Source organism: Carassius gibelio, chromosome A10 (genome assembly GCF_023724105.1).
Source record: "Carassius gibelio isolate Cgi1373 ecotype wild population from Czech Republic chromosome A10, carGib1.2-hapl.c, whole genome shotgun sequence".
NCBI classification, from domain to species: domain Eukaryota; kingdom Metazoa; phylum Chordata; class Actinopteri; order Cypriniformes; family Cyprinidae; genus Carassius; species Carassius gibelio.
The window spans coordinates 15,195,803-15,267,891 of record NC_068380.1 but is presented as its reverse complement, the minus strand read 5'-3'; the positions used below and the strand labels follow the sequence as shown (position 1 = coordinate 15,267,891).

At 38.2% G+C, this 72,089-nt stretch overlaps 2 protein-coding genes across 2 annotated transcripts in view; one reads left to right on the top strand and one right to left on the bottom strand.

Moving 5' to 3' along the window:
• Positions 1-13,957: 13,957 nt before the first annotated feature.
• Positions 13,958-41,933, top strand: LOC128021322 (leucine-rich repeat transmembrane neuronal protein 4). Its single transcript, XM_052608433.1, has 3 exons — positions 13,958-14,547; positions 22,476-24,121; positions 41,262-41,933. Exons 1-3 carry the CDS (start codon positions 14,544-14,546, stop codon positions 41,325-41,327), a joined length of 1,716 nt encoding a protein of 571 aa, XP_052464393.1. The 5' UTR covers positions 13,958-14,543; the 3' UTR covers positions 41,328-41,933.
• Positions 41,934-55,239: 13,306 nt separating this feature from the next.
• The window catches only part of LOC128021321 (probable flavin-containing monoamine oxidase A), a 34,646-nt gene continuing 17,796 nt past the window's right edge, over positions 55,240-72,089 (bottom strand). The window contains exons 8-12 of the mRNA XM_052608432.1: positions 72,060-72,089; positions 70,647-70,805; positions 65,672-65,758; positions 61,601-61,701; positions 55,240-55,757 (exon numbers count right to left, since the gene is read on the bottom strand). The exon at positions 72,060-72,089 is cut by the window's right edge and continues 71 nt beyond it. Of these exons, the coding sequence (XP_052464392.1) occupies positions 55,466-55,757; positions 61,601-61,701; positions 65,672-65,758; positions 70,647-70,805; positions 72,060-72,089 (669 nt within the window). The 3' untranslated portion in view covers positions 55,240-55,465. The remainder of the gene's footprint in view (positions 55,758-61,600; positions 61,702-65,671; positions 65,759-70,646; positions 70,806-72,059) is intronic.

The window sequence follows — 72,089 nt, the reverse complement described above, 5'->3', positions numbered from 1 at the left end:
GTAACAGCAGTTATGCCGCTTATTAGACAATATTTTTGGACTTGCTGCCTGTGAATGTTAGCAGCACTGTATACAGAAAAATCAAATGGCCTGTCAGGGTCCACTGCAGTGTTTCACAAATTGACTCTAAAACGAAGAGGTCAGGACCTCTGAAAAAGGCGTCTCTGATGGCAAACAGAATCTGTTCCATGGTTATTAAAGAGCGCTGCTATGGGTAACGTTAAGCCCAGAACAGGGCTCACAGGAGAATAGTCTCACATTCTGGTTTGCTGAACGCTGTCTGATAACCCCCAACATGTTATCTACAAACAGTGTTTATCCAAGTGTCAGCAAGGCAAGGAATAAAGACGCAGGCATCATTTTCCCTCTCATCCATTATCTGGCTGCCAGGCATTGTCAGATGGTGAGAAATCAATTAGTATGGAGCATCTTGACAGCAGACTCCACCGGCCTTCATGATTGCCCTACTAATAGAAGGAGTCAAAGTGTAAGGAATTAAGACGGCCACCCACGACCCTTCCGTGCCTGAGAATATCTCTGTTTGTGGTCCACCAGAGCTCCTGGAGCCTGGATCACAGACTGGGTTTGGAATCGTAATCCAGCAACGCAACCCACTTAACTACATCTATTTAAATGCTACTGCTTGTTGCTGTTTTTCAACAAACGTTAAATAAATGTTCTCTAGTTTTATTAGTTGTATTTAGTGTAAATGTATTGGTTTAATATAATTTTATAAAAAAAATATGGTTGCACTTTATTTTACAGTACGTGTACTAACATGTACTTATAGTGTACTTACCGTGTATTTATCTAAGAAAGTTCTGGTAATACAAGGTAACTACATGGGGTAGGGTTAGGTTTAGGGGTAGGTTTAGGGTTAGTACCTAGTTATTACATAGTTATTGTAATAACTATAATAAGTACAAAGTATGTACATGGGGAACAGGACAGGGGTCAATTTGATACATGAGTAAATTATATAATTTAATATACATTTAATAATCTGCAGCACTTCTTATACTATACTTACTTAAACTTTTGTAATATACAAAAATGGTAAAAAGTTCATGATCAGTAACATTTTCTTTGTTTTTAAGAAATAAATACTTTCAGCAAGGACACATTAAATTGATCAAAACTGACAGGAAATACATCGATAACGTTACAGACGATTTCAGTTTCAAATAAATGATGTTCTTCTCAACTTTCTGTTCATCAGAAAATTCTGAAAGAAAAAGTATATATTTTAATATTAAATGAGATTTTCAATATCTAAATTTTTTATATCATTTAATGAACCCCACGCAGTATTTATGGACTTCAGCTGAAAAGGCTTTACGGAGCTATTTCTACCCAAACCTTAACTTAAAATTGCTTTAATTCAATGGTCGGCACTCGGCAGTGTATTGGGGTTCATTTAGACATGTGAAAAATATTTTGCATAAAATCACACAGCTCCTGAATACTTGTATCAATATTTTATTTTTTGGTTTATTTTGTTTAACTGTATTTAACCATTGCAAACTAGATCTGTAGGCTTTTTGGTCTCACATCTCCAAAATATTTTATCTAAAATTAATGAAATATTAGAAAACCCAGTTAAACTTTATTTTCAGGTCTTCTTGTTACAGTGTAATTGTAAATATATGTACTGAGTAATATTAATGAACTACATGTACCTACTATATGGTTAGGGTTAGGATTTGGGTTTGGCTAAGGGTTACTTGCATGTAATTATTCTGTAACGGCTCGTAAGAGAAGAGGAAGCAAATGCAGGCAATCAGAAATGGTTTATAGAAAACTAGTCCAGAATGTAGGCAATGGTGATAGAAGGTCTACGGTGGCGTGAGAAGTGCTGGATGGTGAAGTCGGTGGTGAAGGTGAAGACGGTCAATGGATGAAACCAGGAACAGACCGGAACACTCACACGAAGACGACAACACGAACATAATCCAGAACACGAACACGGGAGACGGTAATCCAACTGTATGGCTGAAACATGAATGAGGATCTGACAACAGACAGAGAGATGGGTGAGTATTTATAGCTGAGTGGAGATGAGGATCAGCTGGAGCGAGACAATCAACATACAGGTGACAACAATTAACCAAACGAGCACATGGAGACTACGAGAGTACAAATACAAACACAAAACATGACACGGAGGAAACAATGGATTTCCTACCATGACAGTACCCCCTCCCCTAGGACGTCACCTGACGTTCCCAGCCTGCCTTACCTGTAGATTGTAATCATCTATAAGGCGATGATCCAGTATGTCCCGAGCAGGAACCCACCTTCTCTCCTCCGGACCGTAACCTTCCCAATCCACCAAGTACTGAAATCTGCGTCCCCTCCGTCTAGAGTCCAGAATACGATTAACCAAATACGTTGTTTCCCCATTAACGATACGAGGCGGGGGGGGGAACCGGGGCAGGCGGGTTAAGACGGGAAAAAATCACCGGTTTAATTTTGGATACATGGAACACGGGATGAACCCTCCTGTACGCCGGAGGAAGGCTAAGACGCACTGTTACCGGATTAATGATTTTGGTAACAGAAAACCGGCCAATAAATTTGGGAGCAAGCTTATTCGAAACGGAACACATAGGAATATTCTGGGTTGAAAGCCACACTCTTTGACCGATGACGTAACGGGGAGGCTTCGACCGGTGGCGATCGGCCTTAGCCTTGGTGCGTGACCTAGCCCGGTGCGGTGACACCTCTGGACTAGTGCGTGTGCGGAGGGGACCGAAACCTCGGATTCCGTACTGACAAAATTAGGTGGTTGGTACCCTAAACTACACTTAAATGGAGACATGCCCGTAGATGACACTGGCAAAGAATTGTGTGCGTACTCCACAATTGAGAGTTGCTGACACCAGGACGAAGGATTATTGGAAGCCAAACATCGCAAAACCCTTTCGACATCCTGATTGGCTCATTCAGTTTGACCATTGCTCTGGGGATGGAACCCGGAAGAAAGACTAACAGTCGCTCCTAACAATTTACAGAATTCTCGCCAAAATTTGGACACAAATTGGGGACCCCTGTCAGAAACCACGTCTGTCGGAAGGCCATGTATACGGAAGACGTGGTCAATGACAGCTACCGCTGTTTCCTTGGCTGATGGTAATTTGGGCAAGGGAATGAAATGAGTCGCCTTCGAGAACCGGTCCACTACGGTTAAAATCACCGTATTGCCCTTAGAGGGCGGGAGGGCGGTAATGAAATCTAGCGAAATGTGGGACCAGGGTCTCGAAGGGACAGACAGCGGTAAGAGTAACCCATCTGGAGGTCGATTGGAAGTCTTACCAATAGCGCAAACTGAACAAGCCAAGACGAAGTCGTGGACATCACGAGCCATACCAGGCCACCAAAATCGTTGCTTGACTGGAAACCTAGTTCTACTAACCCTTGGGTGACAAGCAACACTGGAACAATGACCCCACTGGAGAACGTCTGACCGTAACCCCTCCGGCACAAACAATCGGTTCGGTGGGCAACGAGCCGGGGGCGTTACCCCTTCTAAGGCAGTCAAAACCTTCGATTCGACCTCCCATCTGAGCGCGGAGATAATGATGGTCCCCGGTAAAATGGGCTCGGGAGTAGCAGTACGATCGGAACGCTCAAAAAGACGAGATAAAGCATCGGGTTTGATGTTTTTGGAACCCGGCCGGTAAGAAAGTGTAAAATCGAAACGACCGAAAAACAATGCCCACCGAGCCTGCCTGGAGTTAAGTCTTTTGGCGGTTCTAATGTATTCGAGATTCTTATGGTCCATCCATACAATGAAAGGTACACCCGACCCTTCAAGCCAGTGACGCCATTCTTCCAGTGCAAGTTTGACTGCCAACAACTCTCGATTGCCAATGTCATAATTAACTTCCGCAGGAGATAAACAGTGAGAATAATACGCGCAAGGATGCACCTTTCCGTCTGAGGATGCGCGCTGGGACAACACTGCTCCTACTCCCACCTCTGACGCGTCGACCTCCACTATGAATTGACGTGAGCGATCAGGGGTGACGAGAATGGGAGCTGAAACAAAGCAGCTTTTCAGTTTGGCAAACGCAGCCTCGGCTGCGTTTGACCACCTGAACGTCAAACTAGGGGAGGTCAAAGCGGTCAGAGGCGCGGCTAGTTGGCTGAAATTGCGAATGAAACGCCGGTAAAAATTGGCGAACCCCAGAAATCTCTGCAGGGCCTTGCGAGACTCTGGGGATGGCCAATCTACCACAGCCTTAACCTTCTCAGGATCCATGCGAACACCCTCAGTCGAAATGATGTGTCCTAGAAAAGAAACAGACTGTGCATGAAAAACGCATTTCTCCGCCTTGACAAACAATCCATTCTCTAGTAACCGCAGAAGCACTCGTCGTACGTGTTGCACGTGTTCCTGAAGAGACGAAGAAAAAATCAATATGTCATCCAGGTAAACATATATGAACAGATCTGACCATGTCTCGCAACACGTCATTAACTAGTGCTTGGAAGACTGCTGGCGAGTTCGTTAGCCCGAAGGGCATCACGCAGTACTCAAAATGGCCTCTAGGGGTGTTAAAGGCAGTCTTCCACTCATCCCCCTCCCTGATGCGGACCAAATGATAAGCATTACGTAAGTCCAATTTGGTGAAAACGGACACTCCCTGCAACCTCTCAAAAGCTGAAGACATAAGCGGCAAAGGATAGGTATTCTTTACCGTTATGTTGTTCAGCCCTCGGTAGTCAATGCAAGGTCGCAAGGATCCGTCCTTCTTTCCCACAAAAAAGAACCCCGCCCCCGCTGGAGAAGAAGGGCGGATGAACCCCGTTGCTAGAGAACTGGATATATATTTTTCCATGGCCGCCGTCTCTGGAATAGACAAAGAATATAACTTGCCCTTAGGCGGAGAAGTACCTGGCAATAACTCTATCGCACAGTCATAGGGACGACGAGGAGGAAGAGAATCAGCCCGAGACTTACTGAACACCTCCTTCAGGTCGTGGTACTCTGCAGGCACGTTAGCCAACTCCACTGCTTCCCCCTGAAACACAGACTCAGAAACATTAACACCAGCAGACAAAAGACAAGACAAATGACACTCCTCGCTCCAGCTAACCACCGATCCGAGGCGCCAATCGATCCTGGGGTTGTGTTTATGGAGCCAGGTGTGACCGAGAACAATGGGAGATTGAGGTGAGTCCGTGATGAAAAATGAAATCTCCTCCGTATGGTTACCAGATGTGATGAGAGAAACAGGTAAAGTGGTCTGTGTGATGACTGGCAGTCTGTGTCCGTTGAGTGCAAAGGGTGCAATGGGGTGTTTGAGGGAGGTGAGAGGAATGTTGAGCTTACTAACGAACCTGAAGTCCATGAAACTACCCTCGGCCCCAGAATCCAACAAAGCGTGATGATCGAGTGCGTGGATGGACCACCGTAGACTCACCGGAAGGAATGTCGATGTAGATGAGGTCTTCCTGGCAGAGATCCCACCCGATAGTAGCCTCCGTTTTACTATCGGGCTTGGTCTTCTTACCGGACAGCACTGGATGTGATGTTATTGGCTGCCACAGTATAAACACAGTCCCAGGGATCTCCGCCTGATCCTCTCCTCCCGGGAGAGCCGAGCTCGCCCCACCTGCATGGGTTCAAGATCTCCAGGTGGGCTGACCGCAACCTCTGAGCGCTGACGCTGAGCCTCCGGTCTGGTCGCGAGAACTGCTCTCCCCCTCCGTCTGGCGGCTTGGTCGAGTCGGTTGTCTACTCTGATGGCGAGGTCAATCAGGCCAAGTGGGGAGCTCAACGGCGCGGATCTCCTGTTGGATGCGGTCAGCCAACCCATGCAGGAAGTGATCCCACTGCGCCTCTTCGTTCCACTTACACTCCGCCGCCAGGGTGCGGAACTTGATAGAATAGTCGGATACGGACCTGTCTTCCTGACATAGGTCCGTGAGAAGTCTAGCCGCCTCCCTCCCGGCGACGGAGCGGTCGAAGACCCGTCTCATCTCCTCCGAAAGGGTGTGGAACGAGGCACAGCAGCTGTCTTGGTTCTCCCACACCGCCGTCCCCTAGAGGGCAGCCCTCCCCGTCAGAAGTGACAAGACGAATGCCACCCTCATCTCTTCGGTGGTAAACGTGCGGGGCTGCAGGGCGAAGTGCAGAGAACAATGTGACAGAAATGATCGACAAAACTTTGGCTCACCCGCATATTTCTCAGGGATGGGGAGGCGTGGTTCGGACTGGGAAATCCCCCCGGAGACGATCGGCGGTGTGGGTGGCGTGGGAGGCGCAGCGGGTGGCGGTTGTTGTTGTTGTTGAGCCTGGAGAGCGAGCTCGGACACCTTCGTCACCATTGCTTGGAAAGCTCGACCCATCTCATCTATCGCCTTGTCTTGGCAATCCATACGGCCAACAGCTCTCTGCAGAAACTCCTCCAGATGAGATGGGGAGCGATCGCCTGCTGCTTCCATGATGGTCAGATCCTACTGTAACGGCTCGTAAGAGAGGAGGAAGCAAATGCAGGCAATCAGAAATGGTTTATAGAAAACTAGTCCAGAATGTAGGCAATGGTGATAGAAGGTCTACGGTGGCGTGAGAAGTGCTGGATGGTGAAGTCGGTGGTGAAGGTGAAGACGGTCAATGGATGAAACCAGGAACAGACCGGAACACTCACACGAAGACGACAACACGAACATAATCCAGAACACGAACACGGGAGACGGTAATCCAACTGTATGGCTGAAACATGAATGAGGATCTGACAACAGACAGAGAGATGGGTGAGTATTTATAGCTGAGTGGAGATGAGGATCAGCTGGAGCGAGACAATCAACATACAGGTGACAACAATTAACCAAACGAGCACATGGAGCCTACGAGAGTACAAATACAAACACAAAACATGACACGGAGGAAACAATGGATTTCCTACCGTGACATATTCATCATGAATTCTTATTACAATAGTTAGTACATGTAACAAGGACACCATATATATATATATATATATATATATATATATATATATATATATATATATATATATATATATATAAATGAATCCAGTGATTAAAGTAGTGGACTTTTGATCTCTCTCTCTCTCTCTCTCTCTCTTCTATCTTTCTTTCTTTTTTATGCATTTCATGTAAAAACAAGAGAGACAGCAGCTCAGTGAAGAAACCACTAATGCAATCTTTATAAACCAATTATTCTGATACATCTTCTGGTTTGAAAAGCAGGTTTGTTCCAATCTATTCTTGTGCTCTTACTGACCTGACCTCCATATGATTCGAAGCAAAGTAAAGAGTTAAAAGCCGCAAAGCAATCCGTTTTAAATACTTTAATTTAATTTGAATGTCAGGCTGGAACATTGGTCTGTCTGCCCAACCTTGTGGGTTAATGTAAATTACATGGATCTGGTTTGGGAACATTAAATGAGTGCATGTTGATGAGCTTTCTACCTGTGAATCCATCCAATTTTATGCTCCATAAGTCAGTTATTTTATCACAGGCTCTGTTAACAAGGTACAACTACAATTATCTACGAACGAAAAGGACAACATCATGTTCTTCTTTCACAAATGTAATTTTTTTCCCCAATTCAGCTCCATCTTGGCCGTCTGAAAAAAATAAAATACAATTCTTGGAATTTTCGCACATTGGCAGTCGTGATATGAGTGGATTAAGGATGCTATTATTTGATCTCTTGCCGCATTGAAGACATGCTGATAATTTTAAGCAATGGAATACATTTTAGCGGGGGATTATCCAGTTTAAGCAGTGCAAGTAGAACAAACAGGCAGTAGCCGATGGCAATGTAAGGATGGACGATAGTAAAACAAGGTCAGTGCTAACAACATATCTTAATTCATCAGTGTAAGATACTCTGTAGAAAGATGTTCATTAACTAAACCACTGACAAATGTAGGACACATGCCCTGACATAAGCAAAACTTAAAATTAACAGAAATGCTTATAATGAGAGTTTCTTTAATATCTGAATTATTTAATGCATGTCTGGTTAATGGTTAAAGAAACATCTCACCCCAAAATGAAAAATCTCTATTGGACTAGTTGTTGATTTATAAAAAGCATATTGTCTTTTTAGACAGAGTGAATGATGGATGTGACAATAAGTGGTAAAAAACTGAGCTCAGACAAGGAACCAATTGTCAGCCATTTGTCTTGAAACAATACCAAGAGATTTTGCTATGCTGTTGTAAGCCAATTACATGGCTTTCAAGATCTCTCCCAGAGTGTCATAAATATTTCATGATTATGAGACGCCATAACAGGCATCCTGGATTGAAGTTCACACATTACATCACACAGCTGCACGTCATGAAAATTTCTAGCCGTCATGTTTTTTTTTTTTTTTTTACTGAAATGCATTCCTTTGGGAATATCTTCAATAAGCATGTGACATTTTAAATATAATAAAGAAATCTCTCATAACTGATATTTTTGTCTGCTCCATTTGAGTGATGTAGAACTTGAACATGGGTCGGCCTGAGTTGATGGCCTTTAATAGTCCTCTATCTGGAGGGAATCTGCTGTTTTATCAAGCTAAACAGCTCAAGCGAAAGTAAAATTTTCATATATAAAAGGTACAAAAGTTGGTCCCTTAAAAGTACAGTACTGTACATATTAGTAATTGAAGTGTACATATTCGTACCTTTCCATAAATGTACCACTCTGTACCGCCTTTTTGACTACTTTTGTACCATTTTTTCTCTGAGAGTGAATCATACCATGCATTTTCTTTTATTTTTACCTGCTCTCTGACCCTTAGAATTACTCAGGCCCAAACACATTGAATTAAATGTTAAATTTTGAAGAAGAAGAAGAAGAAAGACCGAACTAGTATTTTCTTGTAAAATGTACTATAATCATCTTTATTTACAGCTTTGATAAATACATTCATTGATTTATTTGACTGAATCACAAACATATGACCAAAGTAGCAGATTTACATAACAAATAACTATTTCTGGTTATTTGGAGTAAATATATGGATGCCATAGCATTATACACTGCACTATACACTTTCTAAACACGTAGATTCAAGCACAGACACCTAGACTTGCAAACATGTACATGCTACAAGCTCACGCACAAATTATCACGGGTGGTGAAGGGTAACTAAATTGGCAGCGGAAGGAGGAGGATATTTACAGCTCTCAACAGCTTGCTGAAAAAGCAGGGAAGACATTAATTGCATTGCTCTGTCGCTGTCTTGTATGTATTGATCAACCAAACACCCACTGCACCACACCGCGAGCACAATAACTTGGATGCTAATCAAATAATAGGAGAAGAGATATAAGGAAAGAGAGCAAAGAGACAGCAGTAGTACATGGCCTAATAGTCACCTGTCAAAGACTTAATCATTACTGCTGTCTTCCAGCAGGCTCTTCCCTGGAGTGAGCTGTACTTATGGGTCTGTTCGATTAAAGGTAAAAGCATTAATATGGAAAAGAGGAGAGGCTGGCATGTGACCTTCCAAAGGACACGAGTCAGAGCCATTTACGTCAAAAGAAAACCTGACTTCTAACAAACATATAAACCCATGTGACAGTTGTTTTCTGTTGGTGTAAAGCATGGCTATTATCGCTTTACCCAACGGTTCTGTAATTCACTGCACGACACCCTTAGCAACATAATCAATAAAGCATCAAAACTGTTCCATATATTATGTACTGTATTTCAGCAAAATCAGCTGTTTAATATTAATGTACTGAAACAAGTTGCACATTACAAATTATAGGAATTTAATAAAAAATGTATCTGAACAAAAAAAGAGGGATGTTACCTGATCAATTATTTCAGTGTGATGAATTTAAAACCATAAACACTATTGGCTGTTTATGCTTGATGCCAGCGACGTAAAGTCATATAGAGCTTGTCCTTGAGTTTGAGCTTATTAAAAGGCAACAGCAAATCTAGACATGAAGCTGGAGGAGGAACTGAAAAAACCTCATTACGCTGAGATTTTGTGTGCACAAAGACTGAGAAACACACACGGTCTGCACTCTCCGCTATTACATTAATACCCCAGGGACCGGCCACAGGGATCTACTGTATACATGTCTCCTATTTCTAATGTCACTGCAGGTGCACAAAGTAACAGAACTAGGGCTCAACCCTTTATCTGGCAAAAACACTGAATTATAGATATGGATCTAAGCATGCGGCATGTGTAATAAAGACATTAACTCTAAGGAGCTGCTCTTCACATGTCTCTGAACAGTACCAGCAAGCGTCACTGAAGATTCAATCAAAATGGACTTGGTTTACCTCCTTAATGCATGTTCCATATCTTACTGTACATAATTGATCAAAATATTATGATTAAAGTATTATCAACATGTTATACGTTTTATCAAGTATTATTTAAGTATTAAAAGTAAAGTGACTTTGTAATCTTTGTTATTGAAATATCGGTCCTCCCATCTGAGCATCTTCAGTGTACATTTTCAACCCTACAGTGTATATTCACAACCCTACATTTTCTATGGATATTCTTTTGCATGTATAATATGGTATATTATTGAAATAAATTAGTTTGTGAACGGAGTAGAATTTACTTTACAAACTATTTAAAGTAGTCAAACTTTAGCTACACTAGCCACTGTGTTGTACTCTAAGCTACTAACACTAAAGCTAGTTATGGAGGCAGTGTGGTTTTAGATGCATATTATATTAGCCTATATATTATGCACACTAGAGATGACACAGTATGTAAATTTATTATAGCATCTAAAATTATCACAGTTATCAGAATTATCACAGTATTGGTAAAATGTGCTGGGAATGTTAAAAAGTACTGACACATAAATCATTTCGCCAAGTTTTATATTTGAAATCAACAATCAATAAAGAAAATTCCTTTTTGTTTGCATAAACACCAAAACAATAAAATGACCAAAGATGTCTGGATTTTAAATGACAACATGAATGACAACAGTTTATTTAATAACATGCAAGAAATGTTCAAATAAAGCTTTGAAGACATTTCATTAAATGGTAAACCTCACACTTCAGCCTCTAAATAAAGAAAATGGTTAAGTCAGAGTGATTAACGAATTATTATATGTATTTTATCTGCTCCATAACTAATTCTAGATACCTTAGCTGAACTGTTTAAATGTGTAGAATCCACATAAGCTTGTTTTTCATCAACCGGTCAAAATTTACTGCAGGGCATGCAAAATAGGTGGAGGTTGGACTATTCTGACACAGCTAGTTGTTGGAGTGTGAAGCTTAGTTATAGAGGGCACACTTTTTGTGTCATTGTGTGTTTTGGACTGCGCTTCCCATAACCCTTTTCACTCATTATTAGTTAATTACTTCCAGGTGTCATTGACTCACCCTATATAAACCTTGTTCATTCTGTTTTTAGTTGCAATCTGTTCCTGTGTTGGTATCTTTGTTTCCTGCTTATGTGCATTATGTTCTTGGACTGTAAATAGATCTTTTGTGTGAGCATTCCGTGACAGAATACTGATGCCAACATCAGATCTAGCAGTTGAGCATTGTTCAGTTTGGGCCCATTCCAGTGCCCCTGAAGATGCCAGAGTCTGCTGTGACTTCTCCAGAGAACATCGAAGCTTCCCTATCCCTGATCCATAAACGTAGGGTGAGAAGGAGGAAAGCAGCTAAGTCCCCTCATGTGCTCCCAAATATGATTGTCCTGGAGGACCCGAATCTGGTGCTCGCAAAACTGGTGATCCTGGAGGATCCGTCTCTGGTCTCAAAGTCTGTTCCAGTATTTGAGGCTTCAGAGCTTACTCCGGTCAAAGAGTTCTAAGACTCTACTCCAGATTTTAGTCCATTTGAGTAGTTCTCAGAATCTGCTCCAGTCTGTGAATACTCAGTCTATTCTAGGGTCCAATCCAGTCCAGGAGCAATCAGAATCTGTTCCAGTCTGTGAGTCTTCAGAGTTTACTTCAGAGCCCACTCCAGATGAAGAGTTATCAGAATCCACTCCAGAGCACATTCCAGTCTGGGAGTCTTCAGAATCCACTCAATCCAGTCCAAGAGTTTTTAGAGTCCACTCAAGAATCTGCACGAGTTTGTGTGCCTTCAGAGTTCACTCATGAACTTACTCCAGTCCAAGAACCCTTAGAATCCACTCCAAAGCCCGCTTCAGTCTGTGAGCTGAGTTCACTCATTAACTATTTCCAGTTCAGGAACCATTTAAGAGCCTGCTACAGTCTGTAAGCCTTCTGAATCCACTCCAGTCTGTGAGCCCTCAGAATTCGTTTTTAGAACCCACTCTAGTCTACAAGTTCACTACAGAGCTTACTCTAGTTCATAAATTTACTCTGGGTTCTGCTGTGCAGCCCCTTGAGGTGGTGGCATCTGCTTCAGATCCCCTCTGGGCAGTGCTATCATTCCAGAACTCTCAGGTTGCTTTATGGCCAAGGAGACTGTGGTTGAACCTGTCCCGTTACAGCCATCAAGGCTGTTACTAGCATCTCTGTGCTTATCTTTGCAGTACTTCCTGAGTTGCTAGGAGGTTTATCAGCCCTGTCAGCTCGGTTGAAGTGGTCATAAGTTCCACCTTCATGGTCTCTCAAACTCCTGGTTCTGCCCTGGTTTTTTGCTGGTGTTGTTTAGCCAGAGCCTTGCTGGCCTCCTGCTCTGCCGGTTCCACCCTGGCCTCCTGCCCTGGCCCACTGCTCTGTCGGCTCCGCTCCGGTCTCCTGATCTGTCAGCATTGCCCTGGTCTACGGCTCTACTGTCCCTGCCGTGCCCTGGCACTCTGCTCTGCCGCTATCTCTAATCCCTCTTTCGTTATATGGACCTGGCCCACCATCCCTCTCCCTGGTCCACCTCTGTTCTACCTCCTTCCTGAACCTTCTTGAGTTTTTAATCAATTGGTTTCCATCCGAGCAGAATCAATATTTTAACGTTTCTGTTCCTGCGTTCCTCTGATATTATTACCATTCCGAACTGGTTTGGGTGGAAATGCTTGTTAATAACGTTATTTAAAAAAAAAAAAAAAAAAAAAAAAAAACATATTCTTTGCCTTTTAATTTGCCTAATAATATGATAAAGTACAGAGTTTTCTTTACTCAAAAAGAAAAGGAAAAAAAGAGATATCTGGTTTATTTGTTTCTTTAACTGTATTTTTTTTTTTGATAATGAACAGGCTTCAATATAGCAAAACTATGTTCTGTCAGCGCGATGGTCATAATCTGTAAATCATATAGGTGTGAAGTACTGGAAGGTATCAGAAAGTACATTTTAAGTACCCATACATTAGGTTTATTAAAATTGTTAAGGGTTAAATTCTAATTCAAACAGTATTTCAATCTACAATATACATTTGTATTATGTGTTCATGTGATTATTTAATTGTATGCAGTGATGTGCAAGTGGTTTTTTTTTGTGTTCTTTTTGTTCTTTGTTCTTAAATTTGAACAGTAGCATTCAGCTAAAGTGGGACATCCTATAAATAAATAAAATAATAATACATTAACAATAATACATCTCACAATGTGAGAAATTGTTTTGTTTTACAGAATATGCCACAAACTGTTGGCATAAGCAGAGAAAGAAAAAAGAAGAATGGAAATTTGAGAATATTAGGTTCTCTGTGCATAAAAAGTGCCTGTAAACATGTCTGCTCTCACCCACACTTACACACATATAAACACACACATATGAAAGCATGTGTTACGTAGATACACTTGAGCACACAGATGGATACAAACACTTACAAGCAGGCACATCTTAGATATGAATATTATACTTCTGTTGAAGTGATTAAATTATTTGTATCCTAATCAGTTCTTTAAATTTGTACTTTGTGCTTTAATAGTCCATGCATTTAATGGTACAACACACACACACACACACACACACACACACACACACACCTGGATCTCTCTTGCTATTTCGTAGTGATTAGAAGTGTGTCATTTACATTCATCCACGTTCTTGGTTGTGTAGGGGGTATTCTGGCATTCTGCATTCCGCAGCAGGTTTGCCTCCAGGTCACCTTTATTGTGACTGTAGAAGACCTGAGGGCGGGAGCGCGCAATCATCACGGTCTGTGATATTTCTCAGGGACGGAGCAGCCCTGAGACTCTCTACTGCAGCGGCGTGCACGGCTTTCCTCTCACGCAAAGCCCTCAATACTTAGTGTTGTTTTATCTTTATCTTTTCCATTTCTTACCTCTGGTCGAAACGCTCCGCATGATTTAAACATCATTGTTCCAATTATGCAACCCATACCAACTTTTGCCCTCATCTTAAATCAGTTGCTTGCTGCGTAACGCGAATTGATTCATATTCCGTTTGAACGACGGATGACCATCATGTTAATTGCTGTTGGATTTATACTGGTTCGCCGTGCTGTTGGATTAATCAAGAGACGCAGCACGTTCTAAAGTGTTTTTTGTGGAGACGGATCGATAATGGTTTTAGTTGGGCTGTAATACTGCTCGGACTAAAGGTAAAAGTCTTCGTTGGAGTGGATCCTGAGAGACTGAATGTCTGGGCAGTAACCGCAGGGAATAAACGCGAGTGGAATCAAAAGCGCGCGACTGATATGGGTGAGTAGTTGGAATCCTGGGATAAAGTTCATCTTTGACTATTGATAAATATTCATATAAAAGATCTTTATATTTCAAATCGATGTCTTTTGCTGTTTAAAACATTAATCGGTCCATTTGTGTAAAATGAAACCGGGTTATAAAAAAAATCACACTTTCTTAAAGGGTTAGTTCACCGACAAATGAAAATTATGTCATTAATAAATCACCCTCATGTCGTTCCAAACCCGTAAGACCTCCGTTCATCTTCGGAACACAGTTTAAGATATTTTAGATTTAGTCTGAGAGCTCTCAGTCCCTCCATTGAAACTGTGTGTATGGTATACATTGTCCATGTCCAGAAAGGTAATAAAAACATCTTCAAAGTAGTCCATGTGACAACAGAGGTTCAGTTTGAATTTTTTGAAGCATCGAAAATACATTTTGGTACAAAAATAGCAAAAACTACCATTTTATTCAGCATTGTCTTCTCTTCCGTGTCTGTTGTGAGCGAGTTCAAAACACAACACTTCAATGATATCTGGTTTGCGAACGAATCACTTGATGTAGCTTGGCTCGGTGTTCATCTTCAGTCAGTGTACTGTTTGAGTTACTCCGGGATATTGGTTTGTTTTAACTCAGAGGGAGTGTCAGCCACATTAAAAAAGTTAACAGCTTAAGTCATTTGTGGATTAATTCTTATTTAAGACGAGAACCGTTTCAAATTATTCAGTTCGATTTGGTGAACTGGTTCAAGGAGGTCCGGTTACATCGAGTGATTCGTTTGCGAGCCGGATATCGGTGAACTGTTGTGTTTTGAACTCGCTCCCAACAGACACGGAAGAGAAGACAATGCTGAATAAAGTCTTAGTTTTTGCTATTTTTGAACCTAAATGTATTTTTGATGCTTCAAAAAATTCTAACTGACCCTCTGATGTCACATGGACTACTTTGAAGATGTTTTTCTTACCTTTCTGGACATGGACAGTAGGGCTTTCACTTTTTATTCGATATTCGAATATGCATTTGAACATGACTGTGAAATATCCGTAATCAAACTATAATTAAAATACCAAAGACTTAAACTACCAAAGACTTAAACTACTTCAGTCGGTGGGTATGCATTGAATTTATTTAATACACAAGTTTCACAATTTGAGTTGAATTACTGAAATAAATGACATTTTTCCATGACATTCTAATTTATTGAGATGCACCTGTAATTAAACGGTACTACAGTTAATCTCAGATTGAAAAATGTTAGTAGCCTATGTTTTAATAAAAATGTTACAACTAACTCACTTGGTTAACAGTTAACAGATTCATTCATTCATTCATTCATTCCCCTCAGTAAGCCATAAAAGATATGTAAAGAAGCCAAAAAATCAACATGGTAAGCTCCCCACCTATCCTAAAGAGAATATGAAATGTCCTAAATGTGATTGATAGTTCAGTGGCGCATCCAGTCAGTGAGGAAGATTTTAGTCTGTTCCATTATCTCTTTTTATGGACCATTTTCTTCAAAATATAAAAGTAGAAAACATCTAATGGATATTTTTATATCTTGTTCTTAAAAAGAGTGATATTTCATTAATATACCTGTATAGATGTATATTACCTGGCAAACCACTGTTTTAACAGTGCAGGATACATTCATTTAGCCTACAGGGGAGACTTGTCACAAGTTCAGTAAGTATTTCTCAGGATAACTTTTCTGAAGGCAAGTTCGGAATAGTTGTATACTGTAAGTCTGAGCTACAAAAAATGACATTTTCCTCTAAAAAAACAACAACTAACAAACAAAAAATAAAAACACGTTCCGACCTTTGTTACAACAAGCCCCAATAGTAGGCTATACATTTTAACATAAAAACACATCTTGCCCTGACTTGACTTCAAATAATGGTTTTTAATGCTTTTACAGAGACCCTTACATACTTCATGTTTTAAACATGTCTTTTGTAATCTCTCTTTATTTTCCTCTCTGAAATTTTGCTTGCATGTCTAATTCTGTATCTAATTCAGTATTGGATTGTAGAATCTCAAACATACTAATCAAGCTAACATGATTTCACATTTTATTTCTGCTGAGTGAAGAATAGAGATGAGCCATGGCAAGGTCGGGATGATGGATTGCACTTAGAAATTGCCGATTGTCATGAAAATACACATCTACTGTATGAATCAGAATGAGATCCTTTGTTGAGGCCATTATGTTGATCACTAGCTCTGCATACACACTTCAAAAGCCTACAGGGAAGGCTTATATTAAAACTATCACTTTACCATACCAAAAATCACTCTTTATTAATATGTCAGCCTTTGCATTAAGAGTTCATCCAAGGATTTAAATCCAACTGAAGACTAAATATCTATTTTCTTACATGAAAAAACAGCCTCTTAAGGGATGTTAAGTGACTCACATTCATACTTTGCTTTCATTGCACAGACCTTGTTCCTTTCAAAGATGGTATTTCTATTTTGGTTTGATTGGAAGAAGTAGAAGGTTTTCATTTATACTTTAATATTGTCATTTCACTTGGTTATGTCAGCTTATTTAATTTTAAAATGCAGTACCTGATGAAAATTAAACTGAAAAAGATTGTTAAAATTGCTGCAAGCCTCGCAAATCTTAAAGATACATTTCACCCAATAATGAAAATTACTCACCCTTTTTGTCCTTACAGTCAAAGTCAATGGGGTCTTGTTGTTTCGATTTCCATTGAATTTATATTGAAAATATCTTCTGTTGTGCTCAAAAAAAAAAAAAAAAAAAAAGTCATACTGGTTTGGAACAATGACAGAACTTTTGTTTTTTGGTGAACTATCCCTCTTAAAACCATGGACACAACAAAGTGTACAGCTGTACAGAATGAACGAGGAAAAATGACTGGTTTCTGCATGCTTGTCTTTACAGTTATGAGCTTCTCTTTAATCTTACTCGAGTATGTTTAATTTATTTGTGAGTAGTCGCCACTCATGTTTTATCATTCTTTTCCCCGAGCACCATCATGAAGGCTGTTTCTTAATGCGGACATAACACACACAGTTTCTGTCAATCTCATGTTAATCTTGAGTACCTATAGAGTAGTTTTGCATTCTGCATATCTCCATACAGTTTTATCATATTTATAAATATGATAAAACTTTAGCTTTACGCTTCTCTGTGAAAACTGAGAATCGTGCCGTGGGCGGAGCTTAAGAGTCACAAGCATGCACAGCTTTTGCGTAGTGATCGTCTGCAAGCTGTGACATCGACATTAATAAAACAGGAGCAAAACTTTATTGACTAATTAAAATCTAATTAAAATCCTTCTCGAACAAGTCCTGTGCAGCACTGCCATCCATAACTCCAATGAAGCATGTTGAGGGGTGTGTTCTTGCTGTGGTTGATGCTCACGCTCTTACAGTAGAAGTGCTCATATAAGGAATCCCGCCCTTAATGATGTCACACAGGGCCATACGTTTTTTTTTTTTATTATTAAATTTTTGAGACTTTGGTCAGGTTTAGCATGAGAATCCAACTCTTGTAGTGTAAATAAGTCAGAATGCATGAAATAGCATTAGGCATCCCCTTCACATGTACAGTTAATCTATCTTACTGCAGCACACTTTATTCATTGCAGTGGATTAAGCTGATTTTACAACCACAATAGCGCCATAAATAGTGCTTTTAGCATAAATCACACTGTTCTGCATTCCACATCCTGACTAAGGCACAGTTACAGCACTCTTCAATCTCACAATTAATGTGTGTTGAATAATGTGCCTTAAGTATGCAGGAGGTCCATCGTTTCAATATTGCAGCTTTGGTTTGAAAAGTTTCCCAGGCCTGGAATCAGGCAAGAGTTACTACCTCTTGTTAAATACTGGCCATACTCTATTATGCTGAGTGATCTATTATTTAACCAGCATAAAATTTTATTATCCTAAAAAAAATATATGATATTGAAACTAATTGGAAGGAAATTATCACTATTATTACTACCAAGTAAAAATTTAGTCTCTGTCAAGATGTTGTTTTGGAATCTGGAGAAGTTAAGAAATACTTTGGGTGCAGAACATATGCATATGCAACTTTTAATCTATTATATATATACTTTTATATTTTTGTCCTATTTGAACAGTGGTTTTCAATCCTGGTCACCTGAATATATATATATATATATATATATATATATATATATATATATATATATATATATATATATATATATATATATATGTATAATTTTTTTTTTTTTTTTTTACTATAAATGAGACTAAATCATGCTCAAGAGGGGAATCTTGTAGAGAGGGGAATCTTGTAGGGCTTAAACTAATGCAGCGGCTATGAGCCATGTTCAATCATACTGGTAATACAAGGGGAACCTTTGTAGAGAAAATGACCATTATTTTACATTCCAAGAATTAACAAATTTGCATTTCCTTTGGCCATTTTGGTCTCAGGAAAGTCATTGTTGAATCTGCACTCAATTTTCTGCTCAAAAATTTATTTAGGAGATACAGAAGGACGTTTTAATATGGCAAGTGCAGTTCTCTCATTAAACATTTACCCAGTCTGTCATTGCTGATGTGTCATTTAAATTTAGTGTTGGATTTGTAATTGAGTTTGATGCAAGCAGCGGGAAGTCGTTGGATTATTTTTATAAAAAGAAACTTTGAAACCATTTGATTCCATTCTACTAGAAAAGTGCATGTTTTATCCAGGTTTTGCCATTACCTTTGAACTTTGGGTAATAGCCTTAGGTTCACCATAGTATTTATATGAAATATCATGCTTGTCCCTATGCCAAGGAATACCACAGTTGACTTTGCTGTGTGTGCCAGCATCTTCCTAGCCTTTTGAATAGGGGCCTGCCACAGTTTTACAATGGTTTAAATGAGTGGCTTTTAAATGAACTAACTTTGGATGAGCTATGGTGCTGGACCTTCAAAGTATTTTAGTTCACTGAGTGAAAATTGGTGTCTGGACAATTTGTATCTTCAGTATCACTAACAGGTCTGCCATTGATCTCTGATTCTTTAGACACCGAATGACATTTGCAATCAAACTCGGTCTTTGCCGTTGCATTTGTAAGTGGCTTGTTAGATATTTTCTTCATTTGAGTTGCATCAAAGTCATTCAGAGCTTGAGTTTTGGTTTATGGGGAGTATTGTATACAGTATATTTAAATTTGATTGCCATTGATTGGCACTGCCTTGGTAGATGAGGATCCGCATTAGAGAGTTATTGCTGTCAGTTTGTTAGTTTGATTTGAATATGAAAATCCTTGAAATCAATTTGCAGCAAAATGTAAAATGGAGACCAAGTTCTGGTGGACCATTGACACTATTAATTGAGATTGTAGATAGAGTGCCAGTGGTCCATTTGAGAGATAGTTGGTGGTAATGCACTTATAAGTCTCACCATAAAGCAAGAAGAAGAAGACGCCTCACACGCCCAAGTACTGTATAGGTCTCTGCCAGGAAAGTAATGGGAGTTACCAGATCAGGGTGTTTTTAGAACATGATCCTGATTGGCTGACATTGGTTATAGTGATGTTAGGTTTAGGGGTGGGGATGGGTAAGGGGGATCATTTTGATTGCATGATTTAGAAACACCCACAAGGTGATAAGCCCACTTTTGCATAAGTGTATCATCACGAGCCTTAGGGTTTAATTTGGTTTTGTTTTGCTTTGTTTTATTGTATGTTTTAGCCATGATTCCCATCCACTTACATTATAAGAGTGATAGACTGCAACGATTTGACTTAAAAATGTCAGTTTGTGTTCTACTGAAGAAACAAAGTAACCTATATCTTGGATGCCCTGGGGGTAAGCAGATAAACATCAAATTTTAATTTTTGGGTGAACTATCCCTTTAAGCTCAGGCTGATACATTTTATACTAAGGGTCGGCAATGTCACCTTAATGTCAAACTTAAACTGTTTTCTATTTGAATATACTGTATGTTAAAATGAAATTATTTCTGTGATGGCAGAGCTGAATTTTCAGCAACCATTACTCCAATCTTCAATGTCACACAATCCTTCAAAAATTGAGCATAAAACATTTTGTCTCAAGGATCATGTACTAATTAATTTTAATACTGTTTTATGATGTATATATATATATATATATATATATATATATATATATATATATATATATATATATATAGCATTAATATTATACTTGTTATATCTTCTGAGCATATTTCTTTTTGGGAAATCAATGAGGCTCTTGTAATTCCATTTTTCTTTTTATCAGTATTTTCTGTGTTTTTAAAGCCTTTTCATTGTAGAGTTTGCCAGTTTTTCCTAGAACTTCAGGCTAGGTATTTCAAGACTACATTTGTATTGTTGTGGCTACAGTATACAGACAGCTCAGCATGGGTTTCTAGTGATCATTGTGAGGGTTAATCTTCTCTGAATTTGTTGTAAATTTCCTGATTCATGTAGCTCTAAAGACTTACATGGACACTTAAGGAAGCATGACACTTCACAAATGTGTGTCATTGTAGAAATAATACATGTAATGGACTACCAGCGAAACGTAATAATAGTCAAAAAGTCATCTGAATTATTTTTGTCACGACTCTGGACAAAGAGTGTACTTAAATGAGATGGCACTGTTGTAGGTTATAATGACAGTGATCTCTCGTTTTTTTTCCCCAGTCCTCTTCTGAAATTTTCTTAACAGCATCAGTGGGATAATAGTTTGGTAAAACTGATGACTCTGTAATTTGCTGTGTATGCTTGGATGGACTCTGTCCTCCTTTTTTACAGTAGACAATGAGTTCATGATACACGCAGTGCAGATCTTTAACTAAATGCTTATGTATTAAAACTTAGATTTTTTTTCTCTCGTTGTTCTGCATATTGCTGTATTCTTTTCCCTGGCAAAGAAAACTCCTGTTACGCTTAAAATGTATGAAATGCAAAAGATTGTAATGAAATTGTCCATTTTGCATAATCTTTTCTGGCATGGATAACAATATGAAACACATTTCAGATAGCAGAGGTAATAGCTTCCGAGTAATTATGTTTGAAGTAATGATTCAGCTCTAAATTGACTAATCAGTTTCCATAGAACAGTATAAAAATGGTATTAAAGATAAAGCTGGACATTAGTCACATCTTAAAGTTGATTAGTGCTTAGGTGATGATTACTAAGCTTTAAAATGGGTTTTTAGTAAATTAATCCAAATGACTCTCTTAAAACTCTTTATGTAATTCTAGTGTAATTCAAAACAGAGTGCCAAAGGCTAAATAGCAGATTTATTAGTGATTTGCTTTGAGCTGTGTAGAACTTCTAAATCCTGGGTTTTAGGTTACTGAATAACATGTGCAGACGTCATGACAGCTGGATGTGTACAACATCTGCCAGTGGTCATTTTGAGATCTCATTAGAATATGAGATCATTTGAGATCATAATAAAATATGAATATAAGATCTCTCATGTTCTGAGACAGAAGCAAACCAATTACAAAGTATTAAAGTTGTGTGTACTAATTTCAACAGAGTGGAAAGGTTTTATTTCATTAGTTGATCGATTACCTCTCAGTTTGGAGAGGCAAACAAACTGAAAATTCCAATTATGCAGTCAGCCAATTCCAAAATAACTAGCAAATAAAAAGACTCAAAGGTCCATTAAAGAAATAAAAAAAAATTCAGTTACTACATTCACCATTAACATTTCTATGAATGACAGTGTTTCAGCCCTTGGTGATATATTTCACTTGAAATTGTGGTTTCAACTGAATGCTAATTCAGTTGAAGTCATCAAGTCATCAAGACGAATCAGATGAATCATACAGAATAAAGTCAAACAAGTATGCCAAATTAGATAATGACCTCCTGAAGTATGGTGTGGATGATAGTAGCATTTATATGAACCTTGACAACTGAATATTGGTCTCCTTGTTAAACATGATAAGCTGATGTTGTGCTATTTCCCTCTGCAGGTTCTGTTATTTGTGACAAGAGATTAGCGGGCCTCCTCCTCCTTCAAGCCTCCTCCCTCCTGCTGTTCAGTTCTGGAGAAAGGTTGTGCCCCTATAGCTGTCGTTGCGAGGGAAAGATTGTCCATTGTGAGTCAGCTAGCTTCAAGGATGTGCCTGAAAATATTTCAGTTAGTTGTCAAGGTCTGTCCCTACGCTACAATGACCTGCACACAATGCTCCCTTACCAATTTGCCCATCTTAACCAGTTACTGTGGCTGTACCTGGACCACAATCAAATCATGTTTGTGGATAGTCGTGCTTTTCAAGGAGTGCGACGACTGAAGGAGTTGATCTTGAGCTCCAATAGGATTTCACAGCTCCATAATGTCACTTTCCACGGAGTACCTAACCTACGCAATCTAGATCTCTCCTACAACAGGTTGCAGGAACTGCAGCCAGGTCAGTTTTTTGGTCTTCGAAAACTGCAGAATCTGCACTTGCGCTCCAACGGGCTGATGACAATCCCTGTCCGAGCATTTCTAGAGTGCAGAAGCTTGGAGTTTCTAGACTTGGGTTATAATCGGCTTCGGGTTCTGACTCGTACTGCATTCCTGGGTTTGTCTCGACTTATGGAACTCCACCTGGAGCATAATCAGTTTTCAAGGATCAATTTCTTTCTTTTTCCTCGCCTTGCTAACCTCCGTGCCCTGTATCTACAATGGAACCATATCCGAGCTATCAACCAAGGCCTTCCATGGAGCTGGTATACCTTGCAAAAGCTTGATATTTCTGGCAATGAGATTCAAGTTCTAGATCCTGTAGTATTTCAATGCCTTCCCAATCTTCAGGTTCTCAACTTAGAGTCTAACAAACTGGCCAATGTGTCTCAGGAAGTTGTGGCTGCCTGGATCTCCCTAACAGCCATTAGCCTTGCAGGCAACATGTGGGATTGTGGACCAGGCATCTGTCCTCTTGTTGTCTGGCTCAAGAATTTTGGAGGCACCAAGGACACTAGTATAATCTGCAGCAGTCCTAAGCACCTTCAAGGGGAGAAGGTCATGGAGGCTTCAAAGAACAACATTGACTGTGATGATTATGAAATTACTGCTCAATCACCTTTGTATCTGCAGACCTTTGATCCAAATTTTGATCTTACTCCTGAACCAACTGAACTAACAATGGCTCCTACAACACCGCCTCCACCCCTCCCTTCACCTGCCTCTGAGGCGTCATTTCCACCTCCTCATCCTCGACCGCCTCAACATCCAACCTTCTCCAGCCGTGAAAACCCAGATCCCATGGACTCCAGTCAATGGACACCCTCATCGTCTGACAGCTTAGTAGTGACACCAGCTCCTGAGCAAGACATTGTGTCATTTCACAAAGTGGTGATGGGTGGGGTGGCACTGTTCTTCTCAGTGTCCCTTGTCTTGTCAGTAATATATGTCTCCTGGAAACGTTACCCCGGTGCCACCCGACTGCTGCAGGAGAGTTCAGTTGGCCGAAAGCGGAGGAAAAAGAGTCAGGAGCCAGAACAGAACCTGAGCTCCCAGCTCCAGGAATATTACATGAGCTACAATCCTGCAGCCACGCCAGAAGCCTTGGAGGTGCTGGGTAATGGGACAGGTACCTGCACCTGCACCATATCTGGCTCCCGGGAATGTGAGGTATGACATGTGAAAGCAGCCTAAAATCAAATCAGATCAAAACAAATGAACGACTCAGGAAATAGAGGTAAATTCTCCATTGTGCATGCTGCAAATATTTATCAGAGCAAAGGTAAGCACCATTGACTCCTTAGGTCCTTATAATGACTCATGAAAGGGATTGTCTCATTTACTTTCATTGACTCCACTTTTTAAACTGATAGACTTATTGTCTCAGTATGCATCTGTATGGGCATTTTTGGCTGATACAAATCATGATTTAAATTTGCAAGCTGATAACTAGTATATTTGCTGATATGTCAACTAACAGTTGACATCTTGTGTGATTGATTGCAAAACTTACCTTAAAAGTCTAGTCATCTACATGCTCATATGGATACCAAACATCATATTAAATATATCTGCATTTTTTACTTATCAGACTGATGATGTTAACATTGTCAGTCTGTCACTACTTGAGTTTATTGAGTGATACCAGTATGACCACAGAGCATTGTGCATCCCTAATGTTAACTCTAAACCAGGAGTCAATGGTTTCTTTACCTAAAAGCGCTGCCCTGCTGCACACATCTTGGTTTTGGCCTTGCTATTTAATTTGTGAAAGGCTTGTTCATTTTGCTTGACTGAAAGATTATGATTAGTATGCTTTGTGTTTGAGACAATGATATTCACTTGATGTAAATGAGTTTCGAAAACCTCTGTTTTGATTATTATTATTAATATTTTCAGACAGTCAAATCCCTGCCCGTTGCATTGGGAATGGGTTTGCATCATTTAGCTTCTGAGAGTACAGCAAAAAAGAAAAAAAGAAAAAAAGACATCTGTCGATAATTAAAATTGCAGTGCTGGCAATGATATATTGATGGTCACAATCCATTAGAGCATGCAAAATGGCTTCTTTACTTTCTAATGTCGTGTTTAAAAGCATCTTTCTCTCTATCTGTCTAAATCCATAATTGGTTTTTATTCAGGTCTTATGAGAGATTTTAAAGGCTGCATTTTAATTTTGGATATATTTCATGTGCAAAGCAATGACTGTTTTAATCATGTTGGGATGACCTCAGTGATGACAGGCAGCGATATAGTAAAGTTTTTCATCCACGTTCATAGCAGTCTTGAGCGAAAAGTGAAGATGCTGTGTTTAACAGTCATGCAAAATCGCATGAAGCGAATCTACTTCAGTTCAGCCAGGAATAGTCAGTAAAAATCTGTAAAATCATTATTTCTGTCTTGCCTCCTTTGATGTTGTAAACTATGTCTCACCACGAAGGATAAATCTTATCAACTAATGTGCACAGAGCATGTCTGAACAGAAAGGTTTATTTGCACTTTAAAGAGAAACTGTATTTGGCAAGAAAACCAAAATACTCAACTGGAAGTAATCTGCTTATTCAAATTAGCTAATGGAAGTAACTAAACATCAGTGAATAAGAAAAGCTATTAAACTCTATAAATGTTTAGTTTGAGCAATGAAATCACTGAGATGAATTAATGAAAAAATTAACACACATAATAGTACAAACAATAAGATGTGCTAATACAACACCACACGATACAAGTTTCCTTTTTACTGATGCTTCAGGTTTTCTGTTCAAGTTCTAGTGTGTTATTCTAGAGATTCTAAGTAAAACACCACCTCCATAACAAAGTGGGTGGTTACATGGCAGATTCATTTGCACCTTGTCAATGCACTTGGTGTTACCCCGAGAATATATTGTTTTGGATTGTGAGAAAGCAAGAGAACACTTTATTGATCCCACAAAGGAAATGCAGGTATTGCAGCTGCTAGCCTTCTTTAAAAAAAGAAATTCAGCTGAGAGAAAGTTGCGCACCTTCATGGCAGCAGGGAAGATGGAACTATATGGAGCCCCATGATATGGATGCTTTGTCTGAACAGCATTGCCTTCAGCCACCACCTGCAGGGGAATGACGTTTGGTCTTGAACTGAGGTACATTTCTTGATTAAGCTAGAGTCATGTGGCACCACCTGCCTACATCCTATACAGGGAGTTTTTTTTTTTTTTTGCTACCCACTCCAGGTTATTGAATGGGTGGACCACATGCAGGCCTATACCACCCCAGTGTTGTTGCCATTTACAGTGACAAGTCTGAATCAAGTTATTTTCCTCCCAAAGTCTCCTTAGCCTTAGTCTAAGTCTTAGAAGAAGATTTTGAATAGACGCAATGGATTCCCATAGAGCTATTCACACTGAATGTGAACTTTCACCCACTGAAAAACTTAAAAACATAAAATATATTTCAGCCAATGTGGAACCATCCTGATCATGTGCACACATGCACTTGTACCATGCCTTCAGCTGGCTGGAGAAAAACTTTTTATTTTTTACAAACAACATATTTTAGGTGTTCTAACAATTAGATGTTTGAAGATAATGACAGTATTTAAGTTAAAGCATATTCTTCAAGATGCTAACCTGTTGAACATTACATACAATATAACAGCAGTATATATCCACTCCTCATAGTCCATTGCATCCTGGCCCACATTGCTTTGATCCCAAATGTATCCATTTATTATTAAGAGTCTTTCTACAAAATAAAAGAAAACTACTACTTATGACCTTACATGAATTATTTTGCCAAAATTCATGAAATGCATATAATCGCGGCTGAGTAACAGGTGCATTAGAGCTAACATTAGCATCATGATACAAGATAAAATTTGATATGATTTAATACACACTTTTACTATAAACTCACTTTAGAACAACATTGAGTGTTTGTTATGTCTTCCAGTTGCGATCTAATGCACAAATCACATACACATCATTACTATCATAATCATTTGTTTATTAGCTTTATGTTTCACAAATAGAGACATTTCCCTGAGTTTGTTATGCATTTAGAAGAATGTGAAAGATCATCATCGGAAGAGACAAGGGTGGGTTATGAACACATAATATGAGTGACATGATCAACAAATGAGTCATAACAGCGATCGCAGAAGAGAAATCACAGGCAGATATCGCTGGAAGCATTCAGTGGAAAATTAATAGAAATTATGATTCTGTCAGAAGAAATATGAAGTAAGCATGTAAAGATATCATTATTTCTCAAAATGTGCACAGTTTTGGATTAAAATCCCTAATGGATGCCGTTTAGTGTAGCTTGCATGTGACTGCCTCAGTTGTGCCGACTCGTAATTCCCTATGCAGGAAAAACCCAGTCTTTAAAATATCACACTACAACTTGTCACAAGTTTGCTTTTACAACATCGTTGTTTTTACACTTAAACTCTTTTAGACTATTCCAACTTAAACTTTGTAGTAGTAAATTCATTTTATGTCATGTTTTGGGAGTGAGTCCACCATTAACATTCTGTGAGTTCATATCTTTGTAGTTATCTTTATTACTTAAATTACTTTCTTAATTACTTAATCACTTTTTCACTCATGTTTTTGCTGCTTACTTTAAAGTGTTTTTGTTTTTTGATGGAATTTAGTATTGTTTATTTATAATTTTCTTTTTTTTTACATTACAGAGGAGCTAAGCGGTGTGTAATAGAATATCTTGCTCCCATCAATATTAAAGAAACCCATTTAAATATTATGGCATCGTTTACTAGACCTGTCAGGTCCTCAGTCTCAGTAGAACCTTTGTTTTTGTTGCTGTACTGGTTCCTGGCCATGTTAATAATACAAGAGCAAGCATCCGTTTTGCTTATGCGAGCGCAGTGTTTTTGTGATCCGTGTTCAAAGCTTTTCATTTCAGGCCATGCACAGTGTTTGCCGTCCCTGTGGATGCTAGTAGGACACGTTGATTATGAGCAGTACCCGTGTATCACAGTGTGCTGAAGCTTTTGGTCTGTAATAGAATCTGCAGCGGTGAGGAGGAAGGGGAGAAGGAATGAAAGCCCAGGCAGCCCTTTGGTCTTGAATGAGCTTATTCATCTGCTCCTTTCCCACAGAATGCATTAGTAGGATTCAGACGCATTGGCTCTGCATTTTCAATACGTGGAAATAAAATCACAGTGTGACTGGTGACATTCTTTAAATAAACCTGGATTAAATGTAAAGTACAGAGTACAGTCAGCTGCTCTTTAGGCTCCTGCATGATTAAAAAGACTTAAATAATATTTTATTGTGGAACGTACTCCACAACTGTTAAAATGTATTAGTATGTAGTAGTAGTAAGATAATTTATATATTTCTTTTTTTGTACAGTTTGGGACTTTTTTTTACTGATCATTTGATATGTGGCCATATATATATATATATATATATATATATATATATATATATATATATATATATATAGTAGTCAACATTTTAAGTGGATCTTTGAGTTTTTATGACAACGTTGATTATGTTTTTATCCACTTCAAATGTTGACTGCTGTATATATTCCTAAATAATTTTAATTTCAGTGCTGAATTTGTGTTACCTTTATACATTTACCAAATACTTTTAACCAAATTGACCAAAGTACAGTAGAGGAATATTCACATTAAGGTTTGTAACAGAACAAATAAAATTACGGTACTATTATATAACACCTGGTTTATTGAGAGTAGTTTCAAACAACCAATTTATTTTCTGATTTAATAGCTATTCACCCACCCTTTTTCATCAGTACTTAAGAGGAAAATTTGATCGATATTTGACATATATTGTCTGTGTCTATTTGATGATACTAGGGTTTTAGGTGGTGCGCTGAACCCACTGTGCTTCTTTATCTTTGTTTGTTTAAATTCTGTTCTTTGCAGACTGTCAGCCCAATTACATTCAAGGACGCTGCCATATTTTCTTCGCTCAGACTTTTGGACTACTGAATAGATCCTGCCAGTTTTTAACACATGAACAAAAGATGTAGCTAAACCAGTAATCAGCACGATTCCTTACAAAAACCTGGCCCTGGTGTGATAAAAAGATATTCTGAAAGTTCTGATCATCTTTAACCTTCGAAAACCCACTATAGCAAAATCACGACTCGTATTTTAAGGCTAATAATACTCTGAACTGCATAAAAAAAATAAAATAAAAAAATAACAGTTTAAAAAACGAATACATATTGAATATTATTGAAGTTGCACAACAAGGTCACTCTGACACAATTGCTAACACTTTAATAACATAATTTGGTTATTTAAACTGTAATATGTTTAGTGATTGAAAATGGATGATTTAAGATATTTCTTCTTAAATTTTACTCAAAATTCAGCAAAAAGTGCAACAAAATAAAATACAACGGTGGGCCTTAGTGGTCTATATCTTTTCTATCTTCAGAAAGCCTGTTCAGATTTTATTATTATTTTATTTTTGTCATAAAAAGAAAATGATTTTTGTCATAGCCTTATGAAGCTTTAAATATAGTCTGAGAGGTCTGAGACTGAACTCTTTATGCCAGAGCAACTATGTCGTCCTAAGTCAGGTAAAAACAATTATTGAATTTGAAGCAAAATAAAAACTTGTTGGTGACCCTTTTAAATCTCAAATGGCCAGTTGCAATTTTACAGTATAAAAATGTGCTTAGAAATCATGATTTTTATACTCAGTGGCTTCCTAAAAACTGTTTAAGGTAATAAAAAGGTATCGTCAATACTAGTGCTTGGTTCTGTGCGTGACATGATTGGATTTTCTGGTTTGGATATTTTATTTTTTTTCACATGAACCAGTTACAGCACATGCCCATTGATTCTCATCAGACTAAAATGTCCATTAAATACTTGATGCCTCTAGATGTCAAAGAGGGCATCATTATGAATGCTATGAAATGTATGATTCACATTTATGTTTTTAAAAGCTGTTCTTTCAAGTGCAGTTTTCCTTTACACCTCCCCAAATGAACCATTAATGTATTAATCAATCATCAGTGGAGATTAATAGTGCATTGTTCTTTTAAGGCACTTGAGACAGTAAAAGCAAGTGAAGAAAGAGTAAAAGCCAACAGTTCAAAGGTAATGAGAAGTATAACGTCTTTCAAACTTCTGTTTATCCTTTTACCCTCAAAAACACACATCTCTTCAAAAATTAATACAAAACTAGGCCACGTGGTCAGCCAGGTGAAAGAAATGATCATGTGTACTGTAGGACGAGTCAAGCAAAATGTAGAGACTTTTCCACTTTTGGTGATCCAAGCGTGAAAGTCTTGACTCAAATCATCTAGTTTGTTTGTTGTAAATGACTCTAGGCTTGCCTCAAATGGACATTTTATTGTGCGTTTTATTAAGAACCCCAGCTGGAACCATGTAAACGCCTCAGGCGAAGACAACGAGGAAGTCTGATTATGTTCTTCTTTTTCTTCTTCTTCTTGGTAGAAATTTCAATTAAATGTGAGACAGCAGCTATTTGAGAGAGATAGAGAGAGAGAGAGAAATACTCTTGATCTACTGCAGTAGCAGAAAAAACAACTAAATGAATAAATTGACATGTTGTGTTCACTCTATTATATATTAGGGCCGGGACTTTAACGCGTTAATTGAGATTAATTAATTACACAAAAAATAACGCGTTAACTAAGATTAATTAATTACAGGAAAAAAATCCCGCATTTTTAATAACTTATTTTTGCACCGCGGAACGTTTCTCACTGGATGAGTTTCGGCGGACCGATTATACTGAAGCACCAACTAGCGTTCGCACATCACCGCAGCAGCACATCGAGCCTCAAGTATCACCTCAACGCAAAACATATAGCAGCTAGCGTGGACTTTACACTTTATGTTGAACTATGTATTATTTTGTTGGTGCAACAGTTTATGTTGAACTCTTTATTGTTTTGGCCAAGGTTATTGAGAGTTGGACTTAGTATGTTATGGCCTCTGAAGCAACAGAGAGATGTTTTCTAATAGTCAGGGTTTCCAATGTTCTGAATGTAATTGACAGTATTGTGTTTTACTTAAAAAAACACTTTACAGAAGGTTCCAGCACCTATAAGCTACCTGAATTTCTGAAATGTACTATTTCTAAATTGTTTCTAAATATGCTATTGCTACACGTCATGGCAAAAATTGCACTGGTCTGCTAGACTTGGTTGAACAAAATAAACAATATTTTGTTGCTTAAGCTTATGTATTCAGTCATTATTCAATGGTATACTATAAATCCATGTGAAAAAAAATTACTTCTCACTGTTCTCAGGTCTAATATTTATATGCGAATAAAATGCGATTAATTTCGATTAATTAATTACAAAGCCTCGAATTAATTAGATTATTTTTTTTAATCGAGTCTCGGCCCTATTATATATATATATATATATATATATATATATATATATATATATATATATATATATATATATATATATTATATATATATATATATATATATTATATATATATATATATATATATATATATTATATATATATATATATATATATTATATATATATATATATATATTTTTTTTTTTTTTTTTGGTCAGATTTAGCATGAGAATCCAACTCTTTAGTAATGTAATTAAGTCAGAATGCATGAAATAGCATTGGACATCCCCTTTAAACTGTTTCAAAATGGCATTGAACTTTTCGTTTGATGAGTGATGCACACTTTAACCCCATCATACCCAATATGCACACAGTATATATAGGTGTAATGTAATGTAAAACTTAAGCATATAGTATATAAAGTATTTATTAAGTGTATGTAAGTGTACAGTATATACATACTTATAAAGTGTTTAGTGCACTGTAAACATGGCGAATATGCCTGTTGAGGTAGGTTGGAGATTAACGGCCTGAGGGTAGAAGCTGTTTTTCAGTCTTGTTGTTCTAGTTTGACACTCCAGTAGCGTGTGCCTGATGGTAGGAGTGTGAGAAGTCTGTGCCGTGGGTGACGAATGTGCTGATACTGATGGCTCTCTTGATGATTCTGGTCTGGTAAAGGCTGTCCAGTGCTGGGAAGGCAGTTCCAGTGATAACTTGAGCTGACCTTACGATCTTTTACTGTGCAGCAGCCGAACCATACCGTGATGGAGCTGGTGATGGACACTCGAGATCGCACACCACTGTCTGTGGTCTGCCAGTAAAAAAGTTCTGAATCCAGCTCCAGAGGGTGGGTGGCACTCCAAGGGCATAAAGCTTGTTGGTGAGCTTTGATGCAACCACTGTGCTGAATGCTGAATTGAAAATATCTGCAGAGAGTTCGGCTAGTGCAGATGAGCAGTTTCTGAGGACCCATCCCGGGATGTTGTCTGAGCCAGCTGTTTTCTGTGAGCTCTTTTTTTTCTTCACTGAAAGTTTTTGCTACCGTTGCAGATGAGGCTGTAAATGGTGCATGTGTGAATGATGAGTTCTCTTCATTCCCATTAGCCAGATTAATGCCTGGTGGTTCGTCGTCGAGAACCTGAAAGCGTGCACAGAATTAATTGAATTCATCTGGTGTGAAGTGGCTGTCAATGTGCTCACACCTGCTTTTGCTCTGATAGTCTGTGATATTCTGTAATCCCTGCCACAGCAGTGGTGTAGTGACACTTGGGAGATAAAATAATCACACATCTTTCTTATTAAATACAGGAAACGTGTTTAATAATTGAGTTCTTTTCATCTTCTGTTTGTGCTTTCCGTAGCAAACTTTCATTTGGATTGTTCAGTGAAATCTGACGATAGGCGCTAAAGGATTTTTGTTATCTTGTTTTCTGTATTTTTTTTCTTTTTTAGTAATCCAGCCTCCAAGCATGAGTCAACAGACCACATTTTTACCAAAGTCCTTCAATGAATGTTTGAGGATGGAATACAGAGAAATAAAAGATCTGTAGTCTCTGTGGACTTTGGTTTACTTTAGTGCAATTGAAATTGTCTGAAGTGGTTGCTCTACCATGTAAAAGTCTCAGCAGGGCTTTAAAGGTCAAAGACTGTTATTCCTCAGCTTGTGTGTTGAGTACGGAGTACAGATCAGCTGACCTGTACATCATTCTCATGGCAAAAATTCCATAAAAATAAAAAAAAGTCCCATTGTATGACACCTCAAATAAAAACCTTTAAACTGTACATATTCCCTGGTCCATATTTCTCAATTCAGTCAGTAAATTGTTATTTTAATATATCAGAAAGTCAGGGAAGATGATGAGTATTTTTTTAGATGTGGAAGATGTGGAATATTATTTATTCAAGTTTCTTTTAATGACATATTTCAAATAACTAAACCTAAACAAGTATTAAATTGACTATGGGTGGAATTTATAGTTAATTCTGTCATTTAAAAAAAATAATTGATTATTAATCATATTTCTTAGACATACTTTTCAACTTTCTTTCCCATGTCTTTGTATTGGTATTTTATTAGATTGGTATTTTATTTTATATTTATTGTGTTTTATTTCACTAATTAATTAATATTTTTTGTACAGTGAAGGCAGAAAAAGTTGAGCCCGGGAAGAGCAAAATGCTGTTATTTATTAATGTGCAAAATCACAAACCAATTTAAAGTGTGAATAACTTTCTATTTTAGTTACTAATTTCATATAACTTAACAAAAAGAATAAATGGGCTTTTATGAAATTTATACTTAGTTCTTTAGTTAAAAAACAAATTAATTAGTCATATTTCATAGAGCTACCTTTCATCTTGAACAAATCTTTGAATTATTGAAGGTTGATAAATAGTGAAATGAAGGTTGAAGAGATTTTATTTATTTATTTATTTTTATTGCCTGTGGGCAAACAAATGCATGTTTCACATAAAGAGGCTGCAGTCCAGTGAAATGAAACAATCCTCTTTTTTTTTTCTCTCTACCTCTTTTTCATATTGTGCTTCAAGGGACAGAAGTATTTTTATGAAATATTTTTTAATGTAGTTTTTTTTTTTTTTTTTACTCTTTCATCCTGAAATGACGAATGGGAAGTAATCCACACTATTCCCATGTTTCTTTGACATTTGTCTTTAGGGGTTCATTACTGTACACTGTAAACGTGTATTTTGTGTTTTAGTCGTTTAATTGGATTTTTGGATTGGTTTCAATGTTTGTCTGAAGGGTCTACATTTTGAAAGTCTGATTTTATGCCTTTTATTTTTATTTTTTACATGCAGCAAAGTTTTGTTTTTGATTCGGTCTCCAATCAATGTAGTGAAATGTATTTTCTCAGAGACACAGTATAATACAGTTCCCAATGTTTTAACACATATAGGATGTTAATGCAAGATGTGTAGAAGAGCACACTAGTCTATATGTTATCTTGAAAGTAGAGTAATCCTGTATCAAGATAAAATAAGATCTTTCCATATTGTAACTGACGAAGTAAATAACATTTGATGGAAACCATGACACACACTGCCACCTCACTATTGTTAGTGGAATAAAATGTGTCCAGCCGTTATCATAATAACCCTCTCTACTGAATTTCAATATTGCATTTCTCTAGATTATGAAAGAAAGATTAGCGATATCCGTCTTGTGGTGAATAATGTGTCCAGGATGCTCAGATGTGGCTCAGCAGTAATGAGCTCAATAATGCAAAAATAAATAAACACAGCCACGGGGTTCCAACCAGACTCCAGCTGTCCTTGGATCAGAGAGATCGGAGGGTGGAAATGCCCCGTGTAATGCGATTTGTCATAGTGAATAAGTCCAAGGGCACCAGAGCAGAATGAACACTGAACTTCCTCTTATAAGACACACTAGGACTGTGAGTGGTCTACTGAACATTCATGATAGATTCAGAGTCATTTTGTTGGTCATACAGTGAGCAACACTATTGTGATGATGTTAATTCAGTTTTGATTTGGCCTTTAAGTTTCCTAAAGAGTCTCAATAGATTAGTTTCATGATTCTTCCTGATTTAAACTTAAGTGTTCAAAATGCTCTTAGATTCGGTAAGTTCAATTCATTTCACAAAGAATAATTTCAAATGAATCAATTTAAAACTTCAAATTCAATAATTAGGCTCTTATATACTCAAGGAGAGATTATTTTTTATAATTCTTCCTGATATAAACTTCATTGGCAAAAAATTCCAGAGTTGGTTAGGTTTATTTCTTTCAATTAAAGGGGGGGGGGGATGCTCGTTTTTACTCAATATCCTGTTAATCTTAAGTACCTATAGAGTAGTACTGCATCCTTCATAACTCCAAAAAGTCTTTAGTTTTATTATATTCATAAGAGAAAGATAGTCTGTACCGATTTTTCCCGGAAAAACGCGAGCGTCTGTAGGCGTGACGTGTGGGCGGAGATAAAGAATCATGAGCGCGAGTAGGCTTTTGTGTTGAGCGCGTCTGGAAGCTGTGACACAGTGAGGAAAAAAACCAACCAAAACAAACCACGGCTAACAGTCAGATTCAGCGTATATTTATGATCCAGAATCAGATCCCGAGGCTGAAATTTAACAAGAGCAGCAGCAACAACAGCGTCTCTATGTGGTATGTACTGAAACTGTATATATATTTGCTTAGCGGTTTTGGAAAATTACTAAGTTCCACTTTGTCGTCTTTTTTTTTTTTTTTTTTTTTTTAAGCTGTACATGTGGAAAGTGCAGTTTGATGACAACATCGCATGTTGTTTACTTGATGTGCTTACGCGCCAATAGCTAAGTTAACAACACAGAGATATTTGAAGCCGTTTTACTCGCCGCCTGCGGTTCCAACACACGATCGTGACCCTTTTTCGTTGGGATTGCATTATCCTTAAGAAATAAACGATGTGCAAATCTGTCGTCAAACTGGGCCTTGTTTGTAAAACAAGCATCTTCGAAATGCAGGGAACAAACACAAACACTTGCACAACTCCGTTGATGCTCTGTAAAAATAAACTCCATCCACTGGTCCCTTAATGCTGTTTCTCTTTTGGTAATCTGTGAAGGGTTGTCTTGCCCTGGCAACCAAAAACACACTCCTTTTGTGACATTTCGCGACGCTCTCGCTCTGATCAGTGAAGTCTGTTGTGCTCTCAGTGCTGTGCTATACGGGAGCGTGCGCTCTTCCGGGAGACGTGCCCTAGGACCCATATAAGGAAATTCCGCTCCATCTAACGTCACACAGAGTCATACTCGAAAAAAACTTTCCGAAACTTGTGACAAACCGGAAGGAGTATTTTTGGAACAGAAATACTCCTTCTAACATACAACTCAATTTTTGAAACTTTGTCCATGTTTAGCATGGGAATCCAACTCTTTAACAGTGTAAAAAACTCAGTATGCATGAAATAGCATTTCACCCCCCCCCCCCCCCCCTTTAATAATTTAGAATGAATCGATTAAAAACCCAATGAGCTAACTGCTTTACAGATTAATGGCTGGTTAGACTTTATGAAGCTACTTTTGCAGCACTGTTTCAGTGTTCCTCTGAAACCCTCCTCCTTCCCCAGCTCCACCTGTATAGATATGCTGCTTGTGCAGCAGCAGCAGAACAGTATGTCTTAAATACTTACAGCACCGTATCTGTGTATGTATTGGCAGTAGAAAGTTCCTGTATTTGCTTTGCAGCAGCAGTAATCTAAAAATACAGTAATAACCAACAGCAGTAACGTAGCAGATCTAGTCCGCCAATACATATTAACACCATGCTAAAAACCTACTGAGAGTTGTCATGATAGAACTAAAGTAAACTAAAACTATTAAAAGCAATTTTCAATTGAAATAATGTAGAACTAAATTGAAATAAAATAAATGTTACATTCAAATTTTAGACTTTAGATTTTAGAAATCTAAAGCAATCTTTAGCAAGTACTAAATTTAAAACTAAAATAAACTAGAATGTATTAAAGTGGTCAAAATATTTAAAATGAAATAAAATGGAAAAAAAAACACATAACAGATGATTAAAAGTAAAATTAAAATTGAAGATATATTAAAAATTCAAATTCTAAATATCAATAAATACTATAATAGAATATAAATAACACTAAAATAACAATGATCCCATGTCTGACAATGTAATAAAATAAAATAATAATAATAAAAAATAAATAATAACATATTTTAGTACTAATATATGTAAGTAAATGTTTTATATATATATATATATATATATATATATATATATATATATATTGGACCATATACATTAAGTTCACTAAAACAGTGCCTTGATTATTAACTAATTTTTGTTATGTGTTTTACTTCTTGCATTAAATATTTTAAATGTAATTGGCTCACCTTGACTTTTTGGGTAAAAATATTTGCTTATTACCTTTTTTAAGTTTGAGAAAGTATTGAAAGTATTCTTCAAAAATATCACGATCAATGTTTCTAGTTATCTTGACAAAGTCACGTACTTAAAAACGTACACATCTATTTAAAAAATCCCCCCAAATCAACAGAACACATATCCAGGTGTTACAAAAGAGCATCAGTTCGACAAAAGCAAAAATCAAGGGAAGGATAATTGGAGCCCTTTTATAAGGCAACTTTATCTCCTCCATCTCAAACTTCTCTAATTTGCTCACTCTTTCATCTTTGCTATCTGTTAAAAGAAAAGCAGGAGACCTGTGCACTGCAGACGACCTCCCGTTGTTTGGAAGACGCAATGGGATAATTGGAGCCTTGGGCCGGAAACTTATAGAGAAACAGTCTGGCATATGTCTCACGTAGAGCTTCATACTACTGACACAATACGAGCTAATTACTACACATTTTTGCTCCTAATTAAACCTCAGTAATATGATCTAATAACAGCTCTGCCCACGAGGAAGTGAGGTTAATTTTACTTTCCTAAATAAAGACTAAACACAGTCTAGGTAATCACCTTGGCCTATAAAGTGGAAGTCTAAGTGATCATCCATTATTCAACTTGGCTTTAAACTGTGTGTGTTGTGCTGCCATGTGATAATTGGAGGTGCTGAGGGTTCAGCCACGCAAAACTTATTAGCACACTAATTAGTTAAGTCAGCTTTACCACCGCGGGTTTCTGTGCATCCCTTTGGTGGAATTTCCAGCCATGCTCATCTCCTTATTAAATATCTTTCACCTTGTCTGATTGATCACATCTTTGCTGCATCATTCTTGATTGGTGGCTGGTCTGTTATCAGTAATGACAGGACTGTGCTGTTTACCCTGTCATTGTGTCTGTCACTACTGTCATAACAGTAAATATGTTTCCAATCGCATGCTACCATACTACTGTTATTATTTCTGCAGTGTGAAGCCTCTATATGCATTAGGGCTGCAAGAAACAACTATTTTAAGAACTGATTAACCTGTTGATTATGTCTTTGATTAATTGAATGATTATATGTTCCATACTGAAGTCTGTCATTTATGCCGATTTGTATGCAAAAACAATAAATAGTAAAAATAAATATGAAAAGAAATATGAAAAGAAATGTAACGAATAGGAGGTGTCAGATGATGAATTTACAGTTTAATTACGACAGTGAAATTCATTTAATTAATTCTTTTGCTTTAAGTTACTAATTCAAACACTCACAACGTAAGAATATGAATAAAAATATTTAGTATTTGGCATGGAAATGCAAAGGCCTTAATATTTGCTAATAAAATGTGTTGATTGTTATCATTATGGGTTATGCCGATTTTACAAATTAGTTGCTAAACTGTGGCTGTCATCTGTTATGCTATGTCTGTTTTTAGTATTCTGGAGTGTGCGTCTGCTCCTAACATTTGTTTTAAGTTATTTTGTTAGGATTCTTCATTTTTCAAGTTTGCATTTTTTTTTTTTTTTTTACTGATCAAAATTTAAAGTTCTTTAAAATAATGATAATAATAATGTCACAGGGCTGTGTGTTGATTAAAATGTCAGAATAAAAATGTAATGACATGATCTGAAAATTGCTTAAATTTATTGCATGGATGGATGGATGGATGGATGGATAGATAGATAGATACTGTAGCTACCTAGCCTACAGTCCACAGTAACGATACAGTAGTCCGTCTGTTGTAGATTTGACATGTCCAGGTGTTTGCAATTTCACTCACTAACTAACAAATATGTAAGGACATTGCTCATGAATATTTAATGAGTTACTGGCCACCTTTAGAAGGTTACCCAGCAACATCTGGATGACCCAATTAATATTCACGCAGTATGCTTTAATTTTTCATTGGGGCATACACACTGGATGCCGTTTTTAATGGAGCAGAATGAACAGTTGAAACATAATTTGTATAAAAGGTCAGATGAAATAAAGAGTTTTGATGGCATTGTATGCCTTCATATCTCAGTGAAAAAACTCACTGAAAACACTTGCAGCCAAGTCCATTTCAATTGTAAGTCGGTGATACAGCTTGTGTCAGCCAGTTTGACTACAAGAAAATTGTGTGTATTCGCGTCTGTGCGTTTATCTTTTTTGAGTAAGTTTACTTAAAAACAGCGATTGTATCCTCTCGTCGCTGGAAAATATAATGGAGCGATTCAGTATTTAAACTGTATTTAATAAAAGTCATGGGGCAGTGTTGACAAGTTTATTTTCTCCTGGATGTGTGAGCTGCGCGATTTCTGATATGTGTGTTTGTCAGTAAGCAGCTCATTGATACAGAACGATAATTAAAGGCTCTAATGCACACCAGCACACCAGTATATGTGTGTATGTAAGAGCTAGACGACGAATGCTGATGGTGTGTGATGTCATGGTAGTGGTGTCCCAATCCTTAGGGGAATATTGTCTCCCCTACCCGTTGACACTATGTTTCAAGGGACAAGGGGAAGGGGTAGGCGGAGGGGTAGGGAAAGGGGAAGGGGAAGGGGTATAAAATGAAATTGGGATTGGGCCTAAAAGTGCATGCAGACCATTGGAATAAACTGCACCAACAGTTTACAGTTACAAAGAACCCTTAGAAAGATGACAAACATGCCACTCACTATGTGATATATATACATATACAGTATTCATCAATTTAAAGATTTTTATTCTCAAAAGGCAGCATCCCTTTTTGTCCTCATTTTAAGCAATTATTTCAATCTTTGTATGAAAAGACGTCTTCAAGTTGACTCATTGGGCAGTTTAGCTGTTGTTCCTATGGTTTCTGAAAGAACCTTAGTTGAACTTGGGGATAATTGAGATGATGATGATTATGCTCAATGCATATTGCTAATTAGTATTCACGGTGGTTTGTTTAATCCATTTAAGACAAAGTGCTCATGACAGCAAGGTCACTTGAGCGGAGTAAATTCAGTCGTCTCAACTCTAATTAACATCTTAACAAAGATGGCACAGTGTGCTGCCATATTTCGATTTTGGACTTGCTTAACCGATAGCAGCCATTTATTTATTTATTTATTTTTGTTGCATGCATGTATGCGGGTTTCATTTTATACCAAAATTGCATGCAACTGAATTGACGTGTATGTATTATTATCCTGACACTTTCATATAATCAGATTTATATTTAATTAACTTTTTGTTCCATGGGTCAATGACAAATAAGACACAGAAAATGAAAAAAAAAATCTAGTTTACTGCTGAGATCTTAGAAATGTGCTCTTTTTATTCACATTGGATTTATGTAGTTTTGATAAATTTGCATTTACATCTGTTATGTTAAAATGTATTAATTACATAAAAAGTGACAAATATTTTGTGTGGTATAACCATAATTTTTCTTGCATTTGAGTATATGTGAGTGTACTACACATCTTAATATTTTATTTATTTATTTTTGTACTATTATTATTATTATTATTATGCTGCATGTTTTCTCCCGTATGCAAAAGAAATTCAGTTTCCATATATAAAATACATTGTTGTATCAAGTAAAACATGAAACCTATTCAAAACCTTTTTTTATTTTTTTTTATTTTAAGGTGTCCTTGTTCCAGTGTAATTATACATATTGTAAGTATATTAAAATTACTGAGTGATATTAATAAACTACATATACTCACTACATGTTTAGGGTTAGGATTAGGGTTTGGTTTAGGGTATCTTGCATATAATTATGCATAATTAATTGTTATTATAATAGTAAGTACATGTAACATATGTAACAAGGACACCTTAAAATAAAGTGTTACCCAATTTCATATATTCACATCTATATTTCTATAGCCCATAAAATATGTATATTTGTATATACATTCTAAACACATCAATATGTGTTGATATGAAAAAAAATATATATTTTTTATAATAACAAAAACATGTAAAATACATATTTTTGTACATATGATGTTTTAATAAACTAAATGAAGCAACCATATGCCAACAATATTGTTGGCATATATGGTTGCTTCATTTAATACCGTAAAAAAAAATTATCATATATGAATTAGGTCTTGTTTGTTTCCTACAGAATGAATACACATGTCCCAGACCGTTACCTGGAGCTTGGATCGGAGACATACCCACCATACACTGAAGGGACAGTTTTGTTCCGGCGGAGGATTTGTGCCTACCTGCATTTCATCAGTCGCATCAAGCTTTGTTCTCATGATTCCACTCATGCTTTCAGTGCTTCTTTAGTGGATTGTGGTCAGCCGGACACAGCTAACGGACATCTGAGAGACAGTGGGAACAGATGCCTCAGACACATATTTTATTAAAACACATTTGGATGCCTCACTTAATACTTTAATGCACCGGGACACATGCGTCAGGTTTATCTTGGAAGCCTTCAGTGAAACATACCAATGAAAGTTATCCAGCCTTTGATGAAACACCCAGCGTCATTTGACGTTTGTGTGGACCTATACATAAACTATAAACTTTGTTAATATACCCTTGAATTTAAAACTGTACTTGCCCTTTCCTTTGTTATTTAATGTAAATCCTTGGGAAAAATTGTGTATCAGAATAACTAAATAAAACAACTGAGTTAAAACCTTTATCTTTGCTGCCTAATACTGGATTTGTAATGCTTTGAGTTTATGCAAACTTCCCTGTACAGTTTTATTTGAAGAGATCCTCGAGTTGACATGCCCTTCACAACAGTAATAAACTTCCTTGTTATTCGGAGTAATTTAAACTCGACCTGCGATCTCATTGACTATGCCAACACTGTCTCAATGTTTGAAATGTTTGAACGTACACATGTAGTCTCATTTTATAGAAAAGGGTGTAAGCAAATGTCAAGATCTGAATATAGAGAATGCGTTTTAAGTCCTAGTTTAAAGGCGAAGTGTCTTTTTTTCAATGTTGAAATCATCTCACATCCTTTCCATTTGGTGCCGCTGGTGGCACAGGAATTATTCACGTTTGTTGTATGTTTTGTGGCGAAGTGTGTGTGTTAGTGTTATTGGGTATTGATATGTTCAGGTTCCACCTGCCCCTCAGTCTTCAAATATTGCAACTTGAAAGGGTCATTTATTTATATGCTCCCACATTTTAATTTAATAATTACATTTTGTAACAAAACTGTATGAATTGAACGCCACCGAGTTCTGGTTTATAATGAGAATGTGGTCAAAATCAATGGTGAGGAATATACATTTGTCAAATGGAAATTAGCATCGATCAACTTGCTCATTTTTTATGCATTTATTATTAATACTTTATTTAACAATATGGATTTTCTTGCGAAAGCAAAATAAAAAAAAAAAAAATAATAATACTGAGAAGAACTGAATAGACTTGCCATTATTTTTCACTTGTAGAACATATTATGTACAGTAGGTCTTTCGTACTATAACTGTAATTATGTAATTATGTAAAATATTTTAACAATTAGGATGTTTTATGTTTTTAAAAGAAGTCTGGTAGCACTTTATTTTACAGTCCTGTTCCTCATGTACATACTATGTACTTAGTATAGTAATTACAATAACCATGTAATAACTAGGTACTAACCCTGACATTTCTTAGATAAATACACGGTAAGTACACTATAAGTACATGTAAGTACACGTACTGTAAAATAAAGTGCAACCAGAAGTCTCTTATGGTCACCATGGCTGCATTTATTTGATCAAATTACAGTAAAACCTACTAGCGACTGCAACTGTCAGCGATGAAAATCTGTACATTTTTAAGAAGTCGGTAAAAGAAAGTTCAAGCGACTTGGCTGCATCCGCACGCTCAAGGGAATGTCTTTCCATATATCTCCTCTTCGAGATGCTGTCAGATCAATATCGGCCTCATAACCCTGAAGGAGAGCCTCTCCGATTTGTGCCAACCCTGCCCTCTCCAAACAAACAAAGCTCTGGATGTTCAAATCTCATGTCATAATTAGCACTAAATATGCCATTTCTCAAGAGGGGGCTAACATGAAGAGTTTGCCCCGCATCGAGTCCTCCAGGAACACGTCAAGCTGTCTGATATGAGGTCCAGATGGTAAATCATCTCCGGTGTTTTCCTACAGTGTTGTATCTCTCCCCTTCTCTCTCTTGCCTGCTGAAGTGACAGCTAAACAGACACAGCACTGTGTTCGACCGAATGCTCCCCATTAATTATTCATAGGCCCCCCATCCCTTCTTCTTTGGAAAGGAGTCTTGACATTTTGCCCAGACAACGGCCTCCTACTGGAAAGAGTGCTGTGTGCAGAAGACCCGACTGCATGCAGAGATTGGCTGTTGTGTGCTCTATTAACCTCAGTTGTGATGCCCCAAGAGTGCTCAGGCTCAAAAGACCAAAAATCAGTTTTGTGAAAAAAATAAAATAAAGTGTGTTAAATGTCAAACTAAACCTCTGAGCAATACTTTTTTCAGTTTGTGCATTGAGGTGATTTAACTTGATATGCTATGCCTTTTAGATAAACCAATAGTCTATTGTAGTTTTATATTTGCAAAATGCACATTCACTCATTATGGAAAGAAATAGGTGTATGTCATTATCATCGAATCATTCACTCGACTGATTAGTTAAAATCAATGATTCATTCAGGAACGCTTGATTGCTTTGATTGTGTCTGGAACTATTTCTGTTCGTTGGCTGAAATTGACAATGAGTAAAATGTAAGTTGCTCAGTTTTTACTGGACTTGCTAAATATGGCCTTCTGTGTATGGATGGAACAACTTAAAGGGATAGTTCACCCAAAAATGAACATTTTATGTTTATGCTTGATTGCTATCTGATACCAAAAAAAAAAAAAAAAAAATGAGTTAATGGAATTTACTCTTCCATTATTTGACAGATAGACTGCAATGGTTTGAATTCAAAATCTTTGTTTGTGTTCTACTGAAGAAAAAGAGTCACTTACTTCTTAAATGCCCTGGGGGTAAGCAGATAAAGATCAAATATTCATTTTTGGATAAATTATCCATTTAATTGCAGTGTTAGTGTCAGGACAGATGAGGACCCAAGAGCGGAATGAGGCTGGAGAACAGAGTTTATTTCAGAGGACGACTTAACGTCAAAAACAAAACAAAATAAAACACAACCCCTCAAGGAGGAGAGAAAAAGTCTTGACTTCACGCTGCTCAGCGGGCAGGTCGAGCGCTCAGCCTCCGCGAACGCCAGGAGAGAGGAAGCAACAAATCCAACAACGGCAGGCAGGAGAATAGTCGGGCAGACAAGGGGTCAAGCGAGGTGCAAACAGGGCTGAGAACGGCGGGCAGTATCAGAATCAAAAACAGTCCAGATCGATAACCAGAAGAGCGGTCCGAAATCCTCTGAGGGCAAAACACAGGTTACACTAACTGGGCAGACAAACCAACCAGCAAACTGACCAGAACAGGACAGAACCGAAGCCAAAGGGTCACAGAACACACTGACAAGGAAGGGTGAAAACCAAGCAGAATAAATAGGGTGAGTAATGAGATAACGGGAACAGGTGAGTAATGAGATAGAGGGGGAACAGGTGCATCGGACAAGCCGCAGCCTAGATTGCAAAGCGAGATCAGCTGGCGCTAGGGCGAAGGGAAGAAAAACCAGAAAAATATAAAAAATCAGAGAGAAAGAAAAGAAAGTAAAGAAAATGAAAACAAGTGTAGAAAAATGAGTAGAAACGAAAAAATAAATATAAAAACGAACGAAGTAAGAAAAAGGAAGAAAAAAGGACAGATCATACCCGAGTCCTGACAGTACCCCCTCCCCCAGGAGCGCCTCCCGGCGCTCCCGAGGAAGGGCGGCGTTGGTGAAACTGGTCGATGAGCGAGCGGTCCAGGACGTCCCGGGCTGGAACCCAGCATCTCTCCTCCGGACCGTACCCCTCCCAGTCCACTAGGTACTGATATCCCCGCCCACGGCGTCTGGAGTCTAAGATTCTCCTAACCCTATATGCAGGAGAACCGTCAACCATAACAGGGGGAGGGGGGGCGACAGGGGAAGACACAGTAGGAGAATGGGGGGAACGCAAGACAGGCTTAACTTTGGACACATGGAAGACAGGGTGCACACGACGAAGAGAATTGGGCAACCGGAGACAGACCGTCACCGGGTTGACGACCTTGGCAATGCGGTACGGCCCCACGAACTTAGGTGCCAACTTTCGTGATGGGACTCTCAGTGGCAAATCCTTGGTGGAGAGCCACACGCGTTGTCCGCAGACATAACGGGGCGTCAACCTTCGGTGGCGGTCTGCGGCAGCTTTAACGCGTCCCCTAGCTCGGAGAAGCGCCTCCCTGGCCCTCCTCCAGGTGCGGCGACAACGCTGAACAAAAGCCTGAACCGAGGGGACAGCTGCCTCGGAGCCCTGGGAAGAAAACAGAGGAGGTTGATAACCCAGACTACACATGAACGGGGACATACCTGTAGACGTCACCGGTAGCGAGTTGTGAGCATATTCTGCCCAGGTGAGTTGATCACTCCAGGAGGAGGGGTTATGGGATGCCAGGCAGCGGAGCATCCGACCGAGATCCTGGTTGGCGCGCTCGGTCTGGCCGTTGGTCTGTGGATGAAAGCCTGACGACAGACTCGCAGAGGCTCCAATCTGTCGACAGAACTCTCTCCAAAAATGTGAAACGAACTGGGGCCCCCTGTCAGAAACCACGTCCTCCGGAAGGCCGTGAATCCGGAAGACGTGATCAATGACCACCCGGGCCGTTTCTTTAGCCGAGGGGAGTTTAGGAAGAGGAACGAAGTGGACCGCTTTGGAAAAGCGATCCACCACAGTGAGAACCACAGTATTGCCACTGGATGGAGGGAGTCCAACTACAAAATCCAGGGCAATATGGGACCAGGGGCGGGATGGGATGGGAAGCGGCATTAACAGACCAGCGGGAGGAGAATTAGAGGATTTATTCTGAGCACAGACCGGGCACGCCCCCACGAACCGGCGAACATCCTCCGCCATGGCAGGCCACCAAAACCGCTGGCGAATGGCTGCCAGGGACCTCCTCACACCTGGATGGCACATGATTTTGGAGGAGTGACCCCACTGGAGAACGGCGGAGCGAACTGACCTGGGCACGAAGAGTAGGCCGATGGGACACCCCGCGGGCACTCCGACTCCCCCCTGCGCCTGTCTGACGAGCTTCTCGATTCCCCAGGTAAGCGCCCCCAGCACGCACCGCGGAGGTATAATAGTGTCAGGGGGCGGGTCGCCTGGAGAAGCGAAAAGACGAGACAGCGCATCGGGTTTAACGTTCTTGGACCCGGGTCGATAAGAGAGGGTGAAGTCAAAGCGCCCGAAGAAGAGCGCCCACCGAGCCTGTCTGGCATTTAGCCGGCGTGCAGACCGAATGTATTCTAAATTCTTGTGGTCAGTCCACACCAGAAATGGAACGGCCGCTCCCTCCAGCCAGTGGCGCCACTCCCCCAAAGCCAGTCGAACAGCCAACAACTCGCGATCACCGATGTCGTAGTTTCGTTCTGTGGGAGACAAACGGTGTGAAAAAAAAGCACAAGGATGTAATTTGTTATCCAGGGGGGATACCTGGGAGAGCACGGCACCGACACCAACCTCTGACGCATCCACCTCCACCACGAACTGCCGGGAAGTCTCTGGAGTTACCAGGATGGGAGCTGAAGTAAATCTGCGTTTTAATTCATCGAACGCCGCTTGGGCATCCGCTGACCAACGGAAGTTGATCCTGGTGGAGGTTAGCGCGGTCAGAGGGGCCGCCACCTGCCCGAAGTTCCTGATGAATCGCCTATAGAAATTGGCGAAACCCAGGAACCGCTGTAACGCCTTGCGGGAATCAGGAGTCGGCCATTCGGAGACGGCTCTCACCTTCGCAGGGTCCATGCGAATCCCCCCTACCGAGATGATGTGGCCCAAGAACGAAACTGACTGAACGTGGAACTCGCACTTCTCCGCCTTAACGAACAGCCGATTCTCTAACAGCCGCCGAAGCACCTGTCTGACGTGCTGGACATGATCCTGAAGAGAAGAGGAGAAAATTAAAATGTCTTCTAAATAAACAAAAACGAACCTGTCGATCATGTCCCTCAGCACGTCGTTGACAAGTGCTTGAAAGACAGCTGGAGCGTTGGATAAGCCGAAGGGAAGAACCCGGTATTCAAAGTGCCCGCGAGGCGTGTTAAACGCGGTCTTCCATTCGTCCCCCTCCCTGATCCGCACTAGATGGTAAGCATTGCGAAGGTCCAATTTTGTGAAGAACTCGGCCCCCTGCAAGAGATCGAAGGCCGAAGACATCAGCGGCAGAGGGTACCGGTTCTTAACTGTGATGTCATTCAACCCCCGATAGTCTATACAGGGGCGCAGAGAGCCATCCTTCTTCTTCACAAAAAAGAACCCCGCACCGGCCGGAGAAGAAGAGGGACGAATAATACCGGCTGCCAGAGAATCACTTAAATACTTCTCCATCGCTTCGCGTTCTGGCGCGGAGAGAGAATACAGCCGCCCGCGAGGCGGAGAAGCCCCAGGGAGGAGATCGATGGCACAGTCGTACGGTCGGTGAGGAGGAAGAGATACAGCCCGGGACCTGCTGAAGACCGCCCGCAGATCATGGTAGCAAGCAGGAACTCGAGAAAGATCCGCCTCCTCCTCCTGTAGGGAAACAGAAACAGAGACCGGGGAGAAAGCAGACTGGAGACAATGTGTATGACAATACTGACTCCATGACAAAACTACACTGTCTGCCCAGTTAATGTTAGGCCCGTGGCGAACGAGCCAAGGATGACCCAATACTAAAGGGACAGATGGAGAGTCACAGACTAGGAATCTAAGGTCCTCCCGGTGGTTCCCGGAGGCAAGAAGACTCACCGAATCAGTGATCCGCGAGATCTGCATAAGTGGCCTGCCATTGAGTCCATGAGCGACTATAGGTGACTGCAGGGATTGGATGGGTATATCCCGAACGCGAGCCCACTCCTCATCGATGAAGTTGCCCTCTGCTCCTGAATCAACGAGTGCTGAAGCCTTAAACAGAGTGTGTTTAGTAGACAGAGACACAGACAGAAAAGTGCGTGACCTGTGAGCAGGGGAAATGGCAGTACCACTCAGATTAACGCTCTGTGGCGAACGAGCAGCCTTAGCTGGACAGGAGTGAGCTCGGTGCCCTTGAGCCGCGCAATACAGACAGAGACCCTCCAACAGGCGGCGCTGTTTCTCCTTGGGCGTGAGGCGCAAGCGATCCACCTGCATAGGCTCACACTCCTCGGTAGTCTGGGATGGAGGGACGAACGTAACAGGCTCGGAGTCGGCACGAACTCGACGGCGAAGCTCTCTCCTGGCGTCTATGCGGAGGGACAGGCTGATAACATCGTCCAAGCGTTCTGGAACCTCGCGGGAGAACAGTTCATCCTTGACTGAGTCATTGAGACCCTCTAAAAAGCGAGCGATAAGGGCCTCGGCGTTCCATCCACAGGTAGCGGCCAGGGTACGGAACTGCACGGAGTAGTCTGCCACTGAACGCCTGCCCTGTTGAAGGCGCGCTAACAGTCGGGATGCCTCCTTGCCGAAAACAGACTGATCAAAGGTCTTGACCATCTCCTCCTTAAAGGAACTGAAGTCCGAACAGCACGCGGCCTGTGACTCCCATACCGCAGTCCCCCAATCACGTGCTCTACCGGAAAGCAGGGATATGACATACGCCACCTTGGAGACATCTGACGCGTAGGTTCGAGCTTGAAGGGAAAACACCACCTCGCACTGAATAAGGAAAGCTTTGCAATTAGTAGGCTCACCGGAATACACGGGGGGGTTGTTCACTCTCGGCTCAGAGGAGGAAGCGGACGGGAGAGGCCCGGGAGGCGGAGAAGGGAATTCCTGACGAGTGAGACGATCGAGACGACCCACTAGATCCGTGATCTGAGCCGACAAGGCATCCACAGAGTGACGGGTGGAAGAGAGTTCCATCTCATGACGGCCCAGCATCGCTCCTTGATGCTCCAAAGCCGCCTGCCAAGTCGAGTTCTCCGCTGGGTCCATTCGTGGTCAGTGTGTGGTGTCAGGACAGATGAGGACCCAAGAGCGGAATGAGGCTGGAGAACAGAGTTTATTTCAGAGGACGACTTAACGTCAAAAACAAAACAAAATAAAACAAAACCCCTCAAGGAGGAGAGAAAAAGTCTTGACTTCACGCTGCTCAGCGGGCAGGTCGAGCGCTCAGCCTCCGCGAACGCCAGGAGAGAGGAAGCAACAAATCCAACAACGGCAGGCAGGAGAATAGTCGGGCAGACAAGGGGTCAAGCGAGGTGCAAACAGGGCTGAGAACGGCGGGCAGTATCAGAATCAAAAACAGTCCAGATCGATAACCAGAAGAGCGGTCCGAAATCCTCTGAGGGCAAAACACAGGTTACACTAACTGGGCAGACAAACCAACCAGCAAACTGACCAGAACAGGACAGAACCGAAGCCAAAGGGTCACAGAACACACTGACAAGGAAGGGTGAAAACCAAGCAGAATAAATAGGGTGAGTAATGAGATAACGGGAACAGGTGAGTAATGAGATAGAGGGGGAACAGGTGCATCGGACAAGCCGCAGCCTAGATTGCAAAGCGAGATCAGCTGGCGCTAGGGCGAAGGGAAGAAAAACCAGAAAAATATAAAAAATCAGAGAGAAAGAAAAGAAAGTAAGGAAAATGAAAACAAGTGTAGAACAATGAGTAGAAACGAAAAAATAAATATAAAAACGAACGAAGTAAGAAAAAGGAAGAAAAAAGGACAGATCATACCCGAGTCCTGACAGTTAGAATATTCAACTGTTTTTGAAATGCATTTATACCTGATCAGAAATATTAAATAAAAATATGTATTCATTTCGTCATACTTAAAGGAATAGTTTTAATCCCATTGACTTTCGATTTCTGTAAATATAAATCAATAGGAACTGAAACTGTTCGTTTCCAACATTCTTCAAAATATCACCTTTTTGTTCTGCTGAAGAAAGTAAGTCACACAGTTTTGGAACAACACAAAGGTGAGTAAATGAAGACAGAAGTTTCATTTATGAATGCTTTTAAATAAAAAAAGACCATGTCTTTTTTAAAACAGACTTAATACTGTATGTATAAGCTTTTAAATCAACATGTTTTGCTTAATTTCACTGTGAGATAAACATTTATTTTTTTATTCCATATGTACAGAAATAGACATGATCATGTCATGGTTTAAAAAATATGCTTAATCATGGTTAGATGAGATTTCAGAGCATCAGCTGAAAAGTGTGACTGCATCACAGATGATTGACAGATAATCTTACAGATTGATGTGGGTGTCAAGTGACAATACTTCAGGGAAGGATAATGCCTCACATATACATATAAAGTGAGGAAGCAAACTGCCCCATTCTTTAGCAGCACATGGTTGGACACTCTCAAGGGAGCGAAAGGTTGGAAAGGCCTATGCAACATCCAGCCAGAAATGGTCTTTCGAGGAGCCCATCTCATAGCTAATTAAAAGCTGAGACGATCTAGACTGCCCAGTTCACCCACACAGTACAAGACATGGTTTAAAAAGACCAGGGAACTGTTAATTAATATGAAAACCAATAGTCCACAAGATAAGGCTACAGATGTTAAAGCAATAGCTCACCCAAAAATGAAAAATTGCTGTAAATCAGCCCATCGAGATGTAGATGAGTTTGTGTGCTGTCAGAATGAGTCCAAACAGCTGATTAAAATTCCTAGGCTGATTGTTTTTTGATTGTTTTGGACTGTTTTGCTTGTGATTGATGCTTAATGTGCATATTTCTCTCCTGATTCAGATGAGACGACTGATTAATCTAATCTACCGTACATCTAGGATGGCCTGAGTACATTTGATGCAAATTTTGGGTGAACTATTCCTTTAACATCTAACAGAATACTGGTTTTCATATTAACTAATAGCCTCCTGGTCTTTTTAAACCATGTCTTGTACTGTGTGGGTGTCAGTGGGTGAAAAATTATCTTCAACTCAATACAATTTTAATTAAAATGAGCATGCGTGAACAGTGTAAACAAACTCTTACATGAAATTTCAGTTTCAGCGAAAAGTTTAACTATTGACACAAAGCTGAGAACTGTTTTCTGAGCTATGATAGAGCGACCTTGAGTAATACGATTTCTCAGGTGCCCCTCTAACACCCCTAAAGTTTTGAGAATGTAACATTATATCTGCTTTAACTTCAGCATCTTGAGGCAGCAGTCAGATGTTATAACTCAAAAATCATAGCAATCATTTATTAAGCCTTCATTTAAAATTCAAATAATATTTCAGAATATTACAGTTTTTACTGTATTTTTGATCAAATAAATGCAGTATTGGTGAGTATAACGCATTAGGCGTTTATACTGTGAGCAGACTTGTTAAATATACCCGGGCTATTTAGTTTTGTCTAATCTAGTTTTCTTTTGCATCAGTCGTCAAATTTTATTACATTATTTTCTTGGCAGCTTTGAGTCCCAACTTTTAGGATTCCTGCAGCAAACCAGCAGGTTTCAGGCGCTGCTGCTGCTGTTTTTCTGCAGTTGAAATGCATGGAGTGGTTCCAGATCAGCCATCGGCTCCCTGTCAGCGGAAGAGGGTTTGCAAGGTTCGTCAAGAAAGAAATATTCATTCTCTTTTGAGACCCAGCTTTGTGAGCGGTCTTTTCTACAGGTCTTATGCATCATAATGAATTATGAAGTTATTTAAAGAGTCTTGAGTGCTTTGGGCTTTGTAAAGACTGGGTGTTATGGAATGTGCCTGTTTTATGCAATATATATTATTATATTATTGCAATTTTATTACATTGGCTGGAATATAAAAATGCAAGGAATACAACAAAAACATCATACAGCACTGTAGGTGATTGACTCCCCCCCCCCCCCCCACCACCCCCCACAAAAGAAAAGACCGAATGACTTCCATCTTGGCAAGGATACACCTAATCTGAAGTTGGCGCATTGCTTTAGATCATACATCTTCAAACTGCAAACCAATGGAGGCGATCAGATAAAGCCTAGGACAAGTTGTTACATTATGCAATATTTAGGCGGTGGATTGAGACATACACATCTGTTTGTGGGATGTCCAAAATAATAGCCAATCTACACAGCGGAGTGTCTCTAAATGAAGACGTGTGGCTGTCCGGATGGATGTGGTGGTAATCTAGCAAATGGAATGGAAAATCAGATTCACAATCACAAGAGACTCATCTTTCCTGTGGCTTCTGGCCAGAGCGAGCGGAGGAAGTGCCGGAAGTGTGTCATCTCGCCACCACTGGAGCCCATAAATTGGACGCTTACAAAAACACGTCGGTCAGGCCAGGGATTGATCTTGATGGGGTGGGCGTGCAAGCAGGGAAAATGAAAAGTTGATCCCCTGCGAGGCAGCGATAATGAAGACAAATAATGCTCGGTTAGGGGCCGCCGGAGGAGTCAAATCGCTCCTTGGAGAGCATCTGAGCTTGAGCTTTTTCTATCATCTGTGTAATCAAGCACTAGCGATTAAATCACTTTCACAGGGACGTTCGTGCGGTATGAATGGCTCGTCCATCTCTCACACTCCTCGAGATGTGTCTGCTGTTCATGTGTGGGCGCCCACACGTGTGTCCGTGAGTGTTGATCTGCTGCAAAGCATGGATGAGTTTATTTCAAAGTCGCTGTGGCAAGATCTGCTTGAAGTTTATTCCAGATCTGGCATTGTCTATATTTAAACTCCTAGCTTTACTTTCTTTCTTTCTGTGTGCAACAATTACATACATTTAAAGAGGCCTTGACAAACTTGTTGCATGTCTAGTGTGCTTTATTCTACTAAAGCACTGAAACCAATTGACATTCCCATGGGGTTGACAGAGAGATCATTTACTGTACATGACAATAACTGTCATAGCTCACGGTGTGTTTGCTTCAGTTCTGTGCTTTGATGTTTCATATTCCCTTCACATAGGAGCTTCGTAATTATATGGCAGGGCACTGAGAGCTTAGAAGATCAAATATGGAAATTTCACATTTCAGGTTTCATTTTAAGATAATGTGGCTGATTATAATGGTGTTCCGGTTTAATTTGATTTGAAAAGATTTGTGCTTAAAGTCAACAGTTTTACTTAACACCAAATTGCTGTGCATATTAAACAGGTCTTTTCTTTTAACCATCTGGCTCTATGTAGCACAACAGCTTCTGGAAGTGAAAATCCCATTCATTTATTTTCTCCACAGGGGAATAGATTTTTAACGGTAACTTCTAAATCGTTAAAGACAGGCCTACTGTGCGCTATGAGGTTGTTAATCGATGGTAAATGTTTTTGTTGAAGCCGACAGACCACATTATTTCAACCTTTTTAATTGTCTTTAGCAGTGGAATTTTTGATGAAAAACTGTATTATCCGTTATTCTGCAAAAATCAGAGAATCAATCAGAGAATCGCAAGATAAACTCCGCCCTCTCCCATGAAGCACTGTGAATGAAACTGTCTCAGTTCAGGGTGTTGTAAAATGAATGTCTCGTTTCACACTAAAATGTCACATTGACAGAAGTAAAATCTGCGATGTTGATAGTTATGAAATATTGTGGGTTTTAAGATGTATTCTAAGCGGTGTTCATTTAGTCAACCGAATTAAGATTTTGTTCAAATAATGAAGATGAGACAAAGGGATCAAGATTATTATTTAATTATTTTAAACATACCGTTGATGAAAATATGAGAAAAAAAACGTCATTTTATATATATATATATATATATATATATATATATATATATAAAAAAACAACAACAACATGGATTAAGTGCCTTTTTGTGTAGATGTTACATACAAATGAATATGGACTCTTTGTGCTCTATTATTTAACATAAGTTATACATTTCATAAAAAAATTCAAATAGCATTAAAAGGTTTGTTCACCCCAAAATTAAAATTCTGTCATTAATTACTCATCCTCTTGTCGTTCCAGCAGCATCACATGCATGCATCGTGGTATTGCTGTAAACACACGTCAAATAATGACATGGAAGTCCTTTTGTTTTCTTTGCACAGAAAAAAATACTTTCATGGCTTCTTAAAATTGAGGTTAAACCACTGATGGTCTATTTTAACCATGTTCTTACTACCTTTCTGGTCCATAAAATGTTTCAGTTGCGCTGCTGTCTATGCAGGGTCAGAATGCTCTCAAAAATATCTTCATTTGTGTTCTGAAGATGAACGAAGGCCTTACAGGTTTGGACATTAGGGTGGGTAATTAATTATTGAATTTTTATTTTTGGGTGTATAACAGATTGTAAATGTATTCACTTGCTAACGTAGTGCATTTCCATCTTATAATTTGCATGAACGCAGGTGAACATGAACAAACCTAACCATTAACAATAAGCAGTCTGTAAAGAACATGCAGTACCCAAAATGTGATAAGTGAGTATACAGAGTGAATATTAGTGTCAAGACTTATTAATGTTGATATTGTATAATGATACTGTTTCTGGGATATTAAATATTCTATGTTAAAACATTCAGTAATGTTGGTTTCAGATTAAATGTCTGGTCTATTACAGTTGGACACATTTTCACTGACCATATTATTGTTATTAACTAAAATGATATGGCATTGTGCCTCTATGCATAATGAGAGCCATTAAACTCATTTGACATGTTCAAAAAGTCCTTGACAATAATGAGTGCCCAACGTGCTATATTTTTCTAAAAACAAAAGAGATTCTCATGGAGTTGAAAGGAAGAGTTTAACGTAGCACACTGTGTGTTTGCTTCACTTCTTCTGTGCTTTGATGTTTCATATTCCCTTCACATAACGCATATATTTACAATTCTAAAAGCAAATTAGAAAATCAAATATTTAAATGTCACAAGTCAGCTTCCTTATTAAGTCCAAGATACAACAAGTGATTATACTATAATAATGTTTGATTTTAGAATACTGATAATTAAACTTAACAACTGATTAATGATTTTATATTCACATTTTCTTTGCATGCACGATTAAAAAAAAAAAAATTATAATAATGTCTGCGTAAACGTTCAGCTCAAACTTGCTGTGCATCTGAAATGCTTCTTTCCTCTTTGGCTGACATCTCCAAGCCCTCTTATTTCACCTTCCCACCAACCATCTGGCTCTATTCTGGTATGCAACTTTTCATTATACCAATAAAATCCCACTTTTTTGTCCATTTGAAAATTCTGTTTCATTCAGAAATGCATTGTAAGGAAATGTAAAATGTGTCAGTTTGACATGAATCTGTAAATTACTGTTATTTTAGCTGTGCATTTTAAGGCACAATGGCTAAGTGCTGCTGATAATTATTTTAAAACCATTCAAATCCCCGTTCTGGTTTGGCCAAAAGGTAGGCTGTCACCAGAGCAGCCGCTGTCATTACCACCCCAAAGAGGTAATAACACTTAGACGATGAACACTTTGAATTCTTTCTTGGGTCACTGCGTTTCAGGGAAGCTCGTACTGCGTCCAGTTCCTCCTGGGACAGAGAAGAAGGACACATCTGAGCCAGGACCTCCATAGCTGCCCGCTGACCGGCCTGAATTGCTCCATTAATGTATCCACACCATTGGGTGGCCGTCTCTGTGCCGGCCCAATGAATCCTGACAAAAGAGATGGACATTTAAGAGACAAGACAATGAAGCATTAATCATGTTTAAAGTGTTTAATCAAGTCTTACTACTTCCTGTATCCTTTGAAACCACTATGACTGAGTAAAAAGACCCAGGATGTGGAAAATGTCAAGGTGACTGGTAATATAAAAACTTTGTATTTCTAATTGATGCTTGTCAAAATGAATAATGGCTATATAAGTTAACTAAATCTAACTTTGTGCTAATAGCAGTCATGAGTCTTTAGGTTTGTCATTGAACACATAAAGGTCTTAGATAAACTTTATAATACACACACACACACACACACACACACAATTATTAATAGCTTGGCTGTCAATCAAAATAATAATAATAAATGTTATCATTTAAAACAAATGTATGTAGGGTTAAATAATAGTTTATGCATTTAGCAGACTCTTTTATTAAAGTGATTTACAAAAAAAATAATAATAATAATAAAACAGATCAGAAAACCTCCAGAAGATAATGCACTCATGTCTGCTGTGAATTTAACAAAAATAACTTTTTAATTGGGGTTCTCAAAAAAAAAAAAAAAAAAAAAAAAAAAAAAACCTTATTGCTGCATTCAACAACATGCTCCATGCAAGGCTGTTTCCCATCCACCACGCAGTTTAGCCTTCATGCATTATGGATGCGTGGACATTCGTGAAACCCTGAGGGACGTCCTTTACCCACAATGCTTTTCACCTATGCTCTTTGTGTGTGTGAATCACTAAGACATAAAAGAGGTCTGTTTTCTTTTCCAACCTTCTATAGCATGCAAGATATGTTCTTCTAACTCTAGAAATACTACATCAAAAGCAGCCAGCATAAAATCAGTCTGGTCCTGCAGCTTTCAAACTTTTCTGGCTAAGTATCACCTTCAATCAAAATCTGGACATCAGAAGTACCACCGAGTCATTACTCCCATCAGGGTTATTATATTTAATTTACTTTTAAATCATAAAAATCATTTGTTACTTGAAATAAAGTAGTAACTAAAACAGTACATTTATTAAAAATATATATGGATGATAAGAGCTATTCTCTATTTTTATTTAAGCTCCATTAGATGAGGCATGTTCGACACATTTTCTTGCCGTTTACTGTTGCTGTCAGGAACTGTTTTTAGCGCAAGAACAGCATTTAACGAACTTATTATTTAAATATAAAAATGAAAGTAAATAGGTATTTAAGGGGTCGCACTGTGATCCTTACATAGAGTCAAGATATACTTTTTCATCAGAAAAAAAAAAACATCAAATTAAACAGGACACATGTATGGTGGAAAATAAATTAAAGCTGTAGTACACTTTTATTTTTTTTTGTCTTTGACACACACACGCACACAGATATATATATATATATATATATATATATACAGTATTGTTCAAAATAATAGCAGTACAATGTGACTAACCAGAATAATCAAGGTTTTTCGTATATTTTTTTATTGCTACGTGGCAAACAAGTTACCAGTAGGTTCAGTAGATTCTCAGAAAACAAATGAGACCCAGCATTCATGATATGCACGCTCTTAAGGCTGTGCAATTGGGCAATTAGTTGAATTAGTTGAAAGGGGTGTGTTCAAAAAAATAGCAGTGTGGCATTCAATCACTGAGGTCATCAATTTTGTGAAGAAACAGGTGTGAATCAGGTGGCCCCTATTTAAGGATGAAGCCAACACTTGTTGAACATGCATTTGAAAGCTGAGGAAAATGGGTCGTTCAAGACATTGTTCAGAAGAACAGCGTACTTTGATTAAAAAGTTGATTAGAGAGGGGAAAACCTATAAAGAGGTGCAAAAAATGATAGGCTGTTCAGCTAAAATGATCTCCAATGCCTTAAAATGGAGAGCAAAACCAGAGAGACGTGGAAGAAAACGGAAGACAACCATCAAAATGGATAGAAGAATAACCAGAATGGCAAAGGCTCAGCCAATGATCACCTCCAGGATGATCAAAGACAGTCTGGAGTTACCTGTAAGTACTGTGACAGTTAGAAGACGTCTGTGTGAAGCTAATCTATTTTCAAGAATCCCCCGCAAAGTCCCTCTGTTAAAAAAAAGGCATGTGCAGAAGAGGTTACAATTTGCCAAAGAACACATCAACTGGCCTAAAGAGAAATGGAGGAACATTTTGTGGACTGATGAGAGTAAAATTGTTCTTTTTGGGTCCAAGGGCCACAGGCAGTTTGTGAGACGACCCCCAAACTCTGAATTCAAGCCACAGTACACAGTGAAGACAGTGAAGCATGGAGGTGCAAGCATCATGATATGGGCATGTTTCTCCTACTATGGTGTTGGGCCTATTTATCGCATACCAGGGATCATGGATCAGTTTGCATATGTTAAAATACTTGAAGAGGTCATGTTGCCCTATGCTGAAGAGGACATGCCCTTGAAATGGTTGTTTCAACAAGACAATGACCCAAAACACACTAGTAAACGGGCAAAGTCTTGGTTCCAAACCAACAAAATTAATGTTATGGAGTGGCCAGCCCAATCTCCAGACCTTAATCCAATTGAGAACTTGTGGGGTGATATCAAAAATGCTGTTTCTGAAGCAAAACCAAGAAATGAGAATGAATTGTGGAATGTTGTTAAAGAATCATGGAGTGGAATAACAGCTGAGAGGTGCCACAAGTTGGTTGACTCCATGCCACACAGATGTCAAGCAGTTTTAAAAAACTGTGGTCATACAACTAAATATTAGTTTAGTGATTCACAGGATTGCTAAATCCCAGAAAAAAAAAATGTTTGTACAAAATAGTTTTGAGTTTGTACAGTCAAAGGAAGACACTGCTATTTTTTTGAACACACCCCTTTCAACTAATTGCCCAATTGCACAGCCTTAAGAGCGTGCATATCATGAATGCTGGGTCTTGTTTGTTTTCTGACAATCTACTGAACCTACTGGTAACTTGTTTGCCACGTAGCAATAAAAAATATACTAAAAACCTTGATTATTCTGGTTAGTCACATTGTACTGCTATTATTTTGAACAAAACTGTATATCAAGCATTAAAAAATAAAAAATAAATAAAAGTGTAATACAGGTTTACGTTTTAATTTGTTTTTTTTTCTGGTCCTAGAATCTGATTGGTTGGGAGGAGCTCAATATTCTATTGATGATAGAGCTCCAACCTTTTCACACCATTTGCGGTATTTCAAAGCAACTGTCATGGCAGATTCCCAAATCAACCATCATTTTATAAAAAATGATGTTTTTGTCGCAAAATGTAGTTTTAAGAGTTTTTTTAGGTGAGACTTTTGTTAAGAAAAAGATAACTATTTGGATATTTGTTTCAGTGTTTTCAGAGATGTGAGCTCTAGGGCGTCGGCAGCCTCACCATCTTCTGGAATTTGTCGCTGGCTCTGATGTCTCTATACTGGTTAAACATGAGATAGAATTCATTTTGGGTAAATCCAATAAACAGTCTTTGGTCTCATTAATTTATTATTTGTTACAGAGCAAATAGTAGAGTGCAAAATCTCAATGTTATATGTTACGTAACTTCAGTGCAGTATATCAGAGCGCTACCTTTGTACTTTTGACTTAATTGCCTCGAAACGTTTATGATCTCAGCTTTCAAACCTTGTAAATTTTATCACAAAATTCAAACGATAAATGCCGTTTTGATGCTCTTGAATGTGGAGTGACAGATCGCTGTAGTTCAAGCTTTATCCACTTTAATACAAGTTACAAATTCATTCATGTTAAATAAACATGAAAGAACATTAGAAGGTACTGTATGTTGCAAGATATAGTGAAACTTACTGAAATGCCTTGTGTAATCCCTCGATCAGCATTTCAACCGAAAGATGGCAAATAAAACCGCTTGTGAGCAAATATGTCAATTAATGTTACATTTACTTCAGGAGCATTTTCTAATGTTTACAGTTTGATAGTTAACTATAAAAGTTATATATAACTTTATATTTTACTGTGAATTATACATTGATGTTTGAATAAATCTGAAAAGTTTTTATGAAAACTATGCAAAATTGAGTTGTATACAAACATTTTTATTTTATTTTTATCAGCTGAGAAAGATGTATTCATAAAATTCATGAAGCAGAACTCTTTATTTAGAGTTATTTGCACTAAATTAACATGTTAAATTGACAGATGTGATTTTAAAGTATTAAAGTTCTACAAAACCGTTTCATGTACTACAATGTACTACAAAACTCTTTTGAGACGTCTTGACTGAGATACGTGAGCTCATGTGCTAGCGAACCAGTCATTAATTCATGCTTATGTGCTTTTAATTATTCACATATAACAAAAATCATTAACATTTTCAGAAGCTACAGTGAGGAAGAATGGATGGAGATTTAATGCATGAAAGAGTCTTGTAGCATCCGAGAGATCAAGAGCTTCAAGATCTCGTCTGTTTTCAAGTGGGTCAAGGACAGATTACAGCCTACCTTCCGGATCGGCCACACAGGTATCAGACAAAATGGGAAGTCTGTACATGTCTCAACCACCTTTATATGATGAACTCATTCCTCTCCCTATGGATTTATTTCAATTATGGAAATTTCTCCTCCATTCCAGCCACAGCACACTCTCGCTTTCTCTCTTGCACGCTCTTTCTGTATGTTCTCCTTGGGTGAGCATTAGTTCAGCCCTGTCAATTGCTTAACCAGGCCATTTCAAATAGCCTTTGAGGCGTTTTCCCCTGAGAGCGCTGTCCTTTGACATCTAGTCATGGATTCGGATATGCATTTGCACTGTGAGGTAAAATCTGCATTTATGTATTTCTCTCATGTTTATCTTTATAAACTTTGAAAGCAATAGTTCACCCAAAAATGAACACCGTCAGTTTACTCATGTTATTCCAAACATGTATGTTATAGTTTTTTGCAAAAGTAAATTAATAATTTTAAAGGGCTCATATAATGCGATTACAATTTTTCCTTTCTCTTTGTAGTGTTACAATCTCTCGGTGCATAAAAGTTAAGCGTCAACCAAGCCCTCCTAAAACGGCTCGTTCTAACACGCCCCCACATGTCTACGTCACGATGTGAGAAGATTTGCATAACGCCGCCCAAATGTTCACGCAAAGAAGGCGTTACTTTTATTCTCGGTGATGGCATTGCCACCATGTCGAGGAGATGTTGTGTGTTTTGTTGTGAAAGCGAAAAATACTTTGTTATATTCAAATAGTATTACAATTAGTTTTGTTGTCAGGACACTTATTATTATTGACATCAAGTAATAAATATTATTATTAAATATATTATTACAATTAGTAACAGGGACTGATAAATATTACAATTTATATAACAATTTATTAAATAATTATTACAATTTATTTGGTGCCTGGACTACTATAAATATTATTATTACTATTTATTGGTCTAGGCACCACAAAAAAAAATGCTCTGATCACAACTAAAATGAACCAAAATGAGATGTGAGCCACTTGGAACCGTATTTTTATTTACTTAGTTTTTTCACTCCACGACATAGAAGTAATCTACATGACCTGTGCTCTGTATTTAAAGTCATGAGAATTTGAGCTTTAATATAGTCTTGAAGTTGAATGGGCTACTCTAATGCTTTTTTGAAGCTTGACAGCTATGGTCACACTATGAGTAGCCGTGGTACTGGGAAAAATAAAACTCCTTTTGTGTTCCGTCGAAAAATACCACTGGGGTTTGTAAAAACATGAGGTTAAATGCATGTTTTTAAGTGTCAGCTGTTTTTTGTGTGTGAACCACACATTGAAGGACAGAGAATGTGGTGAAATGAGACACGGGGGCTCTGAAATAGGCTTTGTTGAACATAAAGGGATTTGGCCAGTGAAGTGTACTGGTTTACCTGCCGAAGGGCTTTCGAAGACTCGGGTGGTAATATGTTAGCATCCCAGGGGTCATTACATTCACAGGACAGCCTCCACTCCACTCTTCTTTTGCCCAGTCCTGAAAACACAACACAACAATTAACATTTTGCAGCAGTCAGTGTCATTGAAAACTTTAATTTCGGGCTAATAAATGATCTAGGATACATTTGCACTCTGTTGTTGTGATGCGGCTTGTCCTTTATTTCCCAAGAGAGACAGCTTTAATATGCAGGTGCTATTTGCATTGATACTGACAGAACTTTTAAATCTCTGGCAGACAACATTTGGCAGACTGTCGTCTTGTTTCTCTTCACAAAGAGCAGGTTATTTTTATATTACTGCAGCTTCAAATCATCACAAACTCCCTGCAACCACCTCAATGAATTCTGTGTGGATTCGGCTAAATGTTCCCTTTAATTCATGTTCAAACTAAATAAAAAAAAGGTCTAGAAGTTGTTTATAATTAAATTTAATTTAATGAAGAATTATTCATTATTCATGTCATTATTCATCATTAGAGCCCTGTAGCCCTGATGGTCTTAAATAGGCATCTTTATTAATGTTGAATGTTCTTAAATGCGCCTGTAGATTTTATGAAGGCACTTGAAGGAAAACCCTTAAACTCTCCAAGCCTCTCAGAATGATTTGCATGTTAATAATGCATTTTTGGATGATTATATTAAAATGCAGCTGTTTCATCTCAAGCAGCTCTCTTGGTAGTATGCTTCAACAAAAAAAAAATGTTAACACCATTAGAGTTAACCATTATTAGCTTAAAACAGCTGAAAAATTAAAACTTGATGATACCTCCACACCACAATGTGCAAAAATTACATATTGTCTGTTCACTTTATAAATTTAAAATCTGGAACATACAATACATAACCGACATGAATTCAATAAATAAATAAGCAAAAACTAAACGAACAGATGTAGTTGGCGATGGGCCCTTCAACATTGTCCAATTCAGTTAATGCCAAAAGCCTTTAGTAAAAAAAGACTGCTTGAGTTAATGAATAAGACTGAACACAGTTTCAACAGAGAAATGCAGTGCATTATTTGTTGGAGAATTATGATGCAGGATATGTTAATTAAACAATGGAGAATATTTCAATATTTCTCTGATTTATAATTTTTTATTAAAAATACAGTTGGACATAAATATAAATATAAAAAAATGGAATATCATTAGGCCACTGGTCTTCATACTTCATTCATTATTTAAAGCCTCTAAGACTTAAAGGTGCTGTAGGGAACTTTTGTAAAAAAAAAAATATTTTTTACATATTTATTAAACCTGTCATTATGTCCTGACAGTAGAATATGAGACAGATAATCTGTGAAAAAAATCAAGCTCCTCTGGCTCCTCCCAGTGCTCCTATTGCCATTTGCAGAAACCCCATCGCTCCCGGTAAAAAATAACCAATCAGAGCTGCGGTCCGTAACTTTGTTTGTGTTCAAAATGTAGAAAAATGTATATAATAAGCGAGTACACCATGAATCCATTTTCCAAACCGTGTTTTTGGCTTGTCCTGAATCACTAGGGTGCACCTATAATAAGTGTTTATATTCGGACTATTTTAGATTGCTTCGGGGGTACCGCGGGGTACCTTTGTGATTCTTCATAGACATAAACAGAGAGAAGTAGTTCCGGCTACGATGTTCTTCCGCAAGACGCAAGCAGTTCTGTTTATTAACCGCTAGAGCGTCAAAAGTTCCCTACCGCAGCTTTAATTAAATGAATAAGAATAAGAGCGCAATAATTGTCATATGTAGAATTTTAAAACTACAAGTGTATGTTATTATAGCAGATAACAGTAATGGGGTGATCAAAATATAATGAACTAATGTAACTGTGCTCTTGTGTTTATTTACTTTAATTTTTAGTTTAGTGGATTGAACTTCTGTTGTAAAAAGCTTTTAGATTGTAATGTTAGAATGTAATGCGAATTTAGCCCATTTTTTTGCACATAATAGATAGTATAGCCTACTTTTACTATATTTGTTTTCATTGCCTTTAATATAAACATAGTTTTATCGGACAACATTGGGCAGGCTGTATAATAAATAAAAATAAATCCTAATAGAAAATACTGATAAATATACTGTATATCGCATTTCAGCCAAAAAATACAGATATATAATTTTTGGCCACATCGCCCAGCCCTTCTCTAAGGGCAGAAATAATTTTCTTCAGCTCCTTCAGACTATATGGATGTAACACCATGGATATTTTTGAGTTGAAGCACCTCTGCTTTTCACAATGCACCATAAGCCTCTTCTTCACTCTGGGTAATTCTCTACTTGAAAAGGTACAGGTAGTGTATTTCCTTTCTCAGTTGCAGCTCATTGAAACTGGCCTTGCCATCAGTAGTCCCATCATCCTCTCCCGCTCTCTCTATCCACAGGCCACAGAGTTGCTTAAGGCTATTCCCTCTTTTCACTTACAGTGCTAAAGTGGCCTGACATCCCTTTCACACCAAGGTGGTAAAATGTTAACTTACTGTTGAAGCTGATTGCTGAACCAATGTGCCCGTTTGTCAATCTAAATTACACCTTCTGTATGGTCTATGGCACCATTTTACTGCTCAGGGGGAAATAAATTCCCATTTCTTTTATGAAATGGTGCATTTCAGGCACAGTGAATGACTGGTTCTCAGCTTTGGTCAATGGGGAATAGCGGTGGCCGCAGAGATTTCCATTTCAGTTGACGCTCGTGGTGAGTGTCACACGGAGGCTTGTCAGAGTCATACAGGAGACTGGACAGAGGTGATGAACTCTAGCAGGTCTTAATAGGTTTCATGCCTGATTCTAGACAATGTGGGTTATTTTCATATGCTGACTCAGTCAGTGGGAACAGGAACTGTAAACTGAGAGCTTTGACATTTGGACCTATTCAAGACTAAAAGATGCTTTCACTGCCACTCTTTCGTCCATACATTTTCCAAACCACTTGTACAGGCCGGCATGTATCAATAACTGGTAGAACTGAGTTCAAATAAAATGACATCACACTGGTTCGGGTGTAAATTAAACAAATAAACTGCACCCCCCGGAGGAAATCAAAATGAAGGAATGAGGGAGTTAAAAATACCTACGCTTAGCAGAAGCAAGTTTTACAAACTGCATATGAATCGTTTCTGCAGCTCTGTCTGAATGACATTTGTAATATCATTTCCAAAAATGGAAACCACCCATTAATTGGTCCATGCTGTTGACTGCCTGAGGTTCAGTTCATAAACGCATAAAATACTTGTTTTGCCATCTAAATGAAATTGTATTCCATGGATACATTTGCAATAGAGTTGGGATAATATGTTGTTGAATTGAGTTTATTCAAATTAAAATCTGTTGAACCCCATCTTTAAAAAGTCAGGTTAATCCTACCTTAGCAGCTGCTGTCGTCTGCCATTTTTTTGTAGTTTTTACGGCATAATTTAACAATGTATTTAAACAAAAGCAGAATTTAGAATTATTTGCAATGTTACAACTCAATCCATAACTCTTAAGAATACTATCTGATTCATTTTAACCAATTTATGAGCACATCTGACTGAAAATCACATTGTTTATTGTGTCCAGCTAATTTCTATGGGTTGTTCTGTAGTCTGAGTTATCTTAGTTAACAAAAATGACCAAAGTGGATGGGGTTAGCTAAGAACCAATTAATATTTATTAAAGCAGCATATTTTTCTTGAAATGAATAATGCTGTAAAAAAATAAAATACCCATGATTTCTCCAGAATCAAACATTAATATAAGTTAGTCAGCCAGCTGCAGAGAAAAACCTCCAAAGACACAGTGGTGTCCTTAAAATGACCTAAAATTAAAAAGTTAGTGTCTGCCTGAGTCTACTGTTGTGTTTAACAACGCAAGCCACCATAAAATATTTTTCTGCATAATTTTCCGATTTCCCCCAGCACTGTTTTCCCGTACACTCCAGGTGCTCCTGGCTGCTACTAAATAAAGCTGAAGCAAAGGGATTCGCAAGGCAATGACTATACTTTCTGTGACTCACCGCACGAATTGGCTGTTATTCGCCACATACCTTTTCTTCGTAGTGAATGTAGGTGGACGCCTCCGGACCAAGGTACTTCACCAGGCTGGAGATCACAGCATCTCTTCTCTCCTCCATCTAAAATGAGCACAAAAACCTTTGTTTATCATCATATCACAAAAAGTATAATTATGCGCAACAACACCCTTAGCCACCACCCAACATAAACATTCAATAATATGATGTCAAAACTGTTCCATTTATATATTTCAGCACAATTAACTGTAATGCAATTAACTGTTAATACACTGGTTATTTGTTTAATGACATATGAGGGACCCCTGATGGCCTTATGTTGCATCATTCACCTTTAACAGTCAATTGTGATGCTTGCAAACTCACAGTGTGCCGCGAATCGGTCCGTTTTAAACAAAAAGATGGAAGACAGACGTTTTCTCATGCTGAGAGATGTATTTGTCTGGGAAATATCCTTTATGGTGTAAAACAAATGACAGCAGATGAGAACAGTTCCTATTTTCTGTTTTTCTTTGAGCTCCATAAGATGGGGCATGTCGTTTGCTGTTTACTGTTGCTGTCAGGAACTATTATTTAGTTAAGAAAAGTAACATCAATCTATACATTTTTGGCTTTAATATTTTATTGTGTGGTAAGTTTTCTTAAAGCAATCAGTATTAAAATTGTGCTGTGTTGTGAATGAGTCACGGCTGAAGGGCGTTTTTAATCACGACGCGAAGTGGGCCTTTTATACCTTATTGCCTCCATAAAGACGTACTTATGTCTTACTTAAAAGGGTCAAAAAAGAACCCTTTGTTTTTAAGAAAAATTAAGTACATTAGTAAATTTAGAAATACAAATTTAAACTATAGTACATTTTCAATTAATTGCAAATAACGTCTCCAAAAACATTACTTATGCTCTTCTAAAGTATATATAATAAGTATTATTTTTCAACTTATGCTAATCTGTAGTTCTCTTTCACAAGGGTGAGATCCGGGCTGGGTCTGGTTCTCCAACCTCCATCGATCTGAATAACTCAATTTCCTTTTTGGTCTCTGTTCTCCATGAGTTATGGGTAGAAAGTGGCCGGGCTGCGCACCCTTGCCGTTACTATGCCAGCGAGTGACAGATGTTAAGGGAATGTATAAAACCCTGCATCTGCATGTTGCGCACACTTCTACTTGAACCGAGTGTCCAGGGCAATAACTCATCCTACAGTTATGGCTTCGCACCAGGTATGGGGCTGGGCGGCAGAGGAACCATCTGCGGGGGGGGTTTATAAAAGTGCTCCATAAGGAGTTGGGAGCGCTAGCCACCATCTCTAATGCCTAGCCATAAAACAAACCGCACAAAATTACACTTCATGTCCACACTTCAAACCTTGCCAGCTCATTCATGTGAAGGTAATGTCAAGTAACAGCAGAAAGCACAGGGCTCGGGTGTATTGCGCTGTCAGTCTGAATTCATAACACAAATGCTTTGCAGAGTACATGACTCTTCATTTTACGGATATGGTGATAAATGGGTATTTCAACATAAAATACTGCCAAATGCAAATTAGTAATGTTGTATTAGCAAATGAGAATCAGACTGGCTTGTCCACCTGATTCAGTATGAATGAAGCAACCATAAACTCCCTCTTGTCTATAATGCATGACTGCAGTTTTATCATAAGAAGCGAGATGGAAATGTGTTTATCAGACCAGTTTATCTCAAAGAGGGAGTTCTGGTCTCGCTTGGTTTTCATGGATTTTAGCTATAGGCGAGCTTTTTTCTGCATGCACGATGTGTGGCCATCTTTGTTTGATTGAGCGTCTAGTGACAGATAAATCAATAGTCTGCCACATTATCAGTCAAGAAAAGACTCTTTGAAGACTCAGAGCTGGAAATATTTGTTATCCCAAGATAACACTTTCAGTTTAATGCCGTACCAAAGACATTTCTAATCCCTAGTCTGATATTGCTTGTTTACAGACAATCTGGTTGCCGAAAGACTATCTTAGACTACCATACAAGTATTATTTATACTATTACAGACTTCATATTTTGAATTAGCTTTTGTATTTTCAGTTTCCATTTAGTTTTAGTAACTCTGTTACATGCTTTTGTCGTTAGCTTTTGTTTAATTATTTATATATAGCGTCAATAGCTTTATTTTTATTTCAGTTGTAGTCATTTTAGTTAGGGGTGTGCATGGATAGTGATATAGTCAAATATTCAATGTGCAATAATTATTCGAAAAATAAAAACACTATTCGAATTTCACTAAAATGTTGCTTTGCTGGCCATAAATGTAGAGAATCACGCAAACTAAAACTAAAACTAACTATGCACTGGGTGGCACTGTAAAAAATACATTTGTAACTGAAAAACTGGTTGACCAATAAAGTGTTGCTAGTTTAGCTACAATAAGTGGTCAAAGTACGTTAATCCCTAGATGCTGTAATTGGGATCAAAAGACCTTTAAAATGTACAGTAGTTGTGCAGTCTGACAAAAAAGTAATATTACATCATTTTTTGGGGAAATAATATTATTATTAATTGCCTAACCTCTCATTTATTATAATGCATGTTTTTGAAGGCTCTTAAGAGCATGAAATGAACTTTGAAATGGGAATGCTAACAGTTGTCTCCACATATTATAGACCACATCAAGTAAGGCTAGATGAAGAAAACCAGAACATGTGCTTTCAAAACACAAAAAGGATACACTTCAATCTTTATTTTTTTAAGTTTAACGGCAGATTTTTGCTCCTTTCCTTAACAAAATAAATATCTTATTAGTAATAGTAGTAGTATCTTAATAGTAATGATTTCTTAGTTTCTTTCTTTGATGATACACACCTTCGGCACTGTTTGTAGAGCAGGCTGCAATATTAATAATATAAAAATTTTTGGTCTCTTAGAAGTTCACATTTCACAGAAGCTTGTGTTGACAGATGCAGATGTAAATGTGTGTTCATTATCAAATAACTGTAACAACCAAATTTTTATATAGGGAAATGTTATTATTCAGACTGTACAAGTTTTATTAAAATTAACAATTGTTCTTCAATAGTAGCATACGTTTAGATCATGATAACCAGTTAAAACCACACATATAGCACCTCAATGCCATGGTAAAAATGTATCTTTATGCTTTGTAGCTTCTTCTATGAAAAACAGTACTCTACATGCATTTATGTATTAAAATGTCTTGTTATCGTTTTATTTAGGATAATTATATCACAATAATTATCATTATCCTTTTATTGAACAGCCCTTGACTGTTATGCTCTTCAAAGGCGTTTTTGAGCAACTAAATGTCTATATATATATATATATATATATATATATATATATATATATATATTAGTGCTGTCAAAATTAGCGCGTTAACGCATTCGATTAATTTGAAATATTTAACGCGTTAAAAAAAAATAACGCAATTAACGCGGTTGCAGTTTTTTTTTATTTCCAGTTGTGGCCTATGTGTGTTCAACGTGCAAAGAAATATGGATAAGACCAAGGAAGGACTTTTAGACGGAAAGTTTCAGTATAAAACTCTGCCGGGTTACTCTTCAGTCTGCCACAAGAAACATTACTCTTCATTTAGTCTGCCACAAGAAACAGCAACATTAAAATCATGAACTCAAATGTCATTTAAAAAAAAACAAAAAAAACAATGACTGTAACAGTGCGTAAATCAGACCTTTCTGTAACGCTAACGTTAATAAGCTTAAATGAAAATAACGAAATAATTGTGTAGCGGAGTATTTTTTGTACACAGTGCCGCGAACTGTCAATCACTCCTGTGCGCGTGCATCACTGTCCTCCTCAGCTGCAGCAACTTGCGCTCTCTCTCTTCATCAAGCTTTAAAACAAAAAGGGGACGAAAAGATCATATTGTCTTTGTGCATAGGCTATAGATTAATTAGATAAATGAATATCTAAATTTGTGCCTTGCCGTCTATTGTATTTTTTTTTGAACTTAGAAAAAAGATGCTGCAGCCAATGAGCAGCCAGCGGGGGCTGCAGGACGACTCAACCTCCGCAGACAGTTTTTATTGTTTATCAGACAATAAATACTCAAGATTTTGCTTTAGTATAACTCACAACGAGTTTCACACACCTTCTCCGGCCACGATGAGTTGTTGACACTTAACAGTGGGAAAAGCGACACATGCGCTATTCACTTGTGTAACTTAAGGGTGAATGGGTAATGTAGTTTCTGCTCTGGGTGGGATGAATTAGGAAGCTTGCATTGTGAAGGGCGCTCTGAAAATCGGCAGTGCAGGTAAAAGATTAAAACCTCTATTAAAACAGATGTCCAAATGAGCGTACCGGCTCACTTAAAGCACTGGCAATGACTATACTTTGGAATTTTTTTGCAGTCCACTAAGAATTCAACATGGAAATCATTTTTGTTTTTTATTGGCATTGATTGTTTTGAAATTCAAATGGTACTTACATGCCTGTGTTTTTATTTCTGTAATAAATATGGCTTTCAAGCCAACAGTTAATTTGGAGGATATTGATGATTTATTGCAGGTATGCTGTTAACATGAGAAAATCTGTGTTACAAGTTAAACAAAAATTCCAATAAACAATCATATTTTGAATTTAAATAGTTTCTTTGTCTTGAGTTTACATTAATTATTTACATTTTACATTTACATATCCAAAAAGTTTCAGTCTTTTAATTGCGATTAATCGCGATTAATCGCGATTAATTTTACAAAATTGTGCGATTAATTAGTTAATTTTTTTTAATCGATTGACAGCACTAATATATATATATATATATATATATATATATATATATATATATATATATATATATTCACCTCTTGACTCATTGTCTCAGTATTCCCTGAAAAGTGTGAAACTGAGAATAGACCTGACATATTAAACGTCCTTCTCTCTATCTCGCACTCCCTCTTTCCATTTCTCACTCCAGTACGGCTTGCTATGTTATTAAAATACATCACTCTCTTTCCAAAACTCATTCTCTCTATCTGTCTCTCACCTCTTTGTCGCACCAGTCACGGGCCTGTACTCCAGTGATGAACCCCACCAGCGCAGGACTGCCTCTGGGGCTGGTGGCATCAAATGTGACGCTTAAAGGACAGTCCTCAGAGGGACGCACCACGATTTCCCCCGAGAAACCTCTCTGCTTCCAAAAGGCCTGTGAAGTCAGATCAAAAAACAGCCTTGAAAATGAAAAGCATTCTTTCTTTATTAAAAGAGCGCAGCGCTATGCTGAAACTGACATTATCTGCATAAATGTCAACTGTTTTTCCATAAATGTGAATATTAAATTGAAGCTCTATGATCAGTTCTATACAATATCTGCATAATTATTATCAATCAAACGTCATGCCCTTTCAAACCAAGGGGCAACATGACTCCTTCAGATAGCGATTTATGTTAAACAGGTTTGGCATTATATGAGGGTTAATAAATGATGACAGAATATTACTTTTTTTGGTGAACTATCCCTTTAAGTTGAACTGTTCTATTAGACTAAAATATCAAACACTCTAACGCATATAAATGACTAATTTGTTGTTAAAAAGCATTTTGTTTTTCCAGAAAAAAAAATTGTGCATGCTGTTTCTCCCATTAAGCCTATTAAATGAAATAACAAAATAAGTGATGTATTACAAAGTTCAAAATTCATAAATGTGTAAATATATGCAGTTAAAGATAATAATAAAAGATTAAAACACATTTTAAAAGATTACAACACATAAAGATATTAAAGCGCATAAAAGATACTCACCTGAAACATTTACGATTATTTGTTACTCTGAAATAAAACTTACTCTAGAGTTACTTGGTTATTACATTTAAATTAAACAAAATGTGTGCATTTAGCAGACACTTTTATCCAAAGTGACTTACAGTGCATTCAGGCTATCAATTTTTACCTATCATGTGTTCCCGGGGGAATCGAACCCCAATGCTCTACCAATTGAGGAACAATTAAAAAATATAACACAAACATTTTACATTAATGCAACTGTAATATTTAGATGCAACTCTAGGGAGTGATTTTTGTGTCTGTTTTAGTTCAAATTTAAAAAAAGAAATAGCCTGAACTTATCATTACTTTCAACATGTTATGCACAAGTTGTAAGTGAATGAAACCCATTATCTTATATAATATATTCGAAAACATCTTTCACAGCTAACAAACAAATCTTAGCCTCTACTTAAGGTCTCCAGTCAGTGCAGAGCCAATATATTAACTTATAGTGAGGGCTTATAAGGAATATGCTAGACAGAGCACTAGGAGGCAGCTCTCCATGCCTCTGCTCGTTTTAACTTCATTATAGAGTTTAATGCAATAGAGATGTAGGGGAAGTGTGGGGGAACTGTGCTGGGAAAGCCGCTAAGCTGGCTTTTGGTAATGGGATGGGTTATGCGTGTTACTCACAGTGGGGTAAGTGACGATAAACTTTGTCAT

Bases quoted from the DNA above. Each gene is read 5' to 3' on its own strand.
- LOC128021322 (XM_052608433.1), top strand. The intron at 24,122-41,261 runs GTATGACATGTG...TGTTTCCTACAG, and splicing joins CTGGCTCCCGGGAATGTGAG to AATGAATACACATGTCCCAG.